At 50.1% G+C, this 70996-nt stretch overlaps 1 protein-coding gene across 1 annotated transcript; it reads left to right on the top strand.

The window, feature by feature from the left end:
- The first annotated feature begins 23787 nt into the window (after nt 1–23787).
- Nucleotides 23788–69721, top strand: CASTOR2 (cytosolic arginine sensor for mTORC1 subunit 2). Its single transcript, XM_074328449.1, has 9 exons — nt 23788–24146; nt 55473–55543; nt 60926–61119; nt 61743–61875; nt 62380–62503; nt 63276–63386; nt 63859–63941; nt 67447–67541; nt 67622–69721. Exons 1-9 carry the CDS (start codon nt 24034–24036, stop codon nt 67685–67687), a joined length of 990 nt encoding a protein of 329 aa, XP_074184550.1. The 5' UTR covers nt 23788–24033; the 3' UTR covers nt 67688–69721.
- Nucleotides 69722–70996: the final 1275 nt, after the last annotated feature.

Raw genomic sequence — 70996 nt, 5'->3', positions numbered from 1 at the left:
AGAATGAAGTAGTATATTCTCCTTTTCCTTTTCTCTCTTCCAGCTGACTGGAATGAACGCATGATGGCAGGTCATGTTGAGGATGGCAGAGCAACAAGAGCCCCTAGTAAACTTCATAAAAGTTTGTACTTTTATGTGAGACAGTGTATTGGTGTGCTTGGGCTACCATAACAAGATACCACAGACTGGGTGGCTTAAACAACAGAAGATTTGTTTTCTCACAGTTCTGGAGGCTAGAAGTCTGAGGTCAAGGTGACGCAAGGTTGGTTTCTTCTGAGGTCTCTCTCCCTGGTCTATAGATGGCCCCTTCTCACTATGTCTTCACATGGTCTTTTCTCTGGCTTTGTACTTATCTGGTGTCTCTCTGTGTGTCCAATTTCCTTTGCTTATAAGGACGGGTTGGATTAGGGCCCATCAATTATAATGGTTCCTCATTTTAACTTAATTACTTCCTTAAATGCACTACCTCCAAATACAGTCACATTCTAAGTCAACGTGCATTTCAGGGGTAAAGGGGACATAATTCAGACAACAACAGGTAATAATACAAGGTCTAACCATTAAGTTTGTGAACTTGTTGCAACAATGTTGCTAACCTTTTTTTTTAATATCAGAGGGATCATTCATTATGAATTTGTACCAACTGGACAAACAGTTAACCAGGCTTACTATTTGGAAGTGCTGAAAAGGCTACATAAAAATGTTAGATGACCTGAACTTTTCACCAACAATTCATGGTTCTTGCATCACGACGATGCACCAGTTCACAGGGCACTGTCTGTGAGGGAGTTTTTAGCCAGTAAACAAACAACTGTATTGGAACACCCTCCCTACTCACCTGATCTGGCCTCCAGTGACTTCTTTCTTTACCTGAAGATAGAGGAAATATTGAAAGGAAGACATTTTGATGACATTCAGGACATCTTTTTCTGGCCATTCCAGAAAGAGTTCCAAAATTGCTTTGAAGGGTAAACTAGGCACTGGCATCGGTGCATAGCTTCCCCAGGGGAGTACTTCAAAGGTGACCGTAGTGTTATTCAGCAATGAGGTATGTAGCACTTTTTCTAGGATGAGTTTGTGAACTTAATTGTCCAACCTCGTATATATAAATCGATGAGGAAAGGGAGTAATGTTATGCATATGGGGAAAATAAAATTAGATCTCTACTTTATCCCTTTCAAGTGAACTAAAGACTTAGATGTGAAAAGCAAAACTTTTAAAAGTTTACAGGAAAATATCCTTTATGATCTTGAGATAGAGAAGGGTTTTTTTAGAAAGGACACAAAAGGTATCAAACATAAAGAAAAAAAGACTAATAAATTCAATCACTTTGAAATTATGAATTTCTACCAACAAAAGATACTATTTAAATTGTTAAAAGACAATCCATAGACTGAGAAGATATTTGCTACCATACAAGGAATTGTAATCCAGAACAGTTTGAGGGAAAAATATCTAGAAGAAAGAGATGTGTAACATAATAGAAAGAGGGAAAAAAAGAATATGAAGAAAGAAGCCACGTAAGGAAAAACCCAAATTACCAACAAACATATGAATTAACCTCAGTGGTGATCAGGGAAATTATAAAATAAAACAAGATACCGTTTTACATTCATCAGTTAAGCAGGAGTCAAAGTCTGATAATACCAATTGTTGACGGAGACATAGAGAAATTAGATTCTCACACAACTGTTGGTAGAGTGTCAATTGGGATAAGCCCTTGGAGAGCAAAGTGAAAGTGCTCATACTCTTTGTCCCACCTGTTTCATTTAATAATCTAGGTAAACATCCTAGAGAAAAATCTCAGCACCTTTGCTCCAGGACACATTTATAGGAATGTTTGCTGCAACATTGTTTAAAACAGAATCAAAAACAGACACAAAGTAAATATTCCCCTGCAGAAGAACGGATAAACAAATTAAAGTATAATACATAATAGATATGATGTAGCAGTTAAAATGAACAAGAGCTACATGTATCATTATTATACACATAGTGTCAACTTGTATAAATCTCAAAAATAATTAATCGTTAGCAAAAAAGCAAGTTGTAGAAGGATACATATACTATAATCCCACTTATATAAAATGTTTTTTGGTTCAAATTTTTTAGTCTATTTTATTGAGATATAATTTGCATAACAGTAAAACTTACTCTTCTTAGTGTACAGTTGTGGCAAATGTGTGGTCACCATCAAAATTAAGATACAGAACAATTTTATCACCCCCCCAAAAAAAAAATCCCTAGTGCTTCTTTGTAGGCACTAAATCCCTTTCCTCACTCCCAACTCCTGTAATCATACCGTACGCAGCCTTTTGAGTGTGGCTTCATCCACTTATCATAATTCATTTGAGATTCATCCATGTTATTGATTGTATGCACATTTTTTTTAATTGATGAATAGTGTTCCACTGTATAGATGTACCAATTTATTTATATATTCACTAGTTACGGTGTGCTTAGGTTGTTTCCAGTTTATGGCAATTATGAGTAAATGTGTTGTAAGCATTTACGGACTGTTTTTTTTGTGTGTGTGACTATAAACTTTCATTTCTCCTGAGTAAATACCTGGGAGTAGGGTTGCTGGGTCTTATGGTAAGAGTATGTTTACTTTTATAAGAAACTGTCAAACCAATTTCCAAATTTTCTGTACTATTTTGTATGAGAGTTCTAGTTGCTCTGAATCCTCATCAGCACTTAGTGTTGTCAAGTTTGTTTGTTTGTTTGTTTGTTTGTTTTTTAAAACCATTGTAATGGGTGTCTAGTGGTATCTCATTGTGGTTTTAATTTGCATTTCTCTAATAGCTAATGATGATGAGTGCCCTGCAGTGGGCTTATTTGCCATCTGTATATCTTCTTGGCTGCAGAGTTTGTCCAAATCTTTTGACCATTGGGTTAATTGGGTTATTTGTTTTCTTATTGTTGAGTTTTGAAGATTCTTTATATTCTGGCTACAAATCCTTTATCACACGTTTTGCAATATTTTCTCCCAGCCTGTGGCTTGTCTTCCACTTTATGGGTGTCTTTTGAAAATCTGATCTTTATAATTTTAGTGACATCTAATTTAACATTTTCTTCTTTTGTAGCTCATGGGTGTAGAAGCTACAGATAAGAAACTTTTGTTTAACCTAAGGTCACAAAGATTTTTCTTCTATGTTTTCTTCTGGAATTATTTTAATTTTAGGTTTTGCATTTAGGTTTGTGATCCAATTTGAGTTTTTTTGTGTGTGTAAGTTGTGAGGTATAGGTGGTCAAGTTTCTTTTTTCTTTCTTTCTTTCTTTTTTGTGTGAATGCCCAGTTGTTCCAGCACCATTTGTTGAATTGACTACCCTCTCTCTATTGAATTACCTTTGCAATTCTGTCAAACATTAACTGACCATATATGTGTGGGTCTATTTCCAGTTTACAAAGTTTGAAAACATGAAAAACAAGATAGGGCTTTACCTGTTAGGGAGAAAACAAGAGGAATTTAGATAGATAAAATTATGTAATGTTTTCAAATGCTGGATGTGTAGTTGTCAGAAGTGAGGTTCCCAGGAAACAGACCTAGAGATGGATGTTTATTAAGTGCTCTTGAGCTCAACACCTGTGGTCAGGAAGGAAGCATGAGCAAGCAGAGAGAAAAGGTGCACCTCAATTGTTTGGGCCCCAGAGGGTGCACTAGAGCTGGTATGGCCCTTCACAGTCATGGAGTTGGCCAAAATGGCTGATGGGAGGTGGCACCAGGCCAGGTACATACAGTTGCTGACAAGGGCCTGCCTCCCAAGAAGCCCCAGAATCAACACATCTAGTAGCTGGCTTCAGACTACACAGAGCACACAATTATCTCCACCAACAACACACCCAAAGGGTAGACGTGGCAGGCACCACAGTCCCACTAAAGCAAATTCTGCTCCATGGGAACCGGCCCTACACAATAGCTTGCCAGCTCTAGTCATGGCCAGTCCTCACAGCCAGTTAGCCTGACGGTCAATCTCACCTATTGATATGCCAACAGCAATCTAGGCTCAACCTTAACAGGACGGCACACACAACCCCCACAAGGGACACCCCTGGAGCACCCGGCTCAGATGACTAGGGAGAGACTGCACCACTGGGCCCCACAGGACACCTACTACAGGCCACTCTGCCAACACTGGGAGATGTAGCAGATTTAATGAAGGCACAGAGACACAGGGAGGAAGCCAAAATAAGGAGACAAAGAAACATGTCTTAAATGAAAAAAAAAAAAAGGACAAAACTCCAGAAAATGCTAAATGAAATGGAAGCAAGCAATCTACCAGATACATAGTTTAAAAAACTGATTATAGGATGTTCAATTAACTTAGGGTAAGGATAGATGAATTCAGTGAGAACTTAAAGAGATGGAAACCATACAAAAGAACCAGTCAGAAATGAAGTATACAATAACTGAAATGAAGAGTACATTAGGTGGAATCAATAGCAGATTAGATGAAGCAGAGGATAGAATCATTGATTTCGAAGACAAGATAGTGGAAAATACCCAGTCAAAACAGCAAACAGAAAAAAAGACTTTTAAAATGAGGATAAATGTTAAGGGACCTCTGAGACAACATCAAGTGTAACAACGTTTGCATCATATAGGAGATCAGAAGGAGAAAAGAGAGAGCAAAGGGACTGCAAACTATTTAAAGAAATAATGACTGAAAACTTCCCTAAACTGGTGCAGGAAATAGACACACAAATCCAGGAAGTGCAGAGAGTCCCAAACAAGATGAACCCAAAGAGGCCCACATGAAGACACATCATAATTAAAATGCCAAAGGTTAAAGACAAAGAGAGATTCCTAAAAGCAGCCAGAGAAAAGCAGTTAGTTACCTACAAGGGAGGTTCCAAAACACTGTCAGCTAATTTATCAACAGAAACATTGCAGGTCAGAAGGAAATAGCATGAAATACCCAAAGTGATGAAAAACAAGGATGTACAACCAAAATTACTCTACCCAACAAGGCTATCATTTAGAATCAAGGTAGAACTAAAGAGCTTCCCAAACAAGAAAAAGCTAAAGGAGTTCATCACCACCAAACCAGTATTAAAAGAAATGTTGAAGAAGAAGAGGAGGAGGAGGAAGAGGAGGAGGAGGAGGAGGAGGAGGAGGAGAAGGAAGAAGAAGAAGAAGAAGAAGAAGAAGAAGAAGAAGAAGAAGAAGAAGAAGAAATAGATAAAAAATACTGCAGAGAAAAAACTCTCACTGATGAAGGCAAACACATAATAAGAGGAGTGGATCTAACAACTAGAAAGCTAGTACAAAGGTTAAAAGGTGAAACTAGGAAGATCATGTGTAATTAAGGGATACATGCAAACATACACACACACAAAAAAAAAAAGAAGCAAAAAATAATGACAAAAACATAATCATGGAGGGGATGAGTAAAAATGGTAGTGATTTTAGAATGTGTTTCAACTTAAGTGACTATCAATTTTAAATAGACTACTATAAACATAGCCTGGAATATATGAAAACATGGTAATCAAAAACAAAACAAATCTGTAAGAGACATACAAGAAATAAAGAGAAAGGAATCCAAACACAACACTATAGAAAGTCATCAACATACAACAGAAGAATGGAAGAGAATAATAAAGGAACAAAGAATAACTACAAAAACAATCAGGAAACAATTAATAAAATGACAATAACTTGATACCTATCAAAAATCACTTTAAATGTAAATGGATTAAATACTCCAATCAAAAGACATAGGGTGGGTGAATGAATTAGAAAACAAGAGCCATACATGTGCTGCCTACAACAGAAGTCCCTTCAGGTTGAAAGACACACACAGACTGAAAGTAAAGGGATGGAACAAAAATATTTCATGCAAATAGAAGTGAAAAAAAGCTGGGGTAGCAATACTTACACAAAATAGACTTTAAAACAAAGGCCATAACAGGAGACAAAGAAGGACATTTTATAATGATAAAAGGATCAATCCAACAAGAAGATATAACCCTTGTAAATATTTATGCACTCAAAATAGGAGCACCTAAATATAAAAAGCAAATATTAACAGACACAAAGGGAGAGATCAATGATAATGCAGTAATAGTAGGGGACTTTAACAATCAGTGACATCAATGGATAGGTCATCCAGACAGAAAATCAGCAAGGAAACAGTGGCCTTAAATGACACATTAGACTAGATAGATTTAATTAATATTTTTTAGATTGTTTCACCCCAAAACAGCAGAGTATACATTGCTTTCAAGTGCACATGGAACATTTTCCAGGATAGATCATACATTAGACCATAAAACAAGTCTCAATAAACTTAAGAAGGTTGATATCATATCAAGCACCATCTCTAATCACAATGCTTTGAAACTAAAAATCAATTACAAGAAAAAAACTGAAAACCACACAAACACATGGAGGCTAAATAGCACACTACTAAACAATAAGTGGGTTAATAATGAGATCAGGGAAGAAATCAAAAGATACCTTGGAACAAATGAAAATGAAAACACAAGACTGAACATCTGTGACACAGCCAAAGCAGTTATAAGAGGGAAATTCATAGCAAACAGGCCTACTTCAAGAAACAAGAAAAATCTCAAATAAACAATCTCATCTTACACCTAAAGGAACTAGAGAAAGATCAGAGCAGAAATAAACAAATAAACAAAATAGAGTCTTTAAAAAAAATCAGTGAAACCAATATCAGAAAACACAAAAGATCAGTGAAACCAAGAGCTGCTTCTTTGAAAAGATTAAAAAAAAAAAAAAAAAAAAAAAAAAAAAAAGATAAACCTTTAATCAGGCTCATCAAGGAAAAAAGAGAGAGGGCTCAAATAAATAAAGTAAGAAATGTAAGAGAAGTAACAACTGACAAAGTAACAACTGAAACACAAAGGATTAAAGCAAAATACTATGAACAATTATATGCCAATAAGTTGGACAACCTGGAAGAAATGGATCAATTCCTAGAAACATACAATCTTCCAAGACAGAGTCAAGAAGAAACAGCAAATCTCAACAGACCAAAAACTAATGAAATTGAATCAGTAATCCAAAAAAGTTCAAACAAAAGTCTTGGACCAAATGGCTTCACAGGTAATTTTTACTGAACATTCAAATAAGTAATACATATCCTTATCAAATTATTCCAAAAAATTAAGGTGGAGGGAAGACTCCTAAACTAATTTTATGAGACCAACATTACCCTGATACCAAAACCAGATGCAGACACTACTGAAAAACAAAATTATAGACCAATATCCCTGATGAATATAGATGCAAATATCCTCAATGAAATATTACCAACCAAATTCAGCAATACATTAAAAATATCATACACCATTATTAAGTGGGTTTTATTCCTGGGATGCAAGGTTAGCTCAATATCCACAAATCAATTAACTAGAACATATTCACCAATGATACATCCTATAAGGGGTTAATATCCAAAATATATAAAGAACTCATGCAACTTAACACCAAAAAAACAAACAATTCAATTAAAAATGGATAGAGGACCTAAATAGACATTTCTCCAAAGAGGACATACAGATAGATGGACAATAGACATATGAAAACATGCTCAACATCACTAATCGGCATAGAAATGCAAATTAAAACCACAATGAGATAACACCTGTCAGAATGGCTATCATCAACAAATCAACAAACAATAAGTGTTGCGGAGGATGTGAAGGAAAGGGAACCCTCATGCATTTTTGGTGGGATTGCAAATTGATGCAGCCGCTAGCGAAAACAGTATGGGGGTTCTTCAAAAAATAAAAATAGAGCTGCCATATCATCCAGCGATTCCACTTCTGGGTATTTATTCAAATAAATCCAAACACTAATTTGAAAAGATATATGCATTCCATGTTCACTGCAGCATTGTTTCCAATAGCCAAAATATGAAGGCAACCTAAGTGACCATCAATAGACGAATGGATAAAGAAGATGTGGTACATATATACAATGGAATAGTACTTGGCTAAAACAAAGAATGAAATCTTACAATTTATAACAACATGGGTAGACCTAGAGGGTACTATGCTAAGTGAAATAAGTCACTTATTTCACAGACAGAGACAAATACCATATGATTTAATTTATAGATGGAATCTAAAAAACAAAATTAACAAACAAAATAGAAACAAACTCATAGATACAAAGAACAAACTGATGATTGCCAGATGGAAAAGGGGTTGGGGCTGGGTGAAAAAGGTGAAGGGATTAAGAAGTACAAATTGGCAGTTACAAAACAGGCATGGGGATGTAAAGTACAGCATAGGGAATATAATCAATAATATTGTGATAACGATATATGGTGTCAGGTGGTACTAGGCATATCAGGGGGATCACCTTGTAAGTTACATAAATGACTAACCACTATGCTGTACACCTGAAACTAACATAGTATTGAATGTGTAATGTAATTGAAAAAAGAAATTTAATTGGCTGGTGGGGTCACAGATCCATGGAAGGTGGTCTGAGCAATGCACCTTTGTAGTCAATCACAGTAGGGGTAGCTTTGGATTTTTTATTTTATTTTTTTAATTAAATTTATTGCGGTGACAATGGTTAGTAAAATTACATAGGTTTCAAGTGTACAATTCTATAATACATCATCTATATATCACATTGTATGCTCACCACCCAGAGTCAGTTCTCCTTCCATCACCATACATTTGACCTCCTTTACCCTCTTCTACCATCCCTCCTCCCCCTTACCCCCTGGTAACCACTAAACTGTTGTCTGTGTCTATGAGTTTTTGTTTCTTTGTTTGTCTTGTTACTTTGTTACCTTCAGTTTTATATCCTATACATGAGTGAAGTCATATGGTTCTCAACTTTTGCTGTCTGACTTATTTCGCTCAGCATAAGAATCTCAAGATCCATCCATGTTGTCACAAATGGCACTATTTCATCTTTTCTTACGATAGAGTAGTATTCCATCATATATATATATATATATATATATATATATATATATATATATATATATATATATATATATCACATCTTCTTTATCTAATCATCTGTCAAAGGGCACTTTGATTGTTTCCATGTCTTGGCCACTGTAAATAATGTTGCAACAAATATCGGAGTATATATATCTTTATGGATAAATGTTTCCAGATTTTTTGGGTAGATACCCAGCAGAGAGATTGCTGGGTCATATGGTAATTCTGTTCTTAATTTTTTGAGGAATCTCCATACTGTTTTCCATAGCAGCTGTATCAATTTACATTCCTACCAACAGTGTATGAGGGTTCCTTTTTCTCCACAGCCTCTCCAACACTTGTTACTATTTGTCTTGTTGATGATAGCCATTCTAACAGGTATGCGGTAATCTCATTGTGGTTTTGATTTGCATTTTCCTAATAGCTGGTGGAGTTGAGCATTTTTTTCATATATCTGTTGGCCATTTGCATGTCTTCTTGAGAGAAGTGTCTGCTCATGTCCTCTGCCCATTTTTCAATTGGGTTGTTTTTTGTTGTTGTTGAGTTGTACCAATTCTTTATATATTTTAGATATTAGCCCCTTATCGGAGGCATTGTTTGCAAATATCTTCTCCCATTCAGTTGGTTGCCTCTTTGTTTTGTTGATGGTTTCTTTTGCCATGCAGAAGTCTTTTAGTTTGATATAGTCCCATTCATTTATTTTAGCTTTGCTTCCCTTGCCTTTGAGGTTAAATTCATAAAATGCTCTTTGAACCCAAGGTCCATAAGTTTAGTACCTATGCTTTCTTCTATGCAATTTATTGTTTCAGGTCTTATGTTTAGGTCTTTGATCCATTTTGAGTTAATTTTGGTACATGGTGATAGATAGCAGTCTAGTTTCATTCTTTTGCATGTGGCTTTCCAATTTTCCCAGTACCATTTATTGAAGAGGATTTTCTTTCTCCATTGTATATTTTTGGCTCCTTTGTCTGAAATGTTCTGCCCGTATTTATGGAGGTTTATTTCTGGGTTCTCAATTCTATTCCATTGGTCTATGTGTCTGTTTTTCTGCCAATACCATGCTGTTTTGATTATTGTAGCCCTGTAGTACAAGCTGAAGTCAAGATAGTGTGACACCTCCAGTATTGTTCTTTTTTCTTAGGATTGCTTTGGCTATTCAAGGTCTTTTGTGATACCATACAAATCTGATAATTTTTTATTCTATTTCTTTAAAAAATGCCATTGGAATTTTGATGGGGATTGCAGTAAATCTGTTTATTGCTTTGGGTCATATGGCCATTTTAACTATGTTGATTCTTCCAATCCATAAGCACAGAATGTCTTTCCATTTCTTTGTGTCTTCTTCAATTTCTTTAATCTTTTATTTTTTTCAATTGCTTTTTATTTATTTATTTATTTTTATTTTTTTTTATTAAATTTCTTGGGGTGACAATTGTTAGTAAAATTACATAGATTTCAGGTGTACAATTCTGTATTACATCATCTATAAATCGCATTGTGTGTTCATCACCCAGAGTCAGTTCTCCTTCCATCACCATATATTCGATCTCCCTTACCCTCATCTCCCACCCCCCACCCCCCACCCCCCTTACCCTCTGGCAACCACTAAATTATTATCTGTGTCTATGAGTTTCTGTTTCTCATTTATTTGTCTTGTTCTTCTGTTGTTTTTGGTTTATATGCCACATATCAGTGAAATCACATGGTTCTCTGCTTTTTCTGTCTGACTTATTTCGCTCAGCATTACTCTCTCAAGATCCATCCATGTTGTCACAAATGTTCCTATATCATCTTTTCTTACTGCCGAATAGTATTCCATTGTGTATATATACCACAACTTCTTTATCCATTCATCTATCGAAGGACATTTTGGTTGTTTCCATGTCTTGGCCACCGTAAACAAAGCTGCAATGAACATTGGAGCGCACGTGTCTTTATCTCTAAATGTTTTCAGATTTTTTGGGTAGATACCCAGGAGAGGGATTGCTGGGTCATATGGTAATTCTATTCGTAATTTTTTCAGGAACCTCCACACTGCCTTCCACAACGGCTGCACCAGTCTGCATTCCCACCAACAGTGTATGAGGGTTCCTTTTTCTCCACAGCCTCTCCAACATTTGTTACTATTTGTCTTGTTGATGATAGCCATTCTGACTGGGGTGAGGTGATATCTCATTGTGGTTTTTATTTGCATTTCTCTGATGATTAGTGATGTTGAGCATTTTTTCATATGTCTATTTGCCATTTGTATGTCCTCTTTGGAGAAATGTCTCTTCAAGTCCTCTGCCCATTTTTCAATTGGGTTGTTTGTTTTTTTGTTGTTGAGTTGCATGAGTTCCTTGTATATTCTGGATACTAGCCCCTTATCGGAGGCACTGTTTGCAAAAATCTTCTCCCATTCAGTTGGTGGCCTCTTTATTTTGTCAATGGTTTCTTTTGCTGTGCAGAAGCTTTTAAGTTTCATATAGTCCCATTCATTTATTTTAGCTTTTACTCCCATTGCCTTTAGAGTCAAGTTCATAAAATGCTCTTTGAACCCAAGGTCCATAAGTTTAGTACCTATGTTTTCTTCTATGCAGTTTATTGTGTCAGGTCTTATGCTTAAGTCTTTGATCCATTTTGAATTAACTTTGGTACATGGTGACAGATAGCAGTCCAGTTTCATTCTTTTGCATGTGGCTATCCAATTCTGCCAGCACCATTTATTGAAGAGGCTGTCTTTGCTCCATTGTATGTTTTTAGCTTCTTTGTCAAAAATTATCTGTCCATATTTATGTGGTTTTATTTCTGGGTTCTCAATTCTATTTCATTGGTCTATGTGTCTGTTTTTCTGCCAATACCATGCTGTTTTGATTATTGTAGCCCTGTAGTACAAGCTGAAGTCAAGATAGTGTGATACCTCCAGTATTGTTCTTTTTTCTTAGGATTGCTTTGGCTATTCAGGGTCTTTTGTGATACCATACAAATCTGATAATTTTTTATTCTATTTCTTTAAAAAATGCCATTGGAATTTTGATGGGGATTGCAGTAAATCTGTTTATTGCTTTGGGTCATATGGCCATTTTAACTATGTTGATTCTTCCAATCCATAAGCACAGAATGTCTTTCCATTTCTTTGTGTCTTCTTCAATTTCTTTAATCTTTTATTTTTTTCAATTGCTTTTTAAAATGTCTTATAGTTTTCAGTATATAAGTCCTTTGTATCCTTTGCTAAGTTTATTCCTAGGTATTTTATTCTTTTTGTTGCAATTGCAAAATGAATTATTTTTTTCATTTCTTTTTTTGAAATTTCATCATTAGTGTATAGAAATGCAATGGATTTTGTACATTGATTTTGTAGCCTACAACTTTACTGCATTCATTTATTGTTTCTAATAGCTTTTTGGTGGAGTTTTTAGGGTTTTCTATATAAAGAATCATGTCATCTGCAAAAAGTGAAAATTGTCACTTTTCGTATTTAAATTTTCATCTCCCTTCGACTAAAGGAGTTGAGTGCCTTTTTGTATATGCTTATTGTCCATTTCAATGTATATCATTTTTGAGAGGAGCCTGTGAAAGGGTGATAGAGTGCCTTGGGGCCTTAGTGAGACACAGGGGGACCTCTCTGGAACATCAGCCTCTACACGTAGCACAAGGAAGCAGCCCCCAGGGCAGTGGAATGCCAGACAGATCTGGGTCCAAAGAGTCTTCCATTTCCTAGCTATATGCCCTGGGGAGTAATTCAACTTCTCTAAACCTCAGTTTACGCCTCATAAAATAATTAAGATTGTGATTAGGGACGGAGGAGAAGAAGAAAGGGAAGATGTCCTTGTTTTAACCTAAACTCTGGTCTTCCGGGATTTAAGGGTCTCCAGTCAATTCCAGTGAAGTCACTCCCAAGAGTCAGTTTGTGAGCAGGACCCAAGAGCTTCCCAGGAAGTGACTCATCCTGAGGGAAGACAAGTAAATGTAAGGCCCAACTGGATGGAACGAGACCAGTTCCTCAGGTTGGCCCTGAGCTCAGCCTTACGGATCCACGTGTGAGTTCACAGATGGAGAATGCAAGAGAAAATTGGAAGAACCCCGTATCAGGGGTCTATTGCAGTGAAATAAACCATGGCAATCTTAGTGGCTTCAAACAACAGCAAACATTTATTTTACTCATGAATTCATAGTTTGGGCAAGGCTCAGTGGGGACAACTCACCTCTACTCCAGGCAGCGTCATCTAGGTTGGCTGAGGCTGAACGATCTCCTTTTCAACATGGTGCACGTATGTGGCTGGCAGGTAAGTGCAGGCTGTATGCAGAGAACCTCAGATCCTCTCCATGCGCTATATGGCTTCCTCATGGCATAGTAGCTAGATTCCATGAGCGAGAAAACCAGTAGGAGCCTTAGCACTTTTTACGACCCATTGTGTCACTTCTGGTACAGTCACAGTCTATCCAGATTCAAAGAGAGGGAGAAGGGTCAAAATCACATTGCATGAAGACCATGAGTGATAGGAGATATTTTTGGAAAGTACAATCTGCTGGAAGGCCTTTCCCCAAAACCTCTGCACAATTCTGAGAGCAGACACGGCGCATTTTGTAGTTGTGTGACCACACACAGCCAGCCTAGAGGGACAACCGAGGAAAGGAAACTCCTTTTTAGGGTGATGGGGCAGCTCAGAGTCCAGGGCTGTGGCCAAGTCAGGCTTCATGCGAAAGATGTCCTCAGTTTTCCAAGGAGCTGAGGACACAGCAGGGGAAGGAGACTCCAGCTACAGCACATCTGTCTTGGGCTCAGCAGAAAGCTCAAAAGCAGCCACCCCAGCTTGGAAGTCTGTCATAGGAGGAGGGAGACGGTGATGCCACACAGTGGGAGAATGTGAGGACAAGTGAGACACACCCTGGGGCTCCTGGAAACAACAGCAGAAACTTTGAAAGGCATAGAAGTAAAGAAAAGAAATAGGCATAGAGGTCCCATTGTTGCAGGAAGGAAATAAGCTAGAGGAACGCTTTATATTGATGTCACTTCATTTTGATCCCCAGACTGGGGAAAGAACTTATAGGAAAGAATGTACATGATGTGCCTGTCACATAGCTTAGCACACGATAGGACCTCAGCAATTCCTCTTCTGAACTGTCTCATATGTTCCCCACCCATAATGAGCCTTGATTATTCTACGGGGCAGGAGCGTCCACTTGAGGTTCTGTTACGGGTCCGCCACCGGAGGGCCCTGTGGCTGATCACCAGCAGATAACGCCTGTGCAGTTGATACAAGGTCCCCAAGCCCCTATGAGGATGGACAGGGGTCTGGCACTGCAGCACTAAGTGTCCAGGCCCCATCTAAAGGTTAATGAGTTCCCATCAGGGCCAGGACCATGGGGACCAGGATAGGGTCAGGGCCAAGAGCCAAGCTGGACCAGGCAAGGGATTTCCCCAGAGCGGATGAAAGAACACTGCATTGGTTTCCTGTGGCTGCTGAAACAAATGACCACAAATTTGGTGGCTTAAGACAGCAGAAAGTTATTCTGTCACAGGTCTGGAGAGCAGAGGATCAAAATCAGCAACACTGGGCTGAAATCAAAGTGTCATCAGGGCTGTGACTCCCTCCGGAAGCTATCCCGGTGCCCAGATTCCTTAGCCACTGACATTCCTTAGCTTGTGATCATATCGCTACAATCTATGCCTCTGCAGTCATATCGCTTCCTTCTGTCTGTGTCAAATCTCCCTCTGCCTCTCTTTTGTAAAGATACTGTGACTAGAGTAGGCGCACCTGCATACTCCAGGCTAATCTCCCCATCTCACAGCCTTAACTTAATCACATCTGCAGAGACCCTTTTTCTAGATAAGGTAACATTCATGGGTTTCAGGGTTTAGGACTTCGATATCTTTGGAGCCATTATCAGCCACAAGTACAGACACAGGGGTGAGTCTGAGAGATGAACAGGAGGGAGGCTAAGGTCAGACTGTGAGGAACAAGGTGTGGAGAGAGTGAGGGGAGGAGGGGATATTAACAGGAAGCAACCTGGGGTCAGGAACCGAGGAGTCAAAAGCCGGTCAGGAAGCCAGGCAGAGATGAGCTAGCAGTGCCAGTCATGGGCTGAAGAGACCCCGATAGCTGGTCCCTCCAGACCAGAACAAGAAGCAGAGGGCAAATGCCAGAATCCTACCATAAGGGGAATGTGGGGTTGAGCAGGAGAAAGCCACTGGAGCAGTGGGGGAAGGCCAAGCAAGCTATTCACCCATACCGACCTTTGGACAAATTAGAAAACACGTTCCTTTCTCAGGGTGCTTTACTTCCATCTTTAGAAAATTATTATAACATGCTGATTTTGTAAGAGCAAGCAAACTTCACTGCTTTGTTGGGAGAGTATTGTAATTAACACGAATCAAATGGCACCCCTTAGATACACCCAGAGTCTGCACCACCGTATGTGTTGCACAATATGTGTGTCCAATAGAGGTGAGAAGGAGGGAGACTGAGCTCAAGGAGCTCCCAGCTTGAGGTTTGGACAAGGTCCACAGGTGGGTTCTGATGCTGCCCACGGCTGGGTTTTTACACCCATCCCTCCATCTTCTATTTGCCCGAGTGGGCAGTGTCCATTGACGTGGTAAAGGTGGGGTGGGCAGTTGAGCAGGAGGTGAAGGCCTTGAAGGCTGTTTTATTTGGTGCTGATGGTATGATTCCAGTTCAGGGCCATGGATGTGAACGTTCCCAGGACCAGCAGCGAGCACAATTTCCTCTGAGAACTTTGGGTCTCAGGGCTGTTTCACTACCCAACCACAACTGCCATTTATTGACCATCAGCCACGTGCCAGGCACTGCCCTCTTAGCCATCCCCAGCCATGTCAGTGTCATCATCCCCATTCTACAGATGATGAAACTGAGGAGAGTAAGTGACTTGCTTGGGGAAGGAAGTCCAAGGTTGGGATTTACCCCAGGCTGCTGACTCCATGCCAACTCCCACCAGGAGATGGGAAGTTCCAGCTGAGAGGCCATGACAACATGCCTGGTGCACTCAGCCTCCTGAGCCCGGGTCCAGCCTTCCATCACCTTGGGCCTGGGGCACTAATGACGCCTGACCCATTCACTCTGTGTGGAAGTTGAACAGTAAATTAAAGGGCTTCATTGTCTCATCAAACACTTTGGAAAGGCTGGTGCATTAACTGTAATCAAGTTCTGAAAGGTTCTCTGTCACTGGAAGGAATGTCCCCTGATAAATTACTCTTTTCACCAAGATGTGGCTAATATCTCACGAGCAATTCCAGCAGTGTCCACTGCAGATGTTTCTGCATCTTCACAAAGGATTTTAAAGAACCAGATTGCTTCCCAAGAGAGCAAATCATCTTTGCAATGTCCAAAAAGATGCCCTCGGTACACAGCTCCCTCTCCTATGACCTGCTGAGAAGGAACTGTGGGGCTGCTTCAAGTCTGGGGTCACTCGGGACCCCTAAGACACCACCCCAGTGGCCAGTCACCACAGGTGCCCCATGAGTCATTTCACAAGCCTTGAATAAACACCACTGTGGAAAAAGCCACATGTCCCAGCACTGCTCTCTCTGGACTAAACTGTGTTAGTTCCACAAGATTCAGTAATGGTCTTCCTGTCTCAATTTAATGACCAACATCTCACCACTTTTCTGGGAGGCAGGCAGCCAGAGACTGGCATTTTAGTCATGAAACTGATGCACAATTTACCCAAAATCACACCTTCAGAATCTCAGGCCCTGGCTTTCCCCAGATTTAGTCCCCAGGGTATTAAAGAGCTATGGTAGGTTCAGCCTTAGGAACAGGCAGAATAACAGCAACCATTCACATCCGCCAGGCACTTCCCATTGGTCAGGCCTGTACGCAGCACCTACACTCACCATCTCGAATCCTGATAACCACCCCAATTTACAGATGCAGAAACTGAGGCACAGGAATATAAATGGTAGGGGTGTGGAGGCCCCTCAGCCTCTATCTTCCATTGTGTCAACCTTTTGGTTCTTGGAGGTTATGCAGGCTGGTTCTCAGACACAGATTATGATACACACAAAGAAAAGAAAAGATGAGAAGAGAAGAGAAAAGAAAAGAAAAGAAAAGAAAAGAAAAGAAAAGAAAAGAAAAGAAAAGAAAAGAAAAGAAAAGAAAAGAAAAGAAAAGAAAAGAAAAGAAAAGAAAGGAAAGGAAGAGAAAAGAGGAGAAAAGAGAAGAAAAGAGAAAAAAGTCTGAAAGGGCACAGGCTGAGGAGTACATAGGAAGGGGGAGGAGACAGGAAGAGGGTATGGAAGGAAATGATTCAAGATGAAGAGAGAGAGAAGAGGAAAAGATTCAGTGGTCTCTTGTCCTGCCTGAGCCCTGCCCAAGGATGGCACAAGAGAGGGGCTGATTCCTGCTGTAACCATGGCGCCTAACATTCACTCATCGATTCAATAGATGGGCATTCCTTAAGTACCTCTGCAGGCTCAGCCCTGGCATAGGCCCTTGGGAGAGTCAAGAAAAGCCATGTCATAATAACTATGTGTAGTGCCAGGCGGGTACTAGACTATTCAAGGGATCACTTCATAAATTATATAAATGTCTAATCATTATGCTGTACACCTGAAACTAAAATAAAATAATGCTGAATGTCAAAAAAAGACATTTGAAATATTAAAAAGAAAAAGAAAAGTGGTGTCCATAGGCTCCTGCTCCCCAACCTCCCTAGCCTCAGTTTCCCAATCTGTAGTACGGGCATACGAATCCCTACCTCTCCAGAGGATCAGATACAACAACACACACGCTGGCACCAAGGAAAAGGTCTGGACACACCCATTTCCTTCCTTTCCTCCTTCAATGAGAGGAACCATGGAAGCCAGGAAGGAGTAGAAAGTAAGAGCCACAGAGGGGGCCTGCCTTTAAGGCCAGACTGCCAAAGAAGAGCATACCCATGCACGCATTCATTCATTCACTGGACAAATATTTACTGTGCTTCTACCAGGAACAGCACTGGATGCTTTCCCAAAGGCATTCTTTCATTTAATCCCCATGAAGGCAGGCATGAGCACACACACGCACATCGGCACATGCATACGTGCACACAGCACACACTGGTGCACACACACACGTGCGCACCCTGTGAGAGAGGTATCATCATGCCCATCTTACGTATCAGGGAATCCGAGCAGAGAAAGTCTTAACTTGGACAGCACAGAAGGGGATAGAGGTCAAATTTAGACCAGACCTGGCTCTCTAGAATGCAGGGTTGGTTGGTTGGTTCGCTGGTTGATTGGTTGGTTGGTTTCCCATAACGCACACTGTCTACCACAATGGGTCCAAATGATACCTGGTGTTTGTGTCTAAGTGTGGATCTGTAGCAGAGAGGCTGCCATCTGTTCCCTGGGAGCTCCTGGCAACGCTGAGCAGGGAAGGAAGACTCTGTCCCCAAGATCAGGATAATAGCTAGTGGGGATTAAGCTGTAACTACTTACATTAATTCAGTCCACCCTATTGGGGACCAGTAATCCTCTCTTGTGGAGGTGTGGGGGAGCACGTGGGAGAATCAGAGAACTCTCTTTCTACAGCCCTGTGGGAAAGTGTGGAAAAGGGAGGTGGTGGAGGCCTAGGACCCCTCCGAATAGGCCAATGGGCATCCATTTCATTAGGTTCCTCCCTTGCTCAAGAACCCTCTGTCACTCACCATGGCCCTCACTGCTGTTTGTCAAACTTAGGGCAGGAGATTCATGGTCAGCTCACCTAGGGACTAGATAAAGATCCAGAAAGAACCTGGCCCCAGAACGAGATGCCCCCTTGGCCAAATGGAATTCTTTTGACCCTCCCTACCCTCATCTTTTTTCCACTCCCACCCTGTCTGAGCAGCCTGTGCTGGTAAAGCCCAGGCCAGGCATTAGCTGGGCAGAGTGAAAAGTCCTGCCTGTCTCTGGGAGTTGCTTTTTTGGGTCCAGAGACTCTAGGCTTAAGTGGAAAGTGGTATCTGGAGTCTACACTCCCCCACCCCAACCCACCACAGCAGGGTGATTGAGGCCTGGAGAGCTTCCAGGATCCTGGAAGCAGGATAGGGCCTGGGCCTGGGTATTTTCACCAAGTGTCCCTGGTCATTCTGACACCATCCACAGTTTGAGAACCACTGTCCTACAGCTGTGCAGTCCAATAACAATGTAACTCAAGCCATGTGTCATTTTGAATTTTAAAAAGTAAAAAGAAACAGATGAACTTAATTTTAGTAATATATTCTACTTAACCTAATATCCAAAATATTATCTCAACATGTAATCAATATAAAAAATTGAGATATTGAGACATTTTACATTCTTTTTTCCATACCAAGACTTTGAAAGCCAAGGTGTATTTGACATTTCTAGCTCGTTTTTCAAATGCTTTGTTTTCATCCACAATACTTGATCTGTATTTAGGTTTCATAGATTTCCATAACTAAGTTCTCTCAAAGTAGTGGGATCAACTCATCCCAGTTTACCTAAGTCCTGGTTTTAAAACCTCAGTCCCAGGAAAACCAGGACAATTCGTCACCCTATTGCAAACTTACTTGAACATTTTCTAATAACTGAATCAAGCATTCATTTTTAAATTTAAATTAATTAAAATGAAGTGAAATTAAAACTTCAGTTTCTCACTACATTTCAAGTGCTCAATAGCCATGTTTGGCTGCCATATTGGAGGACGTGGGTCTAGGGGTCAGGAAGCCCCTTCCCCTTTACATGTGACCAGCCCTGGAGGATCTGGCCTTGCCTGGTTTTCTTAACTGGGTTGTGGTTTCTTCATGGCCCCTAAAGGACGTTAACCAGAGGTATGGAAGAGCTACTCTGACAATGTGAGGAGGGTGCAATGGGCATTAGGAGGCCACTGTAACCATCTGGGACAGGAAAGTTATGTCCTGACATGGAATTATGATGGTCAAGATGGAGAGAGAAGCAGGATTACAGAGGTGTGCAGTACATAAAATCATTAAGACTTGGTGATTAATCAGACATTGGGGTCGGCCGGAGGCAAAAGGTAACAGTCTAGGATGATTCTGTGGTCAACCTCTCCTGTCCCCACCACCGCCACCAGTTTGATTCCAGGGTGAATCAGTTATCTATTGCTGCTTAGCAACCCAGCCTAAAATGTAGCGGCTTAAAACCATCAGTATTTTATTGTGATCTCTCCTGGTTCTAGAGAAGCTCAGCAGAGTGCTTCTTGCTCGGTGCCTCTCATGTGACCAAGGCATCACCACATGCCTGGTGATGATGCCGACTGTCAGCTGGAACCTCAGCTGGGGGTGCTGGCTGGAATACTGCTCTGGACCAAACTGTGTCCACCCCACCACCACCAGCAAATTCATATGTTGAAGCCTTAACCCCCAGTACCTCAGAATGTAACTGTGTTTGGAGATAGGGTCTTTAAAGATGTAATTAAGTTAAATGAGGTCATTAGGGCGGGCCCTAATCTAATAGGACTGGTGTCCTTATAAGAAGGGATTAGGACACAGATATGCATAAAAGGAAGACTATGTGAGACGCTTGAGAGGGTGGTCAACTATAAGCTAAGGAGGGAGACCTAAGAAGGAACCAACTTTACCAACACCTTAATCTTAGACTTCTAGCTTCCAGAATTGTGGAAAAATAAATATCTGTTGGTTAAGTCCCCCAGTCTGTGGTACTTTGTTATGCAGCTCTATCCAACTAATGCAAATGCCTACGTGTAGTCTTCCTTTGTGCCTCATGCTTCCCCACGGCATGGCAGATGGGTTCCGAGGTCAGTGTCCCAAGAGGCCCCAGTGGCGGCAATATCACCTCTTATGACCTAGTTTCATAAGTCAGGTGGGTCATTTCCTCTGGAGTCACAGGCCTGTTCAGATTCAAGGGGAGGGAACATAGACTCACATTCTGATGGGATGATGACCAATGTCATGTTGCAAGAAGAGCAGGTAGAACACAAGATCTTGTTGTGGCCATCTTGGAAAATACAGTTTGCCATAGTAGGCTGGTAACTTGAGGGACTGAGGAAAGTGTCGTTAACCTACATAGGGATTATAGGAGGAAGAGGGGACGGTCTGAGGTGGGCTAGATGATGAGGTAGGATTTAAACAGGTTGGGTTGGTTGGCCAAGTCTGTGAACATTTGGGTGTTAAATATGTGAATCAGGGCCTCAGGAATATGTTTTGAGCTGGAACTGTCAATTTGGGGCCCATCAACGTATTACAAACCAGAAACTGGGTAGGCCCATTGAAGCAGAGAAGATGAGGGTGGAGGAACTATATCAGCTATTTATTGCCGCATAATAAAACACTCCAAATCTAAGTGGCTAAAAACAATGATTTACCATATTTCATGTTTCTATAGATTAGCTGGTTAGTTCCTCTTCTGGTTTTACGTTGCTCACTCATGTGGCTGCATGTAGCTGGACAGTGGGCTGGAAGGTCCAAGATGGTCTTGCTCACATGTCTGGTAGTTGGTGCCAGCTGTCAGCAGGGCGCTGGGCTCAGCTTGGACCTGTCTCTCTATGTGGTCTTTCATTTGGGCATCTTTACATCATGATGGTCTCAAGGCAGCATTCTAAGTGGGCAAGCCCCAATGCAAAGGACTTAGCAAGCACAACTGCTAATACCTCATGGGCCAAAGCAAGTCACATGGCCAAACCCAAAGTCGAAGTGGGATGTCTTACCAAGAGGCATGATTCACTGGCAGCTCTTTACTGTAAAAATACACGACAGAAAGGAACACCAGGTGGGCCTCTACTCATTTAAGGGTTAGGCAAAGAAGAAACCAAAGCTGGAAACCGAGAAGAACCAGAGAAGGACCAGAAGAGTGCAGTGCAAAGGAATCAAGCAGGGAGTGAATGCCACTGGGAAACTTCCAAGCTGGCACTTGAATGACTTTGAGAGTGAATGTCTAACCCTACACCAAGCCAGACATTATCCTCTGGATTTGGCAACCCAGAGGCCAGTTTCTTTAACATCCCAACTTTAATTTCAGTAGTCACAAAAATCTTAAGCACCAAATACAACTCTGTGAAAGCAATTCTGCAGGTCAAACTAAAACAGTCTAAATTTGCAAACTTTATGATGGTCTGGCTTGATTAAATGGAAAACCCACAGTGTTTTCAAATGTTTTTGACCAAGACCCACAGTAAGAAATACCTTCACCTCAAGAGCCACTGCATGCATGCACACACACACACACACACACACACATACATGCACACATGTACACACATGGCCAGAATGAAAGTTTCCTGAAACATAGAAAAGACAATACCCTTTTTAAAAAAACTTACCCTTACTATGTGCAAAGATCCGTGCCATTCTCTACTCATTTTTTTTTTTTTTTAATGCTAGTCATGCCCTGCTAAATTGATTTCACCATGCACTCATGGGTCATGGCCTGTAAGACTGAAAAACACTGACTTGGCGATCCAGAGCAGAAGTCAGAAAACTGGCCGATTCCTGCCTTTAGCTTTGTTTGGTTTCACCTGTTGGTTGTTTATTTTAAAATGGAATTTTAAGTCTTCAGGAAGCTTTCCCTTCTCCTGCACCATTTCCGACTATCTGATACCCAAGTGCTTCATACATTTCTGTTACTTGCCTGGCCCCTGAATGCATTTCTGTTTGGGCCTTTTAGATGTCTAGATGCTAAAGGAATAGATGTATGTATTTATGCATTTCATAAATATTGAATGTGTGTCTCACACATTGCAGGCACTGGGGATACAGCAGAACAGACTAAACTCACTACCTTCATGGAGCTGAGATTCTAGAAGAGAAAGACAGACAACTAAAAAAAAGTAAATCTATTCTTTATTCGAGGGTATTAAATTCTTTAATGAAAATAAAGTAGGAAGGGAGCAGCGTGTTCTAAGAGCAAGCAGACTGCAGGCTTCACACCCTTTTGTGGAAATGAGGGGGCCTAACAGAGAAGGGCTACCTAAGGGCTACCTAACAGAGAAGGGCTAAGAGTGTGAAGGAACACAGCTAGAATATCCCTCAAAAAGAGAGTTCCCCGCCTGCCCCAGCAGGTAGACCTGACCCAATACACCGGCAAATTACTCTGCCAAAGGGCAAAGCACCAGTAACTTTAACCTAGAAAATTTCAAAACCGGTCAGCCATTGCGGGATATAGTCACTGGCACATTGGCCATGGGATGGGAAGCCCTTCGAATGTACTTCAGACTTCCCCCCAATTCGGCCTTCACCGTCCCCATCACCCCCTCTCGCACAGGATAAAGGGCCCCCTCATTAGCTCTGCACACATGACCCCTCTCCACCGTACTCCTGGTGACTGCGCCTGCCTTATCTCTGCCTCTCCTCCCTCACATTTTCCGCTCCAACAAAGCCAAACACAGCACCGTGGAGGCTTTTACGCTTCTGTGCCTTTGGACACTCTGTTCCTTCTGCCTGGAAGGCCCCTGCCCCACTCCTCGGCGAGCTTCCATTCATCCTTCAGAACCCAATCTGGATGTCCCCTCCTCCAGGAAACCCTTTAGACCCCTCGCTGCATTTTTGTCCCCAGCACCCCTCTCTGTTTTGCTTCTCTGCACTGTAATTACTGGTTTCTCTAGATCTCTCCCCTCCCAGACTCGGGCCTCCTCCAGCGCTGGAGTTGGGTTGGCGACTCGCTTTGCACCCCAAAGCGCTCAGTTCCGAGCTCTGAGTGACAGTGCTTTCACCCGGGCGCAGGCTGGCTCGAAAGCCCCCATTCCTGCCCTCCGCCTCCCCGGTGGACCCGCAGGGCCCGGCACTCGCGCATTTCCCGTGCAGCGGGTCGACCCCTCGCGCGGCCGCCAGCCCCTGACATCAGCAGCCGACAGCGCCGGGCCGAGCGCAACTACAAGTCCCGGCACGCCCCGCCGCGGCCGCGCATGCCCAGCGGGCCGGCGTTTGAGTGGCAAGTTGTTTGTTACAGCGAACACCAGCTGCTCTCCGCGCCGGGCGCCGTGCGCTGCCGCTCCGCCAGCGCTGCAGCCCTAGCCTGCCGCCCGCGGCCCCTCGCGGCTTGGCGGGCCTCCCCTTTGTCCGCCCGGGCCCGCCCGCCGCCGAGCTCCCGGTCCCCGGGCCGGCTGCCCGCGGCGCTCGGTGCCGGCTGGGCGCGCAGGGGGCGGGGGCCGCGGCTCGCCCCCCGCCGATGAGCCGCCGCGGAGCGCGGGCGGACGATGGAACTCCACATCCTGGAGCACCGGCTGCAAGTTGCCAGCGTCGCCAAGGAGAGTATCCCGCTCTTCACCTACGGACTGATCAAACTTGCCTTCCTGTCCTCCAAGACCAGGTGAGAGCGCGGGGACGCGGCGCCGGCCGGGGAGAGACAAAGAGGCGCACCCGGGCGGCTGTCCTCGCCGCCGCCGCTCGAAAACAACTTCCAGCCCCGGGGAGCGCCTCCGCCCCGCCTCTCGCCTTGTTTTTGACAAAGCCATCCAAACTGCCCTCAAACGGGGTGCTTCCATCCCGATTCCCCCAGATGCACCCCCGCCGCTGTCTCCCCCCATCTCGGCCCTCTCCCTCCCAGCCCCTCCCCGAGATCCGGAGGGTCGGGGAGGCTGCAGTGACGAATCCGTGAATGAATGAACGAACGAATGAATGAATGAAAAACAGGTGTGGGGACGCGGCAGTGGAAAAAACAAACTACCACCCCCCATCCCCCAATCCCTCGGTTGGGCCGGCCCCCGTCGCCAGGGCGGAGGGGAGGGATTCTGCTGAGCGCGGCTACCCAGAGCAGAAAATCATAAAATCATTAGTGGGTGTTTATCTCAAGGTGCTTCGAGGGTTGCGGATGGGGCGGGGGGGCTGGGGGAGAGCAGAAGAGGGGCTGCGGGTAAGGGTCGCTGTGGTTCTTAATCCTTGGGGTCTGCGAAGGTGGAGTGGGGGCTGTTTTGCCGAACCGTGGAAGGGGGAGGAGCAGGCTTGTTTATGGCTCTGCCTTGAGGCTGGGCTTGGATGCTGCAGGGGGAAAAATAGTTGAAGGCCTTGGGAGGTTGAAAAAAAAACAAGTTGGATTTTCCCAGTGCCAGGTCAGGTCTGACTTTATGAGCCCTGGTGGGTGCTTGGATTAGGTGTTGTTGTTTTTAAGGAGCCGGAGCCCGAGGAGTGTGAGTGAGAGCTAGCTTCTGTAACTTAAATCCCTTGTTTGTCCACCATTGTGGCTGTTCAAAAGGATGAAGTTGGTGGTGGTTGGGTTTTTCAGAGGCTGGGGCGGGGGTGGTTCTCCCTCCCTGCGAAATGAATGAATAAATTACAGGTCAAGGTTAACGTTAAAATGACAGGGCTCCTAAACTGCCCCCTTGGGCGCTGAGCTCAGAGGAGCTCTGGGGATGCAGGGAAATAATTCAATCCGAGCCTCTTATCTGTCTGGTAAAGTTCTTGCCTGGAAATCTCACTTTAATGTGTGTGTCTGAGCTGGGAGCTCAGTCCGGCCATTGTTTGCAAGATGGAATGAGATCTGCCAGTGGCATCTTGTTTACTTTCTTCTCTGCCTGCTCGGTGGGGTATGGAAGGTTGAAATCCTTGTCTTTGCTGGGCCCTGGCTTCTTTGATTGCAAAGGTAATTATTAAACAGGTCATTTGAAAACAAAAGCCCACAGCTCAAATTCTGAATCTCCTTCCCCCCCTTACCCCCCACAGCCTCCTCTGGCTGTTGACACCCACCATCCTGCATCTACCTGCTCTGTGCTCCCCACCCCTAGCCTGTCTTGAGTTCCAAGGCTGAAGTAAGAGAAAGCGGCCTTGTTTTTCCAACCCTTGGCCCTCAGCCCCAGGCAGCCCCCTGGCTGATTTCTCGGCTACCATTCAAACCAGGATGATGAGTCAGGCTGCGGCTGTGCGGGCCCTGGGTGCCAAGAGGAGGGGGCATTGGGGGACTTCTTAGAAAGGCTGGAAGGGGCCACTCCCTCTGCCCCTTTCCCTCTTCCAGCCCCACCCAAGAGTCCACTGTGGAGGACTCATAGATAGGCATGTCCTGGGGGTGAGCCCTTGCTGGCCTACCTAACTACGGAAAACCTACCCGTCAGTGGGTCCCGCTTCTCCCTTTCCTGCAAGAGGCAGCTGGTCTGAGGCCCAGGTGACCAGGCCAGTCTCAAGATGACTCAGAGGTCAAAGGTCATCTCCATGTCTCCAGGGTTTGGCTCTAGAAGGTGCTGAGTTCATTTGTCAAATGGCTGAAGGCTGCCTCCACAGCACTCAGGGCCAGGACACTGACTTCAGGTTGTGACTGCCCCCCTCATTGCTTGCATGACTTTGGCAAGGTCCCTTTCCTTCTTTGGCTCCCACTTTGTCCTTCTGTAATGAAGACAGCACCACTTGGCCCACTAGTTTTCACAGAGCTGCTGTGTGTGTAGCATGGAGTGATGTGGAAATGGGCTTTTTAGCAAGCATAAGGCATAGTGGGTTGTGGATATATTATTCAGTGTAGTCTCAATAATAAGTCATCCAGGTAGAACTTTTGGTCCTCTTTGATCCTTCCTGCCCCCAAGTGATGGCCCATAACCCTGTCATTTTCCCTACCCCACCCCCAACCTAAATTCAGCCCCAAATAGTGCAGCATTCCCTCCCCCCCACACACACACACACCCGAACCTGCCCCAGGGTATCTGTGCTGCCTGTTTATAAGTTTTCAATCATTCCCTGTAGGGTCAACTCCTTGGTTTGGCATTTGAGGCCTTTCTAGATCTGGATCCAGAATCCTCCTCTTCAGCCACTCTCTGGCAAGCACTTGGGTGACCCACAATTTACTTATCCTTCCCTTCACACCTCCTGCTTTAGTGCTACCATCTCTGCCTGGAACCCCCACCCCAGTAAACTCCTATTCAAGCCTCGAGATCTGGTGATATCACCCTGAAGCTTTGCTGAACCCCCTCCCCCCCACCCCCAGCAGACTTAATCACTTCCTCCCTCTTGTGTCTACCTGAGCTCAGGCTTGGGGAGGAGGATAGCATTGGAGGATATCTGAGGTGTGGGGTGCAGCGGGGTCCATGAGATGCTGAGGTACCTGCCCCTCCCTCTTCAAAGCCCAGGACCTGCTGGGAGAGAAAGACAGGTGACCACAAACAGTACAGCAGTGGAGTCAGGGAAGGGGAGTCTAATGGGGTGGGGGGAGGTGTGGGGGGACTGCCGGAGGGAGGCAGGTGGGTTTTCTGCAGGAGGTGGCACTGGGTCTTAGGGCTTTAAAATAGGGACTAGCTGGGTGGGAAAGGGGATCCTGGTCCCAGGTCCTGTACCACAGGACAGCTCTCTGAATTAGGTTTTATACCAGATTTGCAAAGGGCGCTGAGGCTCAAAGGTTCCGTGACTTGCTCAAGGTCACACAATAAGTGGTAGAGCAGGACTTGAATCTGTATCTTTCTGGCTTAAACTCAGAGATTTGCTATGACAGGTGGCAAATGATGCCCACATCCCAGTTATGTCCAGCCCTCCTGTTTTCAGCCCACTGTTCTAAAGGCTTTAGAAGCACAGAGTGGCACCTGCAGGCTTTCTGTATCTGCCTTTGTGGGCCTTTTCTCCACCAGGAATGTTTGTCTCTCATCACCTCCCATCTAGATTTCTACTTCCTGACAGCCCAGCTCAGATACTCCCTCCACTTAACCTTTCATCGCTTCTCAACTTTTGTCCATAAGAGCGTATTGTTTGCTTGTCTTATTCTCCCACCTAGATTATAAACTTTATGCTTAGGAAGCTTTTTGTGCATCTTTTTATCTACTCCCCACCCCTCCCCGTACCAGAGATAATAGAGCCACCATGTATATCACCATCTATCACAAAGAAGTAAAGAGGTGAAGACACTGGGTTTGGAAAAGTAAAGTGGCTTTCTCAAGGTCACACAGCTGGGAAGAAACAGAATTGGGATTTGAATCAGGTCCTATCTCCACTGTGCTTAGCACACTGTTTTGTAAGCACTTAGTAACTGCCTGTTTGATGGATGTCCCACTCGTGCACAGAGTGACCCAGATTTCAGCCAGTCCCTTATGAGTGCCCTGGGGGCCGGAAGAGGCATGGCAGGCAGAATCACACCTGGAGAAGCAAGGTCCAGTGCAGTGCCTCCTGGCCCTGCTCTCTGCCCCAACTCAGAGCACCATCTGGGTGTGACCGGAATAGGGGACAGAAGGCCGGCCGAGTGCACTTGTTCTAGGCATGAAGCTGGACTCTAGGCGAGACCCTGGGTGAGCGAAATGAAGGCTGTCCACAGAGCTTTCCTGCCCTGTGATCCCCTGAGGTTCTGTGTAGCCTGGCTGAGGACCTGCTGCATCCTTCTCTCCTGGCTCCCAGCCATACAGACCCACACACCCACACACCCTCTGTGGTGTCGCTAGCCTCACGCCTTTCTCCTGTCTGCCTGGAATGTTACCCTTCGCCCTCCCTGCCCCCTTTGTCCGCCTGCGCATCCTTTTAGATTCCGTTTTAGCCTCACTGCCTTTAGGAAGTCTTCCTTTAGTGCACAGCTGAGCGTAGACCCTTCCTCAATATGATGGGCTTAATCTCAAGAAGATGAAATGTAACCCACCATGGAATGTCAGCAAGATGCTTTGGGCTACAAATAACAAAAACCATGACTTAGCTGGCCTAAACAGTAAGAAGTTTGAACTGTGTCTGACACGATGTTATGAGTTGGGCTGCTCTAGGATTGGTAACTTAAAGGCTTAGTGGTGTCATCAAGAACCCAGGTCTTCCTGCCTTTCTATTTGGCCATCCTTGGCATGACGGTGGGGCTCCCTGTGGAGTCGCCAGGGCAGCTCCAGGCCTTAGGGGCAGTCGGGAGGAGATCTCCTGGAGGGACAGGGCTGTTGTCTCCAGGCGTCTCTGAGAAAACCTTTCCAGGAACGTGCCCTGCTCCTGCGTGGACTTCCTTGTCTCACCGATCAGACGGGGTCACGTGAACATGCTTGAACCAATCAGGTGCACAGGGAATGAGACCATCACAGACCAGTCAGGATTCACCACTGCAGCCGGGGCCTGTGGCCCCCGGGAGGTGGAGGCTGGTACGGTGCTTCTGGGACTCACATTTGCTCTCCACAACCCTGCAAGGCAAAACTGGGAGCAGTTAATAAGTATACAGGGAAAACACCTATGGTTACTCCAACGTGGCTGGATTGTCCCCCTTTTACAGACGAGGAAGCCAAGGAACGTGAGTGCCCAAGGACACACAGAAGTGGCAGAGCTGGGATTTGAACCCAGGAAGTCTGGTGGTAGAACCTGTCTTGATGACTGCTAGGCCAGGCCTGAAAGCACACCAGTTTGGGCATGCCTTTCCCAGGGGCCACTCAGCGGAGGTGTCTCACCCCTCCCCCAGCAACAAAGCGGAGGGCAGGGGGCAAGATCGTTATCCTGAAATGTATTCAGGTGTGGGAAACTGCAGCACACTTTTCCTTCTTTCCTTCCTTCCTGTCTTTTTTTTTTTTTTTTTGCCTGTGAAATGCTCTTATCTTTAAATTCCATCCTAAAAAGTCCATCTCATTTGAGTGGCCAAAAAAAAGAAAAACATAGGTGAGTCTGTAGTAAGCACATGCTCACAGAAATCCATACTGCCTGCCCTGGCCAATCTGCTGTCTGCAGGTAGGTCCCCAATCCATCTGTCTCCAGGGCAGTGCAAACTGCACAGCCAGAGCCCTCTGGGCAAGAGAATAGCATGAACAAAGGCCTGAAGGCTGGAAAGAGAAAGGTGTATGCAGAATGCAGGCTGTGACTTGTGGCTGCCACGACCACAGCCTGGGGTTGCTGTGCATGGGTTCATGCAGAAACCCTGCAGCATGCACCTGCTACGTGCAGGGCCCCCTAGGAAACACAAAAGGAGCTTCTGTCCAGAGGGAAGGAAAGGTGTGTTTTCCGCCAAAGCTAGAGGGTGAGAGGCCCAAAGGCTGGACTGGAGGGAACAGCTGGTGCTGCAAGGGCTGAGGGGAGCCCTGGGGCCCAACTGGGGGATGCCACACTTCACTCTGAAACCCTGACCACAGCTCCGCCTTCTCGGAGCCCTTCTCACCCTGCACCCTGCTCCTGGTGGTTCCCTCTCCTTACCTGGCATTGTGAATATTCCTTGATCTGACTTCTTCTGTCCTCTCTGGCTTTGTCCTGTCTCTACACCACACATGCCCTATTTTTAGAGTAACTCTGGAAGTTTTTAAATATCCCAAATTCCTTGACACTGTTCTCTTCAAAAGCTGGAGCTCCCCTGCCTTTACATGAAGTCTGCATTAGTGGCTTTCTTCTAACATGTAGAAGGTGGCAGGAGCGAGACAGAGGGTAGCGCTACCTGGCCCACTTGCGTGCTTTCATCCCTGGCTCTGCGGAAAGCCAGCTGTCATGTGGTGAGGACACTCAAGCATCCCTGTGGAGAGGCCTCCCACAGCAGCCAGCCTGTGAGGGAGCCACCTTGACCACACATCCTCCTGCCCAGGCAAGCCTTCCAATGGCCGCAGCCCCAGCCAGCACCTTGGCTGTGATGTCATAAGATATCCTCTGCCAGAATTGCCCAGTTCAGCCGCACCCAGATTCCTAACCCATGGAAACTATGAGAGATAGAAACGTTTGTTGTATCAAGCCACTACGTTTTGGGGTCATTTGTTATGCAATAGCTAATACAGCGACTGTTTAATTTATCATCCTAATGGGGACACTTTTGAGAGTAACAGCGAGCACTAAACATAATTGCCCTGGGCAGCAGGGCAAGCCAGAACGTGGGGTCACCGTAGCTTTAGTGCAGCTAGACAGCTCTCGCAAGTCCTTCAACCTAACAGACTCTTCCCGGAGTCAGCAAGAGCGTCAGCTTCCCCAGGAAGCCACCCTGGGGCTGAGTGAGTGGCTTTGCCGGATCGCCCATACCCCGGGGTAGGTTGGGATCGCTAGTACCCCCATCCCCATTTCAGGTGCATGTCCCGGCCTCAGGACCGGTGCTCCACAGCACTGACTTACCTCTTGTGGACCAAAAGAGGCCATTGTGAGGCCTGAATTGGTCTCTTCTGAGCCTGCACGTGGCTGGCAAGTTTTTTTCTTACGACAGACCTCTGGTACGAGGAACCAGCCCTCAATAAACCAGCCTCGTCCCACTAGAGCTAGAGCAGGCGGGATCTGGCCTTCCCGGGCCCTGTACCTTGGCATGGGCAGGCAGGCCCACTAAGCTCTCCAGCAGCTGACAGCTCACCCAGACCTTTAGCCCAGTTTGTTGTGCATGTGTTAAAGCTTCTAAGGGGGAACTCTCCTCTAGGTGCCTTACATTTATCCTTCACTTAAATATAGTGTAGTGGACATACTCCGACCTCTGAGATCTTTGCTTAAAAGCTTGGGTCTTGTCTGTCCACCCATGTACATAGCAGCAGGCTTCACAGTAGCCATAGGTGGAAACAACTCAAGTGTGACAGATGAATGGATAAACAAAATGTGGTATACACATACAATGGAATATTATTCAGCCTTAAAAATGAAGGCCATTCTGACATGCTACAGCATGGATGAACCTTAGAATTCTGCTAAGTGAAATAAGTCACAAAAAGACAAATGCTATATGATTCCACTTACACAAGGCACCTGGAGTAGTTAAAATCATAGAGACAGAAAGTGGAATGTTGGGTGCCAGGAGCTGGTGAGAGGAGGGCACGGGCAGTTGTTTAATGGGACAGAGTTTCTGGTTTGCAAAACAAAAGCAGTTCTGGAGATTGGTTGCATAACAGTGTGACTGTACGTACTACTGAACTGTACACTAAGAAATGGTTAAGATGGTAAATTTTATGTACGTTTTGTGAAAAAAAAATTTTAAAAAGAGGAGCCTAGCGAGTGGGGAACCAAAGGGCAGTGTGGTGAGCAGAGGCTAGGGCAGCACCGGGCAGACTGAGGCTCAGGGAGAGACTCGTACCCAGGGGACGACCGCTCTGAGCATGTTATGTATTAACTTGTTCAGTCCTCACAACAACCCTGTCACATAGGCGCAGTTACTTGTCCCATTTTACAGAGGAGGAAACTGAGGCACTAAATAGTTCAGTACCTTGCTCAAGATCACAAAAACAGTAAGTGAAGAGTAGGGTTTTTGTTTTTGTTTTTAAAAACAGCTTTATTGAAACCAGGCCGGGCTTCCTAGATGCTCTCCTGGACTTTTCTCTCCGCCCTCAGGCCTCTGCACCAGGCCTGCCTGACTTTTGGTCCCCTCCCCATCTCACAATGTACTCCCTTTCCTGAGCAGGAAAGGCAGTAAGTGGACATTTGTTCTCAAAGTTCAATCTTTCTCCTTGAGAGCTCAAGAGTCACTGATGCATGACTGATATGATGGATTTAGAACAAACGAAGCTTAACCTCAGAGATCTTTCTTGAGAGCCTACTATGCGCCAGGCCACAGTGGGGCTCTCTGTCATTTCACTCTTACCAGGGCTCTGTAGGAAGGAGGGATTGCCCACCCCAGCCAACAGGGGAGACAGCTGCTCAGTAACTCTCCCCAAGTCATGAAGCAGACACGTAGCAGGTTGGGGTTCAGGCCAGCTCCCCACTTCCAGCTCTTCTCGGCTTGTGTTTCACGCTGCTCATTCCTGCTGTTAAGATGGAAGATCTTATGCTGAGGACTGTTTCTCAGAGGATGGACGTAACAGTCCAGAAAACGTGTGTTTTATCCAAGGTCCACCACTTACCAGTTACGTGACTGTGGGCAAGTTGTTGGGAGACTCATTTCCTCCTCTTTAAAATGGGCACCTTAGTATTGACCTCTTTGGGTTGTGGTGAGGATTGATGGGGAAATTTTACGTCAGGGACTTAAGTGATCGACACACAGTCAGCTGATTTTTCATATGACTTCAGTGGATGCTTATTGAAGACTGAAGTGCCCTGGACTGGGTGGCAAGCATTGGCAAGAGGCAGTGGTGGCCCCTGCCCCACGGCGCTGATGGTCTGTCCTGCTTTTGAGTCACCGGAAAGGATAATCTGATGGTTGCAGGATGGAATAACAAAGTCTGATTTTTATTTGACGAGGAGTTTCTTTCAGATTGGGGTAGCTGTAGGGACTGACGTAGACTTTCCCAAGGTCCTGGGGAGGGGGCGGCCAGGTGGGGAGAAAGGGTTTGCAGGCACACAGACCCGAGAACCTTTGGGGCTAGTCAGGCGGCCGCCCGTAAGAGCAGTTGGTCAGAACCAAGAGCTCTGGTGTCCTTCAGCTGGCTTTTTAAAGGCGTGAGCTCTCTGCTCCCAGCAAGGTCTTGGGGGTCATTGTCTGCATCCCACACTGGCGAGCTCTGCCTGACTGACGTTTAGACAACCCAGACTTTGGCCCAAATGGTGCTCCTGCCCAGACCTGCTCCACACTCCTCTGTGTCCCCACATCCAGCCCATCTCCAGGTCCTTTCTCTAATCCCCCCTTCTTGGCCCTCCTAATGCTTCCCCCTGTTCTCCATTCAAGCCTCTCACCTGACCCTGTGGCCCTCAGGAGGAGGGTCTTGTGCCCTCTAGGCCCTCTTTCTTGGCAGGAGGGCAGCTTCAAATCCCAGAAATCAAATCCCATCCTACCCATGTGTGAACTGCTCTGGGATGAAGTCCAGACCCTGAGTGTAGCCCCCAAGGCCCTGCCCTCTGGACTCGGCCTCCCCAAGCCCGTCCCTGCCTCTCCTCTTTCCCACTTTGTTCTTGCTACCCCTCCCCCTGCAGTGCCTCTGACCCTCTTCTCTGACCAGGATACCCTGTACTTTGCCCAGATGCTCCCCCCATCAGAGTTCGGTGCCCTAGCTCTGCCGTGTGTGAGCTGTGCAGCTTCAGCAGGTCACTGCCCATCTCTGAGCCCTGCTGTCCTGTCTGTAAGACATGTCAGTGATAGTGTGAGGCAGTCGTGTCTGTGCAGCCTGGAAGGTCTGGCCCAGTGAGAATGGGCGTCTCTGAAGGCCGAGGCTGACAAGGGTGCAGGCTGCCTGTCGTCTCAGTGGGCGGGAGCACAGGGGCTCTTCCATGCTCGTCCCTCCCAGGAGTCCCCTCAGGAAATGGTCCTTCTCCATGGTCTTCAGGGCAGCAAGAAGGTGTCCATACGATGCTTTCTGTGGGAGCGTTTAAGCTCACACATCAAAGGCTTCAGGACAGGTACAGAGTTGTCACTCCAGCTGTGCTGTAAGCATAGCGACCATACAAGTCAGAGAAAACCCGCCCCACCCCATTCTTCTCAGGGTTAGAACTGGGAGCCTGCCGTAGGATCTAGAACACTGGAAGGCGGTGGGGGAAGGTTTAGAAGGGACCTTGGACTCGACCCCCCTTCACCCCTTTACCTTCCTGAGGGGTAAGAATGGGGCAGGTCTCTCCCCCCACCTCCCCCTGCCATCCTGCCCAGGAGCTGGGACCTGTCCCTGATTTATTTCTCCCCTTCCCTGATGGAAGTCGCCTCCCTCCCCATTTGGCCTCTGGGCCTCCAGGTGAATGTCCCAGTCCCCCAGGGCTCGGTCCCAGGCAGGTGTACTAACATGGGGGGATCCTGTGGTGAGCTACCTGGGAGAACTCATGCACCCACCCAGGCTGGACCCCCTGAGCTGAGCAGTGCTTTTGGAATGGGTCTTCCACGCAGTGTCACATCTGGAAGTGAGGGCCAGAAAGGTGTTGGGAGGCTCACCTGTAAATGACAGGGTGCCCATTGGGCATACTGAAGAACAACAACAACAAATCTAGGTTCACGAGAATGAGAAGAAAGTTGAGGGGTGGGGGTGTGGCGAGGGCTGGGCACTGTCAGTGAGGAAGAGCATGAGATCCGAGTTGGCAGCCTCACTGCCACCTGTTACCGTAGTCTGCTTGGGATGCAGTAACAAATACCACAGATTGGGAGGTTTAACAACGGAGATTTATTGCTCGCAGTTCTGGAGGCTAGAAGTCCAAGGTCAAGGTGCTGACCAGTCCGCTCCCAGTGAGGCCCCTTCTCCCTGTGTCCTCAGATGGCTTCTCCTGGGAGCCCGCACACTGAGGGGAAGGAAGCGAGATCTCTCTCCCTCTCGTAGGGGCACTGACCCCATGGGATTTCCACCCTCATGATCTCATCTTAACCTAATGAGGCCCCACCACCAAATACAGTAACCACATCGGGGGGTAGGACTTCAACATGTGAATTTGGGGGCACACAGACATTCAGTCCATGATACCACCTTTGGAGAATGATTTCACTTTAGTAAGTCTTGCTGTTCTTATCTGGGAAATGGGAGTGGTGCTGCTGGCCCCCGGAGTATTGTGAGACTCTCGTGCTCATGTGTGTCCACTGCCCGGCATCCAGAACGTCCTCAGCAGGCATCGGCCGGCCGTCACAGTGAGGCTTCCCCAAGCGCCTGCCAGACTCCATAACCCTCAGGTCCCCCCGAGTGGTCTGGGGCTCTGGGAGATGCTCATTTCCTGCCCAGGAGGCTGTGGTTTGGGTCCTCTCCGACTGGGCCTGCGCTCTGCTCTTTCAGCAGGGGCTGAGCATAGGTCGGGCGTCCTGAAGGCCGGTACAGGTTCTTGGTCCTCATGTTGAGTCTGGAGATCTTGGCAGAGCTCTCCACCTATCGTTTACCGCCCCCTACCCCCCCCCCCAGCAGGGCCCAGGCTTACTAGGGGATCCAGCAGCTTCTACTGGGAGCCCTGTATAGAGAGAAGGCAAAGTGCCAGGGTCAGCTTTAGGATGACAGGTCACCAAGCCTGCTAGGTGGGTCAGGGTCAGAGCCCCTGCCAAAGAGAGGGTTGCAGATGGATGGGAGAGGCAGGGAACCCCTCATCCTTCGTTGTTCCTTCATTCTTCTGGCAGCAGGCTGTGACTGGGATGTGCCCTGGGCAGGAAGGAAGAGAGGACTGGTGACTGCCAGGGTCAGACACAGGTAAACAGGGCTGGGGTTTGACCCCAGGACTGCCTAGCCCTCGACGCAATGCCCCTCACCACTGTGCGCCCCATCCTGCTCCTTCTCAGTGCACCTGCTCCTGTGCCTTTCCAGCCTACCACGGTCCTGCTGCCTCCTGCAGGAAGGCCTCCTTGCCGCTCTGGTTTATTTTGGTGGGTTTTTTCCCTCGTTTTAAATTGTTGGTAGATAGTAAATTCACAGTTTATTAGAATTCCAAAAATATACAGTTGCCCAGTACACGTTCCCTCCCACCCCTGTTCCTGCCCCACAGACAGCGAGATTCGTGGGATTCTTGCTGATATTCCGTGTGTGTGTGCAAATATGCATATGTATTATTTCCCCGTGTTTTTTTTTAACAAATAGTAAGCCATGCTCACTCTTCTTGTCCCACGCAATGGCTTTTTCAGCTGGCGTTTATCTTAGTCATGAGTCGTGTCCTTCCTTTTAACTGCTGCATAGTTTTCCACAGAACTGGTGACCACTGTATCTTTAACCTGTCTCCCACGGTGGTCATTTGTTCCCAACCTCCGTTGTTCTGTACGTTTAATGCTATAACGTAACCTTGTGCACAGACCTCATTTCGCATGTGTGGGGATGTGTTTGTAGTGGATGCCTAGCAGCGGGCCTCCGGGTCAGAGCATGTGTGATGCTGAAGTCCTCCCGCGGTGCCTCCAGAGAGGGTTTCCAGTTTACACTCCCGTCAGGGTGGCCCAGGCCTGCTTCTGACCCCCTGACCACCCAGCGCGTCATCAGATAGCCTGAAAAGCAGGTGAAAAGACCCTCTTGATGTCACCTTCCGTTTGGGGGAGGTGTGTATTTGTGCATATGCATGCAGGCCCTGAAGCATCTTGTTTGGGGTTCTTTGCACTGTTCAGCTTATGTTTCCAGCCACCTTGCAGGCCCCCGGCTGCACAGACCTTAAGAGTCTTTCACCTCCAGAATACCCAGCCTGTAGCCGGCCCACCATAGTGAAGGCCCTGGGTTTTTGTGCTCTTGTATCTGGGTATTTGCAGCTCCTCCTTCATCCCCCGCCCCCCATGTGCAGGTGCAGGCAGCTGTCTGCCAGGCCGTGGGGCCCAGGTAGCCAGACCCACATTCAACCATTTCCAGTGTGCCCAGCCTTTGAAGGTGGTTCCACCCCACCCAGGGACTGTCCTCTTCCAGGTCAAGAGCTCTCACCTCTGCGAATGTTGGAAACTCCCACGTCCTGGCACCCCAGCCTTCCCACCCTCCTGCTGCGCTTATCTGAGGGGGAGGCTCCAGGCTCTGGCACCAGCTGGGCTGAGTAGCGCCCTCCCAGGGCCTGTAGGCTGGCCTGAGTGGCTCCCTGAGCAGGAAGTTGACAGCTGTCCTGGAGGCCGTGTGCCAGACCCCACAGAAACACCTTCCCTCCCCAGGTCCGTGAGTGGGCACCTTCTCGCCCCTTCCACCCTCAGAGCGCTCTGGAAGAGGCTCCTTGCTGCTGCCAAAGATGATTACCCCTGAGGTCACCCACTTCCTGTGTGGGCGGAGAGGACATGTTGACACCTCTGATGCCCAGATCTCTGGGGCCCAGAGGTTCTACCTCCCTTACTAGTCACGCTCAGATTCTGTCCACTTACCAGCTCATGGCCTTTGGCAGAGTGTTAACCTCTCTAAGCCTCAGTTTCTTCATCTGCAAAATGGGGTGAGAAGGCTGACGTAGCCAGCTTGTCAGAATTGCTTTTTTATGTCATGCCCTGCTTACTTTCTCTCTTTTTTTCTAAGGCCACTGTCTCCCTTACTTTCTCTGACTCAGTGACTTCAGCAAGTTGGACAAGGCCCTAGGGATGTTGGCCATAGCCAAGTGAGAATTTTAATAAAAGTGGCATATTTGGCTCAAAATCCATGGAAGGCCCTTGGGGCCTGGACTTCCTCACTTGTGGGGCAAAGCCTGTCGGCCACTGGACCGGCACCAACCTGCTCTGGGCAGCTGAATAGGTGATGACAGGTGTAAACCATGCAAAACAAAACACAGTTAGTGAGAAGACTGGGTTGTGAGGGGCTGAACCAGCCCAGGGTGTTTGGGTAGATTTTAGGCCCCAGTCCTGACTGCAGGCAGTCGGTGCCAGGAGTGCAGGGCAGGGCGACAGCTCGGGCTGGGGGTCTGCAGTGTATTTTAGCCATCACTTAATTCCCCAGCCAGGTGCCTGAGCACTTTGGAAGGAGCAGGGGCTCCCCAGTTCAGGTAGTAAGCAAAGCCCTGAGCTGACTGAGCTGCCCTGGCCTGGGGAAGCGTGGGGCGTGTTTGGGGAGAGTGGACCGATGGGTTCTCTGCAGAAGGCCCAGAGGTGCAGGGCTGGCAGCTGGACAGAGTGGTCCCTTACAGCCCTCTCCTGCCCCCGCCCCGAGGTCGGGGTAAGCACTGCCCTTCCTGGTGGAGAAGGACAGACAGCGCATCGAACACCTGGTTCTCGTCTGCTCTGGGCTGGACCGAGCCTGACATCTTTTCTGAAGTTCAGCTCTTTTATTTCATGGATTTGGAACGGAGTCCCAGATGGAGAGGGCTCGCCGTGGCACACAGTGGTCACAGCAGCCCCCCGAGCTGCAGACGGGCCGTGGGGAGCCAGGCAGCTGGCCCTCCTAGGGTGTTCCGAAGCCCAGCACCAGAGCCTGCAGGTGGCAGCCTAACAGTTGTGCTAGGGTGGCTGTGAACACGGGCCTGTGGCCGCTGAGATGGGGTGGAGGTGGGGGGTGCAGACTCCCCTCCTTCTCTCCTTGCCCCCTTACGTCTTCCCAGCTACACCCTGTCTGTGTTAGGCCCTTCCCTGGAAGGCCCTGCCGTCTCTCTTGCTGGCCTGAGGACCCAAAATCGAGGCCGCATGGAGACAGCCCCCTTCTGGGAACCGTACCAAGCCCTCGACCTCCTCCATCGTTAGGCTACTGATACTTCCGCTCCTTTTCTTCTTCTTGAAAGCATCTCGTACAGGTTTTCATGGGCTTGCATTCATTTTAGCCTTTTGTCCATCATCTCTGGTCTTTTGTCCATTGCTTCATGAGTGTCTCTTCTCAGTAACTTATGACATGTTTAAGGGTGCTATGAACTAAATACCTGTGTCCCCCCAGAACTCAAATGCTGAAGCTCTAAGCCCCAGTGGGGCACCAAATCAAGGTTAAATGAGGTCATAAGAGTGGGGCCTGAATCCAACAGGATTAGTTTCCTTATGAGAAGAGACACCAGAGAGCTTGCTCACTCTGCGTGCACTCAGAAGGAAGTCCATGCGAGAATGAGGCAAGAAGGTGGCCGTCTGCAATCCAGGAAGAGAGCCCTCTCCAGAAACCCTGCCGGCACGTTGATCTACCTCCAGACTCCAGAACTGTGAGAAAATCAGTTCTGTTGTTTAAGCTGCCCAGTGTCTGGTACTTCATTCTGGCAGCCTGGCTCCCTCTGTCTCCCCGCCACCACAGCCCTCGTGAGCCCCTAGCAGTGAGCACTGGTGGAAAGAGCCCAGGATTTGGGCTTGTTCAGACCTCTTCCTCCCACTGATGAGACTGTGTCCCAAGCCTCAGTGTGCCCATCTCAGCAATGGGAGGATGAAGATAGAGGAAAGCATTGGGCAGGTGCTTGTAGACACAGTAGCAGTTTCCCTGCCCTTTCTTCCTGAATCAAGGTTGAGCTCATTGAAAGTGCTAGGCACAGGGCTCAGGTCCACGATAAACATTTCCTCCCATGAGCTAAGCCAACAAGAGGGGACTTTTCCTGGGAAAAGTAGTATAATTGTGAGCGTCAGACTCGAGACCCCACCTCATGCCACCAGTTAGTCATTCACTTTTGAGGGCCTCGTTGAGGTTTCCAAAATCATGGAGCCGGAGATAGAATCTGAGCCTGAAACAGTTCCAGGGCTAATGGCTTGGTGGTGAACCACAGCCAGATGGCCAGGCGGGGTGGGCCCTGGAGCTGCAGGCCAGGGCTGTGTTTCAGGAAGGGGTTGCTTCCATTTGAGTGAAGGATGGGCTGAAAAGTTCTAGAACCTCACGGTCCAAATTGGTGGCCTCTTGCCACATGTGGCTGTTGAAATTTAAATGAAAGAAAAGAAATTTTAAAATTCCGTTCTTCAGCCTCACGGGCCACATTTCAGACTGTTCAGTGGCCACATTTGGCCAGGGGCTGTCCAACTGCACCATGTGGGTAGACTGTTTCCGTCATTCCGGGAAGCTCTGCTCAGCAGCCCTGTTTCAGAAGGTTGTTGGGGCTCAGAGACAGAGAATGTCAGGTTCGTTTTGGCGGTGGCTGTCCTAACTCAGGGCTGGGCAGAGTGGGGTCAGACCTGGCCCCCTCTGCCCTGTGAGGGTAGGTGCCGGGGGTGCATGCCATGGGCTTCTAGACAAAGCAGTTGTGTGTGGTGTAGTGGCATGAGTTTGGGCCTGCACGGGCAGGGCTGGCAGGCACTGGCTCCGTTCTGAAATCCCAGCCACTCATAGTCTTAGGTCTTCAACTTGCTGCCCAGGCACTGCCACCTCCAGGATGCCTCCCCTGCGCCCCAGACCCCCCAGCACAGCCCAGTTGCTCTTGTGTGCTCATTCCCTGAGTCACCCCCCTGGAAATACATCTCCATGTCTGCCTCCCCAGCAAACACAATGCTGAGCCCTGGAACTGGGGTGGCCTGGGCAGGGGCTTGACAGAGCTGGCACCACGGCTTGACAGAGCTGGCACCACAGCCGACCACGGGTGCTGACAGGGATGCACAGGACGTGGCCAGGGTCACCCAGCTTTCTGGGAGTCCGACACTCCTTCTTGACTCGCAGCTGAGAGCTCTTCCATGAGGGTGACAGGGGAGGCCCAGCGTGCTGCACAGGCTGAGCAGCCCACGTCCCGAGGTGCCACTGCTGAGGCTCTGGGCTTGGGCAGCCGGGGATTCCAGAGGAGGCAGGCGCAGCCCAGTGGGCGCAGCGAGCTGCCGGGATGCCTAGGTTGGTGTCCAGAGCTGGCGGACGTCATGGCCGCTTCTGTTTTATCTGGTTTGCATTTTGCTTAACCTGCTCCTGACCTCTCCCAGGACGCCCAGGGAGCTCTGAGGAGTCCCCCGGGCCCTTAGCTGGCAACCTCCTTCATGTGCCAGGCCCTGCCCCACGAGTGGTCACACATACAGATACCCTTTGCCATTCAGGAAGTTGACTGCCTCTAAAACCCAAGACGCTTGAGAACTTTGGGGGGTCTGGGAAGGGAATATAGGATATTTATAGGCCAGAAGTGTTTTCTTTGGCCCGCCCAGTGTATTTTTTTAAATTTCACCAACATTTCAACATTGAGATAAATCACAAAAATCTGGATTTCCATCTTTTCTTGGAAAACTGGAAGCTCTTGCAATCCAGGGCCCACATGGTAATAGCTTATCTCAGCTGAGTGGCAGCTGCCCCCATTTCAGCAGGAAGGGAGCCCCCCCAACCCCAGCAGCTTCAGTCCCTTCCACTCCTCGTGTCCCTTCACACTGAGACCAGGTACTGGGCCCATTTGTCATCATGTTCTTACTGGCCTGTTTCTCCCTACTATTCTTTCCCAAAAGTGCAAGGAAGAAAAATAGAGTAAGAGGGCCACATGTTTCTTGGTGTAAATGAAGAATGTTCCTGGGTGTTTAATATGGAAAGTGTATCTTCTGATTCTTTTCACTTGTGTATCTTGCAGGCCTTTGAGCCGTAACCCCCATTCACCTCCATGCAGACGTGTCCAAGATCTTTCTTGATTGAGAGCCTTCTCCCACCCTCCCTCCCACCCCCTTTTGTTTTCTCTCCCTGGGACTCCTGCAGAAATACAACTTTCCATCTTGGGGGGGTTGGGCAGATACTGCCGATTTGGTAAAGCCAGTGGTAGCTGGCACGACTCCTCTTGGCGCTCCTGACCATCCTTCCAGGCTTCCAGCTGGAGGGCCACGGGGGCTGGGGGCTGCTTCGGTGCTGGTCGGACATGGCCCAACTCAGAGGCTCTGGTTCTGGGTCCTGCATCCCAGCATTCCCTGGGGACCCCTGTGGACCACAGTGGATAGAGTCTGAGCCCAGCTTCCCCCACCTAAGAGACGATGGGACCCACACAGGAGCAGAGAGGGGTGTGCAGAGATTGAACAGCAGGATCCCCCATGAGATGCAGAACCCGCTCCCCTCCATGCAGCCGAAGTGAGCTGCTTAAAACACAGACCAGATCTGTTGCTCAAACATTTCAAAACCTTTTTTTAAATGGATGTCAGGTGCAAGAATTTGATTACTCGTCATCTTTGATTCGTGATATACTTATTGATCCTGCTTTTACTTTCCGTTTGTTTAGTCTTTGAAAAACACTTCCCCCCACTGCAAACATAACCATGATGGTAACTGCCATCCACCCACGCTTGTCTTTCCCTTGACTCTTACGAATGGTTTTGTCCCTGGTGTATATCTGAATAGGGTATCCGGCTGTGTGTCATCTTCTGGGCCCTGCTTTTTTCCACTCAACGTTGTATTACAAAGTGTAGAAGACCGTTGTTTCCATGGCTGTAGACGATGCAAGCGCACTGCTGTGGAATATCTTCCTTCCTAGAGTCAGGGGTCTCCCTTGCCTGGATCTCATCCTCCGATCCTCAGCTTACACATCCCTCCCTGAGTCCTTCCCAGGCGCCCTATCCAAGGGAGGCCTACGCAGCCCCCTCTCCAGACCCCCCTTGTGTCACAGCCCTTACCACAGTAGACCATCATAATGCTTTGTGTGCTGGTTTCTGCCGGGCCCCACACCAGCAGGGTCCCATGCCGTCTCAGCAAGGCCTTGGCCTCAGCATAGGGTGTTCTCAGGACCCACCCCATGGAGAGGGCAGAGCCCAGGTGGGTGGGGGGGCCGGCTGTGCAGAGCAGTTCTGCGGTACAAGCTTGAGCTGCTTTTGTGGAATTACAGGAATTGGGGGTGTAGGAAGCCAGCCAGGAGATTTTTGTAAAGAAGGATGTTCGTAGCAGTTTTATTCGTAATAGCCAAAAACTGGAAACAACCATGTCATTCATTAACAAGAGAAAGGATAAATAAGAATATATTAAAATACATCATGAATATATATAAATATACATACATCAGTAAAAACAACTACAATACATAAAATGGATTCATCTCAAAACCAATGCATGGAACAAAAGCCAGACACAAAATAATACACACCGTATGATTTCATGACCCTAAAGTGCTATAACAAGCAAAATGAACCTATGCCAATAGAAATTGGAGCAGGGGTCGCCTCTCGTTGGGTGTAGTGACTGACAGAAAAGGACAGAGAAGAGTGCTGTGACGGGAAGGCTCAATTTCTTGATCGGGGGTAGTTAAATGGGAGTATATATTTGTCAGAACTCACAAACGGTACACCTGAAACCTGTACATTTTATTATGGTAAATTATGCCAGAGTTTTAAAAAAAAAGTTTGGGGGGGGGGGAATGATATCTGGAAGAAATAACGGTCCAAGCCCAGATTTGACCTCATGGAAGACATTTGTCCCCTGAAACGATGAGCGCCATTCAGGGCTGCTCGGCACTGGCCCGGCGAGCGGGTATCGCCAGGGGGGTGGTTGGAAATCTTTTCTCTGCACTCATCTTCACATCACCTCCTCACCGACTCTACCCCCTCAAGCCTTTGTTTGGGGGACCCTCAAGGCCCAACCTGGGGCGTGAGCCATTGTGGCTGCCTCCAAGCAGACCACACAGCACATCTGCTTGATTGTGACATGGAGCAGACCCAAGGAGGGCAGGAGGAAAAGCTAGGACTTTCTTATCTGCTAGTGAAGCCCAGCTGCATGGGGCGTGCACAGATAGTAATACGTGCAGCTCGAGAGTCCTATAGACTGACTGTCCCCAGGGAAACAGCACCCAGGCAAAACCGAGAAGAGAAGGCCCCCAGGATTCCAGAAGCCTCCGCAGCACCGTCTTCCAGCCAGCACTGCCTGTCCTGCACGCTATCCCGACTTCTGTTGCCTGGATGTAATTCTGCCTGTTCTTGGTGCCAAGAAGGTTGGTCCCCTCAGTCTTCTCCCTGTCGCATTGAGGTAAACAGGGGTTGCTGTGCCAGCTTCACATGCCACCCCGGGTGCTGACTGCTGGGGGTGGACGTGCCTCGGACGCAGGAAGCGTCTTGCCCCCAGAAGTCGAGCAGGCATTCTCAGTTCTGTCTTCCTCCTCCAGCAGTCAGTGTGGTCCCCTCCATTTTGTAACTCAGGGTGCTGAGGGGCCTAGGCTTGGTTTAATAGCCACAAAAGTGGGATAAACTTGACCAGCAGTGGGAGGGGGGTGTCTCCCTCTGTCTCAGAGGGCCCAGAAATCCCATCCCCACAGCTGCCTTGGGCAGTCTGCAGACAGACAGACGGCAGGGCAGAGGCTCTTTAAATGGACCCTGCCCTGCAGTTAGCCACTCACCGGGGTGGGCAATCGGAATGTGGCAGCGGGTTCACCACACTGAAGTCCCTGGTTAGGTAGCTTCCAGTGGCCCTTCCTGGCCAGGAGGGCCCAGGCCCGGTGATGGAGGCTGGCCCTGCATCTCTGGTTTTCCAGTGGTAGCCGTGTGCCCTCAACAGGCCCACGGGGTGCTTTTTGTAGTTCAATGTGTATCCAAGGCTGAGCACCAAGGCTTTAAGCAGTAAAGAGCTGGGGGTTATGCAGTGTTTTTGCCCACAGCCCTGTTCCCACTGTGGGGAAAAGGTGATGGTCCTGCTGGGCTCCTTCCAGCTGGAGCAAATGTCCGTGGGTCCCTAAGGGCAGAATTAAGTCTATTCAGGTGTCAGTTAAAAGGAGGCTACGCTGGTAGAGTTTTCTAGAAATAAGCTACCCCCGGACGGAATGAATTGCCTTGCAAAGGAGTGAGCTCCCCCTCTCCTATTTCCATAGGGGTGTGCAGAGGCTGGGTCACCTTCCTCCAGTGTTCCATTACTGAAGGAGGCAGCACACAGTGGTCTCCCAGCCTGATTCTGGGCCGTTCTGTACTCCACCTTCCTGTCTGGCTGATTCCAGGAAGGTCTCCCCTTTGTGGTTTTGGTGGGGAACCTGTGGTAAACCCTTCCACAAATTAAACAAACTCTTGCAATTCTCTTCCCTCTACTAATTTATCTGGTTCATAAATCTGAAATCTCAGAGTGGGTTTGCTGGATGAGTTTACTTGGAAACAGCCCTCCCCAACTCCAGCTCCCCCTCCTGCTCCTGGTTGAAGGTCCGTGGCTGGAAAGGGCTCTGGCTGGCAGGGGCTTGTCGCCCAGGATGCTGGTGGAGAGGCCGATGTGACGGCCTCGCTCTGCTGGGTTAGGAATCTGAGAGTAAACAGATCGAGTTTCCAGTGTCAGCCAGCCACAGCAAATGAAAATGAGAATGTTCTCTGAGATGACTCAGCCTCTCTGGCCCCAGGGCAGGGGCAACCCCCAGCCTTGGCTCTGTCCTGGTGGTCGGCTATAGGCCAAGGCCAAAGGAAACAGCAGTGGGTTTTTAGAGTCTAGTGACTGGTGTGCAATTACTGCTCATCCCATCAGGATGAGGGCATGTGCTGCCATCTCGGTTATCTGACAGGTTGCTGTCCTCAGTTTCTTCACCTGTGAAATGGGGATCATCAGTTCCCCCCTCAGAGGGTGGGTGTAAGGAAGGAGTCCAAGACAGTTCCAGCCAATGTGGGCAAAGAACTGTACTCTGAAGCTTGGGGAGAAAGCATAGGTCGCAGAGGCTGGAACCCTGGGTGGGAGTGAGAACTGGGAGTGTGTCATGGGAGGCCCCCATAAGAGCCACCTGTATGGGGAGGAGAGGTCACTAGAGGAACAAAGGAGGGGTGTCCGTGTCAGAAGTTGGAGGAGGCCATGTGGTAGATTCCATGTCCAGGGGAAGGCCTTGGCCAGTCATGCGGGGGGGGGGTGGGATCCAGCTACAGGTCCAGGATGGGTGTGTGTGAGGGACGAGGCAGACAGGTTTAGCTGCAGGAGGTCATGGTGGGCTGCGGCTGGCCAGTGGCAACAGTGGGAGGGTGGGTGGTGACCAGATGGAGGTCTGTTCGGTGGTGAAGGGGAGGGAAGAAGGTAGTGACCTGAGGAGATGGGAATGCAGGAGACTGTTTTTGGGATGGGGGAAACTTGAGCCTGTTTGTCACTAAGATGAGGAAGCCAAGTATAAGAGAGACACCTGTGGGAATGGAGAAGGAAAGAAGATGGTCTTCATACTGTTTTTCTGAGGCCGGAGAGAAGGGCTAAGATGAATGTAAAAGCAGACGTGTTTTGAGAGGGGCCCTCATCTGTTGGCCTAAATGTTAGGAAACTGGAAGTGTAGGTGGGGGTCCAGATCAGGTGGGACCAGGAGACAAGGGGGAGAGGGAGGGTTGAAATGATCCCACAAGGGGGATGGGCAGGAGCCAGGCCCTGGGGGGTTTCCAAACGGGAGGTCACGGAGGTCATTGCTGAGGAGAACGGTGCTGGACAAGGGTCATCTAAGGTGGGGGTCAGCCCAGGAGGCCGCCCAGGACACCCTGCCCCAGAGGCAGCAGACGGTACAGAACTGGAGTGGCCGCAGGAGATGAGACAGGCCCTACTCGGGTGACCCAGGAGCCAGGGGCACTCGGAGTTGCCAGGCAACAGGACAACAACTCCATGCAGTGCCCAGCTCAGCTCCAAAGTCCTGTAATAGCCCTCTAGGGACTGTCAGTTCCCGATTAATAGTGTCAGGGACTTGGGGGCTGGGGGTGAGCATTACGGATTGCTTTAGGGGGGTCGTGTATTTTGATGATTGTTTTCAGCATGCTGATAAAAACCTGTTTGCTTCCTTGGAAGGATAGGAGGTTGTGTGTGTGTGTGTGTGTCCTTGCAGTGTGAGAAAACAGGGGAAGATAAAAAAGCTTTCAGTTAGGTCAGGAGAAAACCAGGGGAACTTCAGTGCCATTATCTGAACTGGAAGGAAGGAACGATACTGGTGCTGTTGGAGCCTCCATGTGCCTGGTGCTTGTACCTGCAGAGGTGCCAACCTGTCCCCTACCCAGCGATTGGTGGAGGAAGGCCCTCTTTACAAAGGGGGAGACAGGCTCAGGGGCTGTGTAAACCACTGAGGCCGTGGGACTGATGCCATCTCTGGGACAGCCACCCAGGACGCTTGCCTCCAAAGCAGTGCTCTTTCCAGAGCACTAACCGTTACTACAGCTCCATCAGAGGGTCAAATAGAGGCTGAGGTGTGGGGACCAAGTCAAGGAGTGAAGGTACATCTGTGGCGCTAACGTGAACGCCCAAATCACTGACCAGCCAAAGCCTCATTGAAGGATCCGGATGGCGGGGATTGTAGCCCTGGGACCAGTTCTGCCCATCCGTCCTGGGACCCTAGCCTGATTCTGGCATCGGGACCCCTCTCTGGCCGCTCCCTCTGTGTGGCTCTTCAGCTGCGTTTCCTACAGCTGTGTGTGCCCAGCGGCCTGCGCGGCCTCCAGTTCTGCGGTGGGTTCTTCACGCCCTTCTGCTGGATCCCAGGCCCATTCGCCTACTGCCTAAACTTCCCTGACCCAAGTCCCCAGAGAACAGCGTCTGCCTTCAGGACACCAGTGTGGCCCTGCAGCTTTGCCCCAGGGGACCTCAGCTCAGGTTCTTAACCCTTATCCATCAACCCTTGCTCAGCCACCTTTATTCATTTCTCTAACCAATCATGTTAATAATGTAATCAGTTCAGGTGAAGCCAGCGCAGAGGTAGGATCTGGACAGTAGCCTGCGTTTAACCAGAGGTCTCCCTGTCCCCCATCCAGGCCCAAGGGAACCTGTGTTCTTTGCTTCCTTTTTATGTAGTTATATTGCAACTACGTGGAGTCTTAAAGGTGGTTTGTTGTTTTTTTGAGCTGCTTTTAACTCTAAAAGGAGTACTATGCTGCACTTAATATTGGGGGGCTGCTTTTCTAGCTACTGTTATATTGCAGAGACTCATTCATATGTTTGCAAGTCACTGTAGATTGTTCATTTTGCTGGGTAAGATTCTGTCATTGGTCCTCTTCTCCCCCAGTGATGTAGCCAGGTTTTTGTTACTGGGAACAGGCTATTATAAATCCTCTTATCCATGTCTCCCATTACACGTGTGTAAGAGGGTAGACTCCTTCCCAGGGAAGAGCTGAGTCATAAAGCATTCGCCGCAGACCACACCTGCCTCCAGGGCCCCCACCTTAGAGACTGCACAGCACGGACCCAAGGCAGTAACTAACTGCCTTAACCTACCGAGCGTCAGTCATCCTGCCTGTGACAAGAGACGAAAGCTGCACATGCGTTCAGTTTGCACTATGTACAAGCCCTGTGTCAAGTCCTGCACTAGGCACGGGGACCTCGATGAGAAAGGCAAGGCCTCGCGATACCTCGCTGACGAAGACAGACCTGGAAATGCATTCTCTCAGCACCTGGCTGGGAAGGCCATGAGCTGGTGGCTGTGAGAGCGCCCTGGGACGGAGCTGGGCTGGGCTCAGCGGTCCCCGAGGGAGACGGACTTTCTGCTAAGGTTTGGGGTGGGGGCCGCAAGGAACAGGGACACTGAAATGAGGCAGAGACCATTGAACACAGAGCCCCGACAAGCAGAAGGCATGCTTGTCTGCAGGCCTGAGCACTCCCCACACAGGAATGCTGCCAGAGATGTCCCGAGGCCAGCGGCTCCACTCAGCTGCAACAAGTGACCACACATGCTTAGGCAGAGTCTCAAGCACGTCTGTGGATGTTCAGTACCTCCTTAAATCCTAAACTACCCTGCAGGGGAGGCATTGTCAAACCTCTTTCACAGATAAGGAGCCTGGAGCAAATTGCGGACCCATAAATTGCTCCACCTCATTTTGGCTAGGTAGTAAAGCCCAGACCCACACATGGGCCTTTTCTGTCTCAGTCCCCCACAGGGAAAAGGAAAAGCGCCAGTCAGCGTCACATGTGTGCCCTGCACTCGGAAACGTGTGCACAAAACAAGAGGCTGGCCCTTCCCAGACTGTTCCTGCCCTGGCATGACCCTTCTGGCTCCACCCAGCTGCCCCAGGCCATTGGGACAGCCAGCCCTTCAGCAACTCCCCTGTGGTCTGCGCTTTGCCCCAGGCTCCTTACCTACCCCATGGGAAAGGACTGAAGCAGTTGCTTGGGGCCAAATTCAGAGGTGAGTGAATTCTGCTAATGCAGGGCCCTCTCTGCCGCTGACTTCCCTCCCGGTGCCTCTGGCAGGATGTTATCCTGTCGGCCATGGAAGACGTGGAAGATGGCTGAGCCCTGCCTTGGCCTCATGTTTCTCCCCAGCCTCACCTGCCCAATTTGTTGAATTATTATTTCCTGGCCACAAACCGACCATGCCAACCACCGCCAGCCTGGTCCAGGCCGTCAGCAGCTCTTGCCAGCTGCTTGCAGAATCGCCCCCTGACTGGTTTCAGGGCAGCCTCAGTCCTCACAGATGCCACCAGGCCTCATCCCTCCCCCAGTACCTCTGACATCATTGCCTGTCATTCCCCTGACCCACTCACCCTGGCCTCTGTCTTTCCCAGCATGTGCCCAGCTTAGGGCTTTGCACACGGGCCCCTCCCTCTGGCCTCTGTGAGACAACAGCATGCTTGCCCTCCTACCTCCTACAGGTCTTGTGGGGACCTTCCCCTCCCTGCTCAACTTTTTTTTTTTTCATGTCCAGATATACATAACACAAAATTGACCATATTTGTGGTGTGCAGCTCAGTGGCATTAAGTACATCCACATTGTGCAACCATCACCGCCATCCAGCTCTGGTACTTTTTCATCTTCCCAAACTGAGACTCTGGACTCAGTAAACAGTTGGTCCCCATTTCTCCCTCCTCAGCCCCTGGCAACCACCCCCTGCTCTGTTTTTAAATTACAAACCCCTATTCTGCTAACCCTTGTCCCTCCTGCACTGTTTCATTTGTTCCTCAGCACATACCACCAACAGACCCACTCCCTCTTTTCTTTGCCCTCCCATCTCTTGTCAATTCTAGTTGTTTTATGTAATGCGTGTCCCTCGCAGCTGAAACAGTGTCTGACTGGTTTGTTGAATGACTGACTGATCTAGCCACTGCTTTAGGCTGTTGCCTGGGTCTCAGAGGCTTTATCCAGACCCTACTGATTCCTTCTGCCCTACTGATTCCTGCAGTCCTGCTGTCCCCCTAAAATTGGTGAGCGATCACCCTGTCTCTCCTGCTGCCCATGACGTAGCAGATTTTTTTCTGTCTTAACAGAAAAGAATCTCCCGTTCAGGGTTACCCTTCAAATCACAGCACCAATGCAGGGCTTTGTTTCTAACTACAACTTGAAACAGCCACCTCTAATTGTTAAAGACAGTAGAAATAAAATGCAAATAACACAAGTGACCTATTGTGGATCCAGGGGAAACCGATGAAAAGGCCGTAACTGGTGAAGAGAACAAAGCCTGACTCGCCGCGTCCTCCTGGCTTTCCTTTGGGAGGCAGATCCCCCGGAACGAGTGAGACCAGCACCCTAGGCAGGCCCAGAGCCCTTCGTCACTCACCATGTGTTGCCAAAGGCTCCTGTGCTGCGCTGAGGAAAGCGGCAGCTGGGTGGGGCGGGCGGCCCTCACAAGCAGGTCAGCCCCTGCCCCTCCCGGCCTCGCTGTGATGTAAACCCCCCTGTTCCAGACTGAATGGCTACACTTTGCAAGACACACTCCCGGCTTTCCAAGCTGGTGCTGAAATTCAAAATGGGTTCATGGGCATTCAGAGGCCCTACTTGAACAAAGGAATGAGAATGGTTTGTAAACAAGTACCTGGAACATGCTAGAAGCCTGTTTTCAGTCCTGTTTGCCAGGTCCATCCAGTGCGTGTGAAGGCTCTGGGCTTGTTTCAAAGCCTGACTGCCCCAGGCTCTTAACTGCAAAGGTCTGGACTTATTCTGTGAAGAGCCAGCAGGTGACCTCGGCAGGGTCTGGCTGGCACAGGGCATCATAACCCTGCAGGCAGCGGGTCCCGGTCCCAGATGGGCCTGGCCCACAAAGCTCGCTTCCACTTCCCAGAGACCTGGGTCCTCTGCATGAGATTCCACATACAGCAGCCTTTGCTGGGCCCTGACTACGTGAGGGGGTCTTCGTGGTGTCTAGGAACCAAGAGGAAAGGAGCTCGCCTAGCCTAGTGAGGCCATCACTCATCCGGAGGGTGAATGGAGAAGGCAAGACGGATGCTGAGGAGCTCCCACCCAAAGGTGTTGTGTCAGGCCGCCCCCCGTGGCGCCCCATCTGGACGGTCCCTGTGCTGGAAAATGCACCATGTCTGTGAAGATCGCTGAGGCTTCAGCGTGGCATGTCAGGGAGCTGGGACCAGGTGGGGTCAGTGCGCAGGGCTGCAGGTTTGGCTCCAACACAGATTCCCTGGCACTGTTAGGCTAGGTCCCTCTCTCCCATCATAAACCATCATTCCTTCGCTGGCTAGGAGCTGGGCTACTGGCAGGTGAATGGAGACTTTTCGACAAAAGCTGATTGCCTGGGGTAAGTGTGTAGGAACCAGGTGTTTCAAAGAATTGGAGACTCAGCTTAATCCATCCTCCCCAGTGAGGCAGCATCACCCCAGCGCCAGTCTGCCTGGGCTCAGCCCCTCAGAGAACTGATAACTCACCGCCTCCCAGGCCAGCCTGCTGGTCTCTGTAGTCGGCTGGCTTTAGAGCTTTTCTTCACTTGGAACACAAGCAGGCCTGTGGTCTCCTCTTCAGCTTTCTCTGCCCACCAAGAAGAAATAGCCAACATACTGAGTATTTACCATAATCATACTGGGTATTCACTCATTTACTCTTCAACTACAGCCCTATGAAGTAGATACTATTATTATCCCCATTGTACACATGAAGAAACTGAGGCACAGAGACATTAAGTAACTTGCCTAGGGTCACAAAGCCAGAAGCAGCAGCATTGCTTCCATCCCGTGGTCCATAGTAACTACAGAGATTTAAAGGTGGTGGCTGGAATCTTCCTCCAGGCCGAAGGAGCACCATCTAGAGTCCCCTCACTTCATCTGGGTGTGCTGCATGTTGGCCATGAGGCTCTGAACAGACATGGGCTTCTCGTGTGGCCTGCCCTCACTCATCTCTATTCACAGAGCACAGGGATGCATTGGCACTCCCTAGGTGGGACCTGCATGATTCTTGGGGTGTGCCTGAACCACAATGAGTGAGGGCTCTCCCCAGAGCTGCTGTTCCCCAGTCTTCCTCCTTCATTGCTCAGGGCTCTAGAGTTTTGTATCCCATCTACCTGGCTCCTGCAGGACCTGCCAAGTAACATTGCATAGCACACAGTTGCACAGGCTGTATACTGCCACACTCTACAGGCACTCTTCACATAGACTGTCAAATGAATGAGTCCTCTCCCCAGAGTTGTGATGCACCAACCTGCCCAGATCCCTGGGCAGCAGATCTGTCTTGGGTTCTGATCGGAGCTGGTTGGGGGTTTTGCCTGCCCTTGAAAGATGTTTTCCAGACACTCCGTGGTTCTGGGGTCGTCTCTATGCCTTGTTGGCCAAGTCCCTTGAGGTCCACCCTGCTATGGAGCTGGCAGGGTTCCAGGCGGCCCATGCACGGCCCAAGCTGAAACTGGATGGGAACCAGTCCACCTTGAACCTGCCCCCATGGTGCAGAGGAATGAAGCAGCCCAGGGCTCAGCACCCCTAGGTGCCAGGTTGGGACTGAAACCCAGGCCTCTTGACTCCAGGACCGCGGGCTGCTTTGCTCTGCCAGGCTGCTCCCTCTTCTGTTGTTTCATCCTGTTCCTAAGTACCAGGAGGGCATCTCGAGGGCAAACAGATCTTCTCCTCCTCCTCCTCAGGTTTCCTAACAGCACTGAGCAGCAGGCTAGGTAATTGCTGGGTTTTGGTCCTCTTTCCAGCTCCTAGTAGACAAAGTACTCCGAGGCCACAAACAGCAGGGACCCAGCATCTGGGGTGTGGATCTAGCCGTGACTCATTAGAGTGCGAGTTGGGACTGGAGACTTTAGTGTCTCCCAGAGGAGTAAATCAAGGCAGTGCCACACCAGGGCAAGAAGAGTTTGTTCTGATTAGGGCTTCTCTGGCTTTGGAGGTAGGTATGTGGCCATAGTCTCTTCTTTTGCTCATCAATGAGTGTTGATTCAATGCCCAGCCAGTGTTGGTACTAGGGGTGCGTACAGAGAACCCACAGTCCTTGGCTATGAGAGTTTATGGTCCACTGGAGAAAACGTATTATTTGTAATAGATTGTGGAAAGTACTCAGGACCATCATGTGCAGTTGCACAGGTTGTGCACTGCCCAACTGTAAGTGCATACTTCACATACCCTAGGAGATGAATGAACCCTCTCCTAGAGTTGTGATGTACCACCAACCCAGCTGCCTACACTGGCCTTAACATCCCCTCATAGACATAGTATAAAGGAATATGTAGGCTGTCAAGGAAGGACCACTCTCATGGTGGGAGGTAAGGGAAAGGAGGTGGCTGGTGCCAATCAGAAAAGGTTTTGCCCCAGAGGAGATGCTTAAACTGGGTCTTGAAGGGTAAGACAGGTCACATCAGCGACGTATTTATACCCCGTTTACACAGAGGCCGCTGTTGCCTTCTGCTGGTGTTTGTACCTCCAGGGTGATTTATATTTTCTATTTCTGGAGCGTCCCTCACAGCCAAGAGGGCACTGGGAGCAAATGCCACATCTGTTTGCCTTCACAGGGCTCTCTCAGATGCTGGATGGCCACTCCCCCACCCAGGAAGTACCTACTGATGGCAATCCGGTGACAGTGGGAGGGGTTCAGGGGGTGGGGGGGACTTCCAAGGCTCTTAGTGCACAGGAGTCCCCAAGAAGGAGCGAGTCCAGACCAGTGATTACCACTTACTAGGGTGATAATTTGTTGTTGTCCCGAGCAATTATAGATTCCATTTGTCCAGGCAATAGTTGCAAATTGGATATGGGACAGGCAGGGACAGAGATGTCATTTGAAAACCAAAGAGCTGGAGGAAAATGGAAGAGTGTGTGCTGTTGGTTGAGGAGAATGTCAGAGGAGAAGAGAATAAATGCCACCTTGTTTACGATTCTGGCACATTTTCTTTAAAGTCAAGTTCATTGAGGTATAATTTACACACAGTAAAAGTCACCCTTTTTAGGGTACAGTTCTAAAGTTTTGACAAACGTTTATGGTCTTGTAACCACCCCCACAATTCAGATTATGAAACAGATGTTCCCGGGGCCCCTCTAAAGTCAGCCCCAGCCCAGCCCTTGGCAACCACAGGTCTGTTCTCTGCCCTGACAGTTTTGCTTCTTCTAGAATGTCATGTGAGTGGGATCACAGAGTATTGTAACCTTTTGATTCTGCCTTTAACTTAGCAAAATGCATTTGAGATTCATCCACTTTACTGCACAAATCAGTAATTCGTTCCTCCTTATTGCTGACCAGTAAGTAACACAGTTCATCCAGTTCTCCAGCTGAAGGGAGGATATTTCAGTTGTTTCCAGTTTGAGGTGATTACAAATAAAGGCTGTAAACCTTTGCATACAGGTCTTTGTGTGTGCATATGTTTTCATTTCTCTTGAGTAAATACCCAGGAGTGGGGTTGCTGAGTCGTGTGGTCAGTGTATGTTTAACTTCATAAGCAATGGCCAGACTGTTTCCCACATGGCTGTACCATTTTGCATTCCTACCAGTTCCAGTTGCTCTCATGCCCTGTGAAAAATGTAAAGAACAAAGTAAAAAGGGTGCTGCAGAGATTGTGTTGCTAAGGCCTCAGTGTTGCAGGGCAGCCACCGGGAAAGGAGGGTCACAAGGAAGGGCCGTGGACATCCTGGCCACCCCAACCCCTATAATGCTGCACCCCCTTCACGATGCCTTTTCCATTTTAATCTTTGTAGAGACGATATTCAGGCCCTTGCTGGGATTACTCGTGGGGCCTCTTTCTGTTATGGTTCCCAAGGTGGATGAGTTTTACACATTGGGCCTGGAGCCCGTGCTGGGCCTCGCTCTTGAGAGCAGAGATAGCAGGTAAATGACCACAGGCAGTTTCCTGCACGCCAACGCTTGTGCAAACTGTCTCTCCCTGTAGCTGCACGTAGGGTGTTCCGGAGGCCATTCTGACCGGATGGGAGATGGGGAGACAGACGTTGAGGGGTGGTGACCCCTCCCCTCACCCCATGATGGAAAGCTTGGACACGGAACCCGGTGTGTCTGCTAACACTGGGAGTATGCTCACGGATGAGATACAGAGGGGCAGAGTGATTGCCGGGCCCTGGCCTTGGGAATTCGACGCTTTTGGGGTGGGGGTGGGGGATGAGCAACATACACCCCAGGCTAAGCACTATTACCACAGTGGACGTGTTGCAGTTCAGGGATCCATACCCCAAAACTGGCAGAGGCGGCCATACCACTCCTGTGCATGGAAGAAAAGTACCCTAACGTCCGGGCTGTCATGGTGATGGGAATTTGGCCTTAAAGGAGTGGGAGCTCTCCAGTTGGTGAGGAGAGGTGCTGGGGCCATGAATGTGGGGGGTAGGGCAGTGAGGTGGCCTGGAAGTCAAAGTGTGGGGCGCCCATGGAAAAGACAGTCATCTGCACGATTCCTGCCAGCGCACCCTTCAGCCACTTCCTCCCCTGAGAAAAAGATCTAAGATCCATGGGCCTGTATGGAACCCTAGACGCTGGCCAGCACAGGGGTCCCCAAAGATCGGAGGGTGCAGAGGAGATAATTGCCATTTCTAGACCTCTCTGAGACCTCCTGAGTCAGAACAGGATAAGGGGAAATGGAGAGAGAGAAGCAGCTTACTGGAGGTCAGCCACAGCCTGGGGTCAGAGCTCAGGTACGCCGAGCTATCTCCTGTTGGGTCATAGGTGGGTGGCTGCCACGGGGCCCTGCCAGGACTAATGCTGTATCTGTCTGTCCACCCAGGTGCAAGTTCTTCAGTCTGACTGAGACGCCAGAGGACTACACCATCATCGTGGATGAGGAAGGGTTCCTGGGTGAGTACTTCTCTCACTTGGAACTTGGCTGCACTGTGCTCTGTGGGCAGCCCTGGCTGCCTCCTCCTAATTTCTGCCTCCACCTGCTTGTGGGTTAGAAAGTCGGCAGAGAGTCTTTCTCCTCTCCCGGTGTCTCCCCCACCCCCCAACTGCTCGTGAGACTGGCCCCGGGGCTAAAGGGTCCAATGAAACACAGTGCTTACCCAGCCAAGAAGGAAGGCACCTGTTTCGTGGAGCATCTACCGTGAGCGAGGTGCTTTAAATGGTCCTTCGTCCTTGTTCCCATTGGAGCAAGCCCGTTACCATCCTTTCACGGTTGTCTTTACCTTTTCCCCATTTTCTCAACTGAAATAAATTCACGTACCATAAAATTCACCATTGTGAAGTACACGACAGTTCAGTGGTTTTTTGATATCCACAAGGTTGTGCAGCTGTCACAACTCCGATTCCCAGAGCGCAGTCAGCACCCCAAAAAGAAGCTCCATTACCCGCTAGCAGTTGCTCCCCTTCCCTCCCTGCATCCTTTTAGTTTTATTGTTAAAGTGTATTTTGTTTGTCCTGTTCCAAAGTAACAGCGAACATTCACTCGTGCTGACCGATACATGTTCATTTCTGAGGAGGTGGTGGTATTTGTATCCGTAGGAGCTGAGAACAGAAAGGGGTAGTCATGTGCCCCGGGCCAAGCAGGGGGAGCTGGACTTCCCCCAAAGCTGGTGTCCGCTCTGAATCACTAAGTTGCATTCTTCAAAACGTGCAGCAGATGCAACAAATTTGACATTTTTAAAAAACTAAGTCCCACCCCAAACACAACTATTAGTAACTATAATTTTTTCTTTCCAACTTCATTCTGTGTGCAGCTTGTCACTTTTTAATTTATAACCATATTGTATCTAGAAATGTTTTCACTTAACACCGCAACTTAAAATTTCCTGTGATATCACAGCCTTTCATAGCAGCCCTGGGTAAGGGTCTGCCCCTTTGGTTAGAATTAAAGTTGTTTTAATTTTTCTCCAGTGATAAATTTTTGAACTCTGTAAATGTGTAACATTTATTCTTATTCAGGTTGATTCCTAAAATAGGGTCTGAGAAATAGCATTATGGGGTCAGCAGTTGACTGTTTTATGGTTGTCAATTTGTGTTTGGAGAGCTGTTGCTGCCTAAGAAAAAGTTATGTGTGTTTAAAGTAGTATCTCTCATATTCCTTTTGTGGAGCTAGCTACAGGGGGAAAGTATACAGAAAAGACTCCCCTGTACCCCGCTGCAGAGATGAAGCACCCCCGGGATCATTTCAGTGACCTGAGGGTAAAGAGTAAAGACCCATTTTGCAAGAGGGAAAGCTGACATTGAGGTGCCCAGGGTCACTGTGAATGGGCCTGTCTAAAGCAGGAAGTGCCCACAGGGTGGCTCCAGCGGAAGCTTCTGGGAAGTGGTGTGGTGGTTCCCAACAGACCAGGGTCAGGAGCAGCTGAGAAGGGGCGTGGGCCAGTGTGTGGCCACAGCATTCTGGGAAGGCTCTCAGAGGCCAGGATTTGGGGTGGGGGCTGAGCGAGAGGCAGGGATGCCTCGTTCCACCCTCTCACTTGAGCTCTGGGGTGTTTATCTTAGGAGGCTCCTCTTCAAGGTTTGGTCTGTGGCTTCTCCTGTGGGACCGGGACGGATGCTGGCTATGCCGCGCCGTGTGAAGAATGGCACCCTGTCTCTCAGTTCCGCAAACACTGCTTCTCACCCCGGAGCCTCCCTCCACCATTGTTAATATCAACCAGGGTGCCTTGGTTAGGCGTAAAGCTCTCAGGTTAGGAACCAGCAGCTAGCCACAGTTCACATGTACGTTTAAATGCTGAGCCTCTCCTGGGAGGGTGGGGCGATTGTCAATGACATTACCCAGACAGCTTTCTGTTTAATGTGGAATTTTAGAGGTTCTTGGCTCAAATCATGCTGTATGTCTATGTGGCAAACAGAAGGTGTGTGTGTGTGTGTGTGTGTGTGTGTGTGTGTGTGTGCCTGTGCATAATTCAATCTTTTATATACTTAATGAGCACTTACTATGTGCAACGCTAGATGCACTCGGGGACCCAAAATAATAGGAACAGCAGCTCCTGCCCTGCCTATGGGTAGTGGGCAGCATCTTAGGTTTGCAGCTAGAGGGGTGCAATGCTCATCAGGACCCCTCACTGGCCCCCACCCATCGCAGTCCCCTTACCTGCGTCATTGGGATCTGTAACACGATGGGGCATGACAGGCTCATTGGGCCATGACTGGCTGAAAGGTGGACGGTGGAAGATGTTGAGAGGTAACACTGGGCTTCACACCGGACTAATACGGGAAGACCCAGGTTCCTGTCCCGCCTGCTACTTCCTGCTTGTGATTCTGGGCTAGCGACCTGGGGCTTCTGTGGCCTCATCCCAAACACAGGACCACCTCCCTCCCTCCCTCTCAGTTCCGTAAGGCGTGCTCAAGATGTATGAGGTGGGGGTTGGCCCGGTGGCTCAGGCCGTTAGAGCTCCGTGCTCCTAACTCCGAAGGCAGCTGGTTCGATTCCCACATGGGCCAGTGGGCTCTCAACCACAAGGATGCCAGTTCGATTCCTCGAGTCCCTCAAGGGATGGTGGGCAGCGCCCCCTGCAACTGGGATTGAACATGGCACCTTGAGCTGAGCTGCCGCTGAGCTCCTGGATGGCTCAGTTGGTTGGAGGGCGTCCTCTCAACCACAGGGTTGCCGGTTCGACTCCCGCAAGGGATGGTGGGCTGCGCCCCCTGCAACTAGCAACGGCAACTGGACCTGGAGCTGAGCTGCGCCCTCCACAACTAAGACTGAAAGGACAACAACTTGAAGCTGAACAGAACCCTCCACAACTAAGATTGAAAGGACAACAACTTGACTTGGAAAAACGTCCTAGAAGTGCACACTGTTCCCCAATAAAGTCCTGTTAAAAAAAAAAAAGATGTAGAGGCGCATATGTGGACCCACGCAGTTCAAGCCTGTTGTTCAAGGGTCAGCTGTGCTCCTACACAGTGAAACTGCACATTTTTAAAACTCTTTATACATTTTACCCAACCCCCACCCAGCAGTAGCTGCCACCAGCTGCGTAACAACATACAGGCTCTGGCGTTTGGTGAGCACTCGCATGGACGCCCGGCACTCAGCTAAGCACTTCATGGGATTCTCTCATTTAATCCTCTAAGCATCTTCTGGATAGATCTTGATTGCATCATCCCACATTTGAAAACTAAAAACCCAAGGGATGGTGGCTTGGCCCAAGGTCACACAGCCAGGATGAAACCTGCCTGCCCTACCCCAGGACTCTTGACCCTGCTGCAGGCCAGGTAGGAGGGGCCTGAGACACACAGGCTCGCTGTGGAGCACATGGCCGTGTAGCACAGGGCACTGCAGGTCCTGTGGCCAGAGCGGGGACTCCTGGGGAGGTGCGGGGCTCCACCCAGCATCAGACTTGCCCGAATTTGTGGCTAGGGTGGGGGTGCTGAGACACTGTCACCTCCTCTCCCATGGTGTGTCCCCAGCTCTGAGACTATTTTTAGGGTCTCAGACAATGGGCAGTGACAGAGATAATCCATTTCAGTCTTGGAATGGGTCCACTTTTTTTCTAGGGAAGAGCCAGCTTGCCACCTCCTGGTGGCTTATCTCCATGTGCCCAAAGCAGTGCCTTGGGCATCCCAAGGCTTGGCCCAGGGTGAGGATGGGGCCCAGACTGCCCTTCCCTGTCCCCCAGAATGCCAGGGCAGCGTTTGGGGTCCGTGGGGTCGGAAGCAGCGAACACCATGGTGTCTAGCTGCTTTCTCTGCTCTGACAGAGCTCGCCCTTCTGGAAGCCTCACAGAGGTAACCGCGGGTCCAGAGCTGCCCATCCTCTCAATCCGGACCTGCCACTTAAAGGACCTCAGGGGCATCTATCAAGGGCTGAGAGCCAAGAGCAGAATTATTACAATTTCAGAACTGAGCTGGGACTCCACTTCTGGGAAGTATGTTTGCTCTGGCAGCACTTCAGCTGAGAAATCTCTTTTCTGACACCCCAGACAATAGGTAGAGAGGCTAGACATGGCCACCTGGGCCTTTTAAAGCCTTCTGTCCTGCTCTCCCTCCCAAACCTTTTCCCTTTTCTGGGAAGTTGTCTGCCTCTCCAGCCATCCTGGAGGAGGACTAGCCCTCCTGAGCCAGCAGGACCAGTGGGCTCACTAGACTATGGTCACCATGGCGCCCAAGCTGGGCAGGTAGGAGCCTGGTGGGGTCCCACTCAGTTTCCTGTCCTTGGGCGCCATCTTCCCTGAGGCCAGCACAGCCTTTCCTGGGCATTACCTTCCTCATCATCACCACGGCCCCCTCAGCTCACCAATGTTTGGGCCCCTTTTTATAGCCACCCCCCCCCTTCCTGGGGACCTGGCCCTTCTTCTCATTCAGTGCCTAGGACAGAGCATGAGGGTGTCGGACCTGGGTTTGAATCATGGCACTGGTATTCCCTAAGTGATCTTGGGCAAATCACTGCCCTCTCAGAGCTCTGGTTTGTGGTGTCTCCAGTGGTAACAACAGTCCTTTTGTGGGTGAGTTTGAGCAGGTACCTGTGATGCATGGAGAGTCCTGTGTGTGTGCAGCTGTGCTTGGCTCTAGTTGCATGTCCATGAAGACGTGTGTACTCGCGGCCCGTGTACAGGCTCCCCTGGGAGCGCGCTGCAGGACAGGGCAGAAGGGATGGTCTGAATGTTTGGACTCCGGGTCTTCATGAGCTAGTCAGGGAGACTGGGCTATTGCTGCCCCTCTGAACCTGCCCCACCCTGCCCCTGCTGGTGCCAACCCCAGGGCCCCTGGGCTCTCAGGAGGTACTTGGGTGACAGTCACTGCCCACCAAAAGATGGCATTATCAGGAGCCCTCCTGGAGCTGTGTGACTGAAACAGAGAAGAAATCCAGAGCCCCCACCCTGTCTGTCCCTGGCCTCCCTTCCAACCCCAGCCTCCTGGTAGGTTCCTGGGAACCCAGTTGGAAAACGACAGGATCCGTTGCTGGTGATGGCAGCACCTGGCACCCAGAAGGGTGGGGCAAACTAAAAATAACAATTGGTTCTGACTGCTGGTTACTTATCATTTCATGGCTGAGGAAACTGAGGCCAAGCATAGATAAACCACACGTCCCTGTGGTTCCTGCTGGGCTGAGCCACCTGGCTCGTCCAAAGTCTGCTCGGGGCCTTCCCGCCTCTGTCCTCCCAAGGCAGGACCTTGGAGGCCGATCCTATCCTCTGACAGGTGTAGGCACTGAGGCCAGAGGGCGGGCAGCCGAGGTCCTAGAGCCGCTCCCAAGTCTCGGCCCCATCTCTGGGGCCTGCCCTGAGGACCTGGGGCCCATCAGTCACAGGCCTGCTTCGTGTCGTCCTCCAGAGCTGCCCTCCTCGGAGCACCTGAGCGTGGCAGATGCCACCTGGCTGGCCCTCAACGTGGTGTCAGGCGGCGGCAGCTTTTCCAGCTCCCAGCCCATCGGCGTGACCAAAATCGCCAAGTCGGTCATCGCCCCACTGGCCGACCAGAACATCTCCGTGTTCATGCTGTCCACCTACCAGACGGACTTCATCCTGGTAACCGCAGCAGAGCACCCGGGCCTTGGGCGATGTGGACACCCCCGCAGACGGAGTCTGTAAAGTTCTGTGGCCCCCGTTCTCTGATCAGATCAGAGAGAGGTCAGGGGTACTTTGGGGGCATCAGTCAAGTGTTGGCATGGCCCAGGCTGGGCTCCAGGTCTCTGCCCACCCCACCCGCCACCTGCCTTTTGCATGGTTTGACCTGGAGGCCAGGAAGTAAGGTTTGGGGGGCACATGTGAATGGGGGGCCCTCCCAGCTGGACACCTGGCTCCCCACTCCCTCACCCCTCCCCTGGGATGGCAAGTGTGTCTGGTCACGAGGCCAGCACCTGACCACCATGTCTTTCATTCTCTTCTTCCACGGGCCCAGGGCAGGGCAGGGACAGGTCAGGGCACAGCACAGAAGGTGGGGTGGGGGACAGACGTGCACCTCCTGGTCCTCGGTGTGGTCTCCTCCCCTCTGCATCCCTCCTGGTGCCAGGCCTCCATCCCCCACCGGGACGGCAGGAGGCAAGGACAGGGAAGCTGGTGCTGGGGACACACTCTCAGAGGGCCAGTGATGCCAGTCCCACTCATTCAGGGACCACAGGACACTCATGTGCTCGGCTCCCTGTCCCCAGGTGCGTGAGCGGGACCTGCCTTTCGTCACCCACACCTTGTCATCAGAGTTCACCATCCTGCGGGTTGTCAATGGCGAGACGGTGGCAGCTGAGAACCTTGGCGTCACCAACGGCTTCGTGAAGCCCAAGATGGGTGAGTGGGGCGGGCGGGCGTCTGTGCAGGGAGACCTCAAGAAGTTACCAGTTCCTGCTGTGGAGCAGCCCATTGTCAGAGCACCAGCTGAGCGCCAGGCCTAGCATGGTACCACAGTCCTCGGCAGACCCTGTTCTCGAGGTCCAGCCAGGGTGACGGATGTGGATCCCGCCAGCGATGGCCCCAGGTCACTGCCGACCTGGCCCAGGGGTTCAGGCCGGACCACCCAGAGGCAATGACTCGAGCTGACACTTGGAGAACAAGTAGCAGCTAAGCCAGGTGGTAGAGGTTGGGGAGGGCATTCCCGCAGACGGCTCGGCATGTGCCAAGGCCCAGGGCCTGGGGTGAGCCTGGAGTGGCAGGGGAGCTGTAGGTGGTGGTGGAGCGACGACGGGCCTCCCCAGAGCGCCTGCTGGCTGGCTGTCCCTCTGCCCCGGCCCCTACCTGCCCCGTGCTGCTCCTCTCCTCCCAGCCTCAGCACCCCTTGTCTTTGTGCTCCCACAGTCCAGAGGCCAGTCATCCACCCCCTGTCCAGCCCAAGCAACAGGTTCTGTGTCACCAGCCTGGACCCCGACACGCTGCCTGCGGTGGCCACACTCCTCATGGATGTCATGTTCTACTCCAACGGGTAGGGCCCTCACGCATGAGGGGCTGCAGGATGGGCCAAGAGGACGCGGCTGTGCCTAGGAGCCCCTGCCTCATTTGGGGGACAGACGTGCCCTAGGAGCTCATCTGAGAGGGGAGTCACAGATGTGCCCTGGGAGCTGGTCTGAGGGGGGAAGCATGGCTCTACCCAAAAGCTTCATTCTAAGAAGGGAGACGTTCTTCCTTGGGAAGCTCAAAGCTTGGTGAAGCCCGGTGTATATGTAGATGTCATAAATACCCCACTGTCCCCTGCGCTCCAAGGGCACGCTCAGTCAGTTGGGGAGCCGGAAGCTCAGGTTTCTTCATTCTGTAGATGACAGGCTTTGCATTTTTCCTCAGAGCAGATTTTAAGTTTAGGCCAACACCAGATTGGATGGGGTCAGGGGCCAGTGAGCTATCAGTGACCACAGGCTGTGCCCTGAGGTGTTGGTCAACACAGGGACAGAGACACCCTGCCTGGGGAGGGGCAGGTGAGGGCCGTCCGGGGGCCAGCTGGGTTTCCAGCACCGTGAAGCACTGTGCTCACTTCCGCAAATGCCATGGAATCACCTGCACCTCCCGGATGAGGAGAGCAGGGTGGGGACACGCTCAGGGTTACCCGCAAGGCAGGATAGGGGCCAGGGTTGGCCCTGCTTTCCCAGGCAGTGCTCTTCCCAACACCTCATGCCGAGGCCAGGGGGCAGGCAGGCGAGCTGGGTGGGTTTCGGGGTGCAGTGGGGCCCCCACTCCACCCCTTACCAGCTCCTCGCTTCCAGAGTGAAGGACCCAATGGCTGCCGGTGACGACTGCGGCCACATCCGCTTCTTCTCCTTCTCCCTTATTGAGGGCTACATCTCCCTGGTGATGGATGTGCAAACCCAGCAGAGGTGAGCTGGGCCCCAGGGTAGAGGTCAACCCAGGGTGGGCCAGCTCCGTGGTGGGGACGTCACCCACTTTGTCCCTAATAGGTGTTTACAACCCTTCACTGCAGGTGAGCTGGCCCTGTCTCACAGGTAACAGGCAGCTTGGAGAGACCGAGGCCCCGGGTCATCCACGTGCCATTTGTCCCTCAGCCCCCTCTGGAGCTGGGGAGGGCCATCCTAAACAGCCTTAGCAAAGCGGCAGGTGTTTCACAGCCCATTCTCAGCCTTGCCTTCCTGTCCCCCAGCCCTGGACAAGGAGGGTGCAAAGAGAGTGGGGTCAATGGCTCGCGGGGGTGGGGGGGATGGTCCTTGGGGTCCCTGAGCTCAGGCCTCTCCTGCAGAAAGTGGAGTCCGGCCAGCGGGGAAGGTTCCGTGGAGTGCTGACTGGGGAGCACTGTTAACAGCCTCTGGGGTTTTTCTCTCGCTCCTTTTTAAGGTTTCCTAGTAATTTGTTGTTCACAAGCGCATCTGGAGAGCTCTGGAAGATGGTGCGAATTGGAGGACAGCCCCTGGGATTCGGTGAGCCCTATGGGGTTCAACAGGGAGGGTTGTGGGGCTGGCATTGCTGAGAGCTTCCAAGCGCTGGGGACTCATGCCATCCAGGGTGACTCAGCCTCTGTCTGTACCCTGTGGTTCCGATGGGGAGACTGAGGCTTAGGGAGCCTGAGGTCCCCACTGCCTTAGGCCCCTGACCAGTGAGTGACCGGAGGTCCAGGCTTCCAGAGGATGGGAGGAGTGGCTTCAACCAAAGTGCTCTTTTCCCCACTAGAAAACTAATACCTGCTTATTATTAGAGCATTGGGGACAGAATAAAAATTGAAAAGGGAAAAAATCACTCCTTAGTCCCACTGCTCACAGGTAATGCCTATTGTTTTTAATGTTCCCTTCCCATAAATAAAAGTATTTGCTGAGCACCTCACAGTAAGTCTCAGACATCCCAGCACCTCCTCTGGATCACAGCGACCTAGTCCCACAGGAGGATAGTCACAGGGATTCCCTAAGACTCAGTGTAGAGTAAGTTTCCACAATTGTCCCAACAGTGTCTCTGGGAGGCCGTTTTTCCCGTGAGCGTTTTCCGAGGGGCCCCAGGCCTCAGACCCCTCAGTCCGCAGGGCAGCACGGCCCCCCTGCCAGCACTGGGCACAGGCTGCCGGCCCCACTGGGAGTGAGTGCAGAGAGCTGCCTGCGAGTGGAGCTCTGTCTTCATTAGAAATGATTTCCTTAGGCAGGATTGTTAGACCCAGAAACTTGAATCCAGAGGCAGCTCTTGGTAAATCACGGGGCAGTTGTTTCCGGGGAGCACCCAGCCGCGGGGGAAGCAGTGAGCCCTAATTTCCCATTGACAACATTCAGAATGTTCTGGATAAAGCTCAGACTGCACCAGGGGCTGCCAGGTCAGCCCTGAGAGCTCTGCTCCTGGGACAGAACGTGGGCGTGGCAGGGCATTTTGACCTGGGGGCAAGGGGTTGGTGAGGGAGCCAGGTTCTGCCAGCTGGGCCTTTCTCTGGATGAGTTCACAGTGGATGGTAACTAGCAGGGCTGGACAGTACCCCCGAACTGCTCACATCAAGGCCAAAGCCAGAGCCATCCTGGGGGCAGGACAGTGGCTATTCTCTCGAGAACTAGGAAATGTACACTGAAGGCTCCTGGCCTGACCCTGAGGCCCAGTCTGTCTCTCGGGGCCTCCTTCTCCACGAACCCCAGCATTTCTTTTGCCCACATTTGCTGCCCAGTGTACAGGGTCATGGGGTTGTGGAGATACAGTAGCCTGGGGAACTCACCAGTGAAGGAGGCTGGAAGAAACCACTGTAAGCTTGGGCAGATTGCTTAATCTCTGAGCCTCAGTTTCCTCATCTGTAAAATAAGGGTGAGGGTAGATGCTGCCCCGTGGTGGTTCTGAGCATCCCTGAGGTGTCAGTTACACCAAGTGCTCAGCAAGCAGCAGTTGCCGTCGCTGTCACATGGAAAGACCAGGTGGCTTAGAGAAGGTTCAGGAAGGGAAGGCTTCCCAGAGGAGGTGGCTCTGGAGCTGACCAGTGGGCTGACAGGGAGGAGAGGGCAGTACCAGCAGAGGGAGGGTGACATAGCGGCTCCTCTCCACGGCACCCAGGTGGCTGCAGGCAGCTGGGCCCTGGGTGCAGCGTCCAAAGGTAGAAAGGGTGGGAGAATAACCTTGCCAGGTCATCCCAGGCAGAGGGGCAGGGTCCTGATGCCAGACCAGGGGGTCTGCTGCCATTGCTTCCTGAAGTCTGGCAGGCAAGGGAAGCAGCCGGGGTCAGCAGGGGGGACACAGTGATGGGCGAGAAGACGCATAGACCTGCTCGTCGTCTTATCCCCAGCCTTGGTTCTGAGTTTACCAAAACACACTCAGGATGACAATATTACCGAAACCATTCAGATGAGGGGAAGTGAACGTGGGGCAGTAGATGACACTCGAACCACCTCTCCTTTGGCCGACGTCCACACACAGCTGTAGAGCTGTTTTACCTGTGTGGCCTCGTGGCGTGACAGTGAAGGAGTGTGAGCCAAGCAGGCACCAGCTGGGTCTGCCTTCCTGGATGCTGAGGGTTTTAGAGCCATGCTTATAGCTATAAACAGTCCTGCAAGAAAAATAATGTGCAATCTGAAAGATTCTAGACTGGTAGATTCCACACGTGTTTGACCATGGTTTGGAATCAGTATATTTCACATCATAACCCATCAGACACATAAAGAACTCCAACTGGTTTCACGAAACTAGACTCACTCTAGCCATATGCTGTGCTGTTTGACCTTTCCTTTTCTGTTCTGTCATTTTGTAAAACGCTGGTCACCAGCCTTCTAAATTGATGGCACACATGGGTTACAGCCACAGTTTGAAAAGCACCATTCTAGATTCTAATCTCCTCCCGTCCTCCTTTTATAGAAATAGTTGTGTCTGTAGCCAAAGGTGCCTCGGTATACAACCAGCCTCCACCACACAGCAGCAGACGGTCACCAGGAGTGCAGGCATGAGGCCTGCACAGCCACCCAAAGGGCCCGCAGGGCCCGCCAGGAGCTCCAGCAGACCAAGGGGAAAGCAGGTCCCTGGGGGGTCTAGCAAGCAGAACCAAGGCCAGGGAGTGGAGAGGCAGAGGGGTTGCTGGGTGTCATGAAAATGGGGATGGAGCCCAGGTTGATTCCCAGGCTCTGGCCTCAGAATCCCATGGGAGCTGATGACCAGATCTGGAGTCTTCCATCCACTCCCCCTGCTCAGTCAGGGACAATGTTGGGGAAACGCATCATCGCCAAAATCAGAACAGTAGCTTTGAGGAAAACAACACAGGATTATGTTGACAGAGGAGCAGTCCTCAGATTCTGGAGGTCTTCCTGTAGGAGGAAGCATTGGGTGGTGCCTTCAAATCAGAGAGGAAGCTGTGGGTGAGGGTAAGACCAGCTCTGGGCAACCCCAAGCCTGCCTGTCATCTGAGGTTTTCGAGAGGCCAGAAAGCACCTGCTTAAGAAATTAGAGAGAAAAGGGATTTGTCCCAGCCCCAGCCAAATACCTGACACTGCCGTTAAGACAGGCAGAGGCCGTTACCCAGTGGGGACTCTGATGAGGAAACTGAGGGAGGCTCAGAGGGAGGAAGTCACTTGGCCACAGTCATCTGGCTGGAAAAGAGTCAGTGACAGAAGAGAGGGCCTGAATCCATGTCCCCCATTGCCCACGCTGCCCCAGCTCTCTTAGAGAACTCGAAAGATGGCAGGGAAGATGAGGTGGGACTGCAGAGCACAAAAACTGGCAGACAGTGACCACAGTTAGAACTGGGTGGAGCCCTGAGGGTGGAGAGCTCATTGCTGCTGGCCCCGGGGACCAGAAGGTTCCTGGATAGAGGGGCCTTTGCTCTAAGCCTGCAGGGGAGGAGTAGGAATAGGAATTCTCTGGGAAGATGGTGGGTACAGTACAGGCGCTCTGGCAGAGGGAGGGGAAAGGCTGAGAAGCCTGGCGGGTGCCCCGAGTGATAACACCACATAGAGGCTGAGCAGAGTTCCCTCCTGTTCCCAGATGAGTGTGGCATCGTGGCCCAGATCTCCGAGCCCTTGGCTGCCGCAGACATCCCTGCCTACTACATCAGTACTTTCAAGTTCGACCACGCACTGGTGAGTGTGGAGCACCGCCCGCCGGGCCGGGGAAGCCGGTTCCAGGGGCTCATGTGTTTGCCACCTCCTGCCCCTCGCAGGTACCAGAAGAAAACATCAATGGCGTCATCAGCGCCCTGAAAGTCAGCCAAGCAGAGAAGCATTAGAAGGGCCTCGGCCACTCCTCCCCGTCTGCGCTCCCGGCCTGGGTCCAGCCCCACCCGAAGATTCTTACAGTATTTCAACAGACTGGAAAATCGGCCCCAGGGCCCCCGAAGAAGGGGCCTAGGAGACACCCCCAATTGCTGACTCTATCAGGCCTGGAGCCCAAGCCAAGGTCTCTCCATGTCCTCTTGCCTTCCTAGAGCCCTCCCGAAAACCCCCCATTTCTTCCCCCCACCCCCACTCCAGAAAATTCTGTCTGAGGCCCAGGGAGCTTGTGTGCTGACCCTCCTCCTCATCTGGTCATGCCCGCAGCTGGGGGCAGACACCGAAGTAAGCTGGTGCCTCCTGTAAGACACTAAGGTACCCATCTGCATGTCATCCCGGGGGGCAGGCCAAGTAGGGCTGAGTTCATGGAGCCTGGGAAGGCCCCCATGAGGGCGTGAAGATGGATGCTGTGGTTGCTGGTCTCGGGTTCCATCAGCTCAGGGCTGGTTCCCGGAGTGGAGGCCAGTGAGCAGCCCATGAGGATGCAGGGGTCACAGGTGGGGCCCCAAACTGGGAGGCCCCACCCACAGGGCCTGGGCCCCAACTCCCAGTAAGACTGCCAGGGGGGCCTTGTCCAGACCCTCCCCACCACAAGCTCCTGGGGGTGCACTTCCCAGGGCGTGAGCTCCTGTCCCTTCTACTTGCCCTGGACCCTACTCAGGCAGGCAGAGCCTCAGTTTCCCCCCAGTGGGGGCACCCCCAGCGTCCTGGGCCTGGGGTTTCTTAGGTCCCCCTCTCCTCCCCAACAGTTGACTAGACCAGCACAGGGCTCCCTCGTCATCCTGCCTCCCTCCCTTGCCCCACTTTGGGGGACATGGAAGGCCTCTGCCCCCAACTCACCTGCCCGCCCACCCCTCAGTCTGGGACTGTGGCATTCATGAGTACTTGACCTGGGAGGCAGCTTATCTGAGCCTTAATAGAGAAAACCGTACCTTGTTTTAGTTTCTTATTTAATGTATTTGCGTCCAGGCTGTGTTGGCAGCAGTTTCAGGAGATAGGGCCTACTGTTGGGGGGCCCAGGGGCTCAGCGTTACTTGGCTGGTGCCCCGTGGCTCCAGGAGCAAGCATGAGAACTAGGGGCCTTGGCCCCCTCTTTGGAGCAGGAAGCTAGGAGCAGAGGTCTGTTACAGGACAGGGACCCCGGTGCACCTCACTCAGGGCTGTCAGCCAGGCCCCCTGACAGGTACCCAGGAAGCCGTGCTTCCATCTGAGCATCAGAAGGGACCTGAGGGCCACTGGGAGGTGGACAGCCAGGCTGAGGTGGCCTTGTCCCCCTGGAGCTTCCCAGGGAGGATGGGGTGAGCCTCTGTGCCGCCTCTTTAGCTGGGGGTGCTTTCTGAGTGCCCAGGGCCCGCTGTGGCCCATGCCCCTCCTGCTGCTCTTTCTTGGGCAGCAGCTGACTTGTGCTGGGCCTGAGACGCTCGGAGGACAAGGGCTGTGCTCTTGGTCTGGGGAGGGGCTTCCCAGTGCCCCAACTCCCCGCTTCGAGCCATGTGGGACTCTGCGCCCTGGACGCCCCCCTTACACAGGGCTGTGCATCTGGATTCTTGCAGATGCTCAGAGCCCAAGCACTGATTAGGAGCTCACCTTTTTTTAAGTTAATTCATTTTGCACAAAACTCCAAAACAACCAAAATGTGTAAATTGCTGGTTCCAAAAGGGGGGTGGGCAGGGCAGTACTTGAAGCCCTGAGTCCCTTTTCTGTCCAGGGAAGGCCTTGGTGTTCCATGGCGCACCTTTCCAGACCCCTTCCTGTCCGTTTCCCTAATGTCACTTTGCCTTTCCTCCCTGCCGAGCAAGCGTGTCGGCCCCGTGACCCCAGAAACGCGTGAGTGCTCCCAGGCCCTAGGGCGTATCTATTGTACACACGTATAAATACCTGTGTTTTATGTTGATATAGATATATACTGTAAATAGCATATATACTTGAGCAATATATATGTTAATATATACTGTGTGGGCACACACGCATGTGTGTGTGCGCGGTACGTGGACACAGACCCCGTGTGTATGGGCGTGAGGGCCTCCCCCCACCATGCACACAGGCACGTTTGAGCCACCATATATTTTTAATTCAAGTATATAGGCAATACGATTTTGAGAGAACCCTGACTTAAGAGAAAACAAAACCAGCAGCCCAGGAGCTGAGCCCGCAGTGGGGGTGTCGAGGGCCTCTCCCCCTCCCCCACAGTCTCCCTTGGAAACTGGATTCAGCCCTTCCTGCACCCCTGTTTCCACAGCCGAGGCCCCTGACACCTTGTGTTTGGAGGATGGTAGAACAGGGAGGAGGAGCTGGGACCTCTTGCTTCTGAACAGCACAGCCCCCTCCCCGTCGCTCAGCCTGAAGACCCAGGGCAGCTGCGCGGTCAGCCCCAGCTCTCCAGCCAGGCCTGCTCCGCTCACATAGCTGTTTTCATGCTGATGGCTTACCTGACTTTTCACCTGCAAGCTTAGAAACCTCAGGTTCTTTTCCCAGGTCTCCTGGGGGCTGGCCCCATCTAACTGAAAAAGGATGCACGTATGCCCTTGATGTGTCCAGGCAGGGTTGGGACAAGGCAGGAGCGGCCCCCCAGGAAACCCCTCTCTATTTTCCCAGTCCCCGTCCTGCTGTGTGAAGAGGCCCACAGAGACAAGGCGCATCCTCTCGGGTGCCTGTGCGTGTCTGGCGGTGCCTGTGCGTGTCTGGCGGTTCCTGTGCGTGTCTGGCGGTGCCTGTGAGTGGCCGCCGCTGGTTTGGTCTCCACAGCACTTGGGGGGAAAGAGTGGCCAGCTGACTCCTGCTGTCTGCAGGTTTGCCGAGTGTGGGGTCTGCAGACCACAGTCTCCATTTGGATGGAGCATGTGCTGCTCAGACCCACCAGAGAGGTGGCCTGAGGAATGTGCCCTGTTGGGGCCAAGGATTTCTTAGCTCTGGCTGGTAGGGCATGCAGCCGGCGGGAGGAAAACTGGGTTCCTGGGCAAGGCTGCCGAGAGGCAGGGTGAGCAGGCCAGACCCTGTGTCTTTGTCTCTGCCACTCCCTGAGAAGAGAAATTCAAACCATCTAAACACCACCCTCGCCCCTTGTCCACCCCACCCCTGTACACTACAGAGTGGGGTGAGCTCAAGGAGGGGAGAGTGAAGGAGGGCACGCTGTGACCACCCCCTTCTCTTTGCCCCAGTTGTGAAAACCTGCCTCTTTGTTCCATCCTCAGCATGGGCTCCCCTGGTTCACAGGAAACCTTTATCCCCCTCAACCCCTAGTCCTGACCCAGCAAAGATGGGCAGTG

This window comes from Rhinolophus sinicus, linkage group LG03 (genome assembly GCF_036562045.2).
Source record: "Rhinolophus sinicus isolate RSC01 linkage group LG03, ASM3656204v1, whole genome shotgun sequence".
In the NCBI taxonomy this organism is placed as follows: domain Eukaryota; kingdom Metazoa; phylum Chordata; class Mammalia; order Chiroptera; family Rhinolophidae; genus Rhinolophus; species Rhinolophus sinicus.
The sequence above is the reverse complement of the archived record's forward strand: the minus strand, read 5'-3'. Positions and strand labels throughout refer to the sequence as shown.

What these genes read in the sequence shown, in the direction of transcription:
- CASTOR2 (XM_074328449.1), top strand. Translation starts at nt 24,034, where the DNA reads ATGGAACTCCACATCCTGGAGCACCGGCTGCAAGTTGCCAGCGTCGCC. An exon ending in ACCAGACGGACTTCATCCTG is followed by an intron (nt 61,120 to 61,742) that starts GTAACCGCAGCA and finishes CCCTGTCCCCAG; the next exon opens with GTGCGTGAGCGGGACCTGCC. An exon ending in GATGTGCAAACCCAGCAGAG is followed by an intron (nt 63,387 to 63,858) that starts GTGAGCTGGGCC and finishes CTCCTTTTTAAG; the next exon opens with GTTTCCTAGTAATTTGTTGT.